General features: G+C 36.1%; 3 protein-coding genes across 3 annotated transcripts; 1 reads left to right on the top strand and 2 right to left on the bottom strand.

The window, feature by feature from the left end:
- Positions 1 to 37721: 37721 nt before the first annotated feature.
- On the bottom strand, positions 37722 to 42923 carry LOC134799135 (uncharacterized). Its single transcript, XM_063771538.1, has 4 exons — positions 42629 to 42923; positions 40787 to 41000; positions 39965 to 40066; positions 37722 to 37930 (listed from the first exon to the last, which is right to left on the bottom strand). The coding sequence occupies exons 1-4, from the start codon at positions 42734 to 42736 to the stop codon at positions 37722 to 37724; spliced, it is 633 nt and encodes a 210-aa protein (XP_063627608.1). The 5' UTR covers positions 42737 to 42923.
- A 1846-nt stretch (positions 42924 to 44769) lies between these two features.
- LOC134799136 (lopap-like) lies at positions 44770 to 48269 on the top strand. Its single transcript, XM_063771539.1, has 4 exons — positions 44770 to 45067; positions 46059 to 46266; positions 46868 to 46966; positions 47988 to 48269. The coding sequence occupies exons 1-4, from the start codon at positions 44942 to 44944 to the stop codon at positions 48173 to 48175; spliced, it is 621 nt and encodes a 206-aa protein (XP_063627609.1). The 5' UTR covers positions 44770 to 44941; the 3' UTR covers positions 48176 to 48269.
- Positions 48270 to 60150: 11881 nt separating this feature from the next.
- On the bottom strand, positions 60151 to 63350 carry LOC134799238 (insecticyanin-A-like). Its single transcript, XM_063771617.1, has 4 exons — positions 63187 to 63350; positions 61710 to 61941; positions 60858 to 60959; positions 60151 to 60397 (listed from the first exon to the last, which is right to left on the bottom strand). Exons 1-4 carry the CDS (start codon positions 63298 to 63300, stop codon positions 60207 to 60209), a joined length of 639 nt encoding a protein of 212 aa, XP_063627687.1. The 5' UTR covers positions 63301 to 63350; the 3' UTR covers positions 60151 to 60206.
- Positions 63351 to 64150: the final 800 nt, after the last annotated feature.

The raw sequence follows: 64150 nt of genomic DNA, 5'->3' as shown, positions 1-64150 counted from the left end.
TAAATCTCCCGTGTACACAATAAATTGTCGGCGTTCAAATTGAAAAGAGCTGCTACACGAAAATAATAAAAATATTGGCTGTCGAAGGCTCAGTTCAAAAATACAGTAATATGTTTTAAAGTTTTATGTAGGTATAGCCGGTCAAACAAGTTTGTCAGTAGAAAAAGGCGTGAAATTCAAATTTTATACGGGACCATAACCCTTCGCTTCGCGCCTATATTTTTAAATTTGTCGCTCTATTCTACTGACTTAAATGGCTTGACAGAGTATATCTATTAGTTAAGTAGCCGTTGCCCGCTACTACGATTGCGTGGATTTTAATCTTGATTATTATAGTTATTAACTAAATGAATACTTTTTTTCTGCTTATTTGAAAACGATTTTAAAATTAAATATTCTAGTCAGCCTCTAGAAAAGCCGGATAAAATAAAATATTGTCAACCAAAACTAAGTCCGTAGTACCATAGACCTAGAATGATGCTTACGCTTTAAGATAATAAAGTGTGCAAAAGGAAAGCCATCACATTTCATGAGTGCGAAAGAGGCAGACAAGAAATGAAAATAAGAAGGCCACTTTTGAGCCTCATGGCAGCCGCCAGCGGCTGCTGATTGTACCAAAACGTAAGGTTATCGGACTGAAAAAGATGAAAAGCTCTGGTGATGCGGTGGGCGATTATATCTTGGAATATAGCAAATAATTTTCGAAGGAACTTTTATATAATTCAATACCTACTTCAAATAACACTTCCGATTCCGATTTTGGTCGCAAGTTCGATATTTGACAGGCAATCTTGCACGTTGTAGATTTTTAGCCCGTGTTTGGCATATTTACGGAAACCAATGATCATCATCATCATCATCTCAGCCATAAGATGTCCACTGGTGAACATAGGCCTCCCCCTTAGACCTCCATACGTACCGGTTGGAAGCGAACCACATCCAGCGTCTTCCGGCGACCTTAACAAGGTCGTCTATCTGTCGGCGGCCGATCGTAAGATCAGGCATATCGTGAAATTCCTAGGCATATCGTGAAACGTGAAAATCTTTGACTCGTTCCCTGAGTTGACGGAGTCCCGCTACGCGGGGCTCCTATTTCTGGGCAGTTTGCCCTTCGGGCATCTGAAGCAACCTAACGAACCTATCCTACCTATGTATTGGTTTAATGTGACTATCGTCAAAACATTACACAGGATCATTACGATCGGCCTACGACATATCCATCTTGTGGGTGGACGTCCTACGCTGCGCTTGCTAGTCCGTGGTCTCCACTCGAGCACTTTTCGACCCCATCGGCCATCTTCTCTGCGTGCAATGTGGCCTGCCCATTTCCACTTTAGCTTGCTAATCCGGTGGGCTATGTCGGTGACTTTAGTTCGTCTACGGATCTCCTCATTTCTGATTCGATCACGTAGAGAAACTCCGAGCATAGCCCTATCCATAGCTGCATATTGAGCGACTTTGAATTTTGAGATGAGGGCGATAGTGAAAGACCACGTTTCGGAGCCATCACTGGTAAGTCATCACTGGTAACACACATTGATTGAAGAATTCCGTCTTACCTTCCAATGATAACCTTCGTTAAATAAACGGCTGGTGCATTTTAAGTAAAAAAAAATTAAGACAACAGCTAAACTTTTTAATCAGCCAGTCTTTGTCATAACTTGTTCTATACTTACTCTAAACTAGCCGCCAAGAAATCTTTCTTTGACGTTATACAGTAACTTTGCTCTGGCTAACATTCCATACCTACCTTTTTTCTGGAAAATTTATATTATTTCCTTTTCTCTTTGTAACGAGCTCCTTTTGAAGTGGATGCCTCGCGTTGCTCGCTTAGTACTTTTAGTAAAGGATTTCTTTTCACTGACCAAAGAATTATGGTTAAAAGTAGATTAAAATAAACCCCTTGTAAGACATTATTGGTCATGAAATTTTCTAGAAGATTGCGGTCGTTGTTAGAAGATATTTGTCAAAAAGACTCAACTTCTTGTTATATTCTGGTTTGCCCTTTAAGTCTCAAAGATTCAATTTGTTAGTGCCATTGATTTTCATTTTGCTCTGTCTTTTTTCCCTTTGTTAACTATATTGGTGGCAAATAAGCATGCAGCCAGTCTGAAAGTATGCAGTCTATATAAAATTATATGGTTATTTTAAATTAAAAACAAATTTAGGTATCCTTTACCTCTGGCTGGTGAGATCCTAAAATGTCTCGAACGGTAAGATAATAATATTCATTAGGTTGTATAGAATGTCATCACAACACACTAATAATATTAGTCTAATTTCGTCTCCTAAGAGCTATGTAACACACACTCACCATACAAAATTAGACACCTTCAATAAGTCGCTACTTACAAACAAGATATACGAGTATACAGTGGTATTACTAAACGAAATTAATAACTAGCTTAGATCTAAAATAGGCCCTTGAGCCATTGTACCAAGGATGCTGGCGGCATTTCCTCGCTGTGTCGCAATGCTGATAGTCGCTACTGAGATATATTTACCTAGTATATGAGTAGGTACCATCTTCATTAGTAGGTAACCCATGAAGTCATTTTAGAAGCAATATACGAATCCAGCAAGTTCGTTGTAATTTATTGATTGGTTTTGCAGTTGTAATTGTAGCACCGCTCACAATCTCTGCTTAGCCTTAAGGTTGACTGGTAGAGAACGCCTTATGGCATTAAGCCCGCCTTTTGTACTATAAGGTTTTTCTTTTGTGCAATAAAGATTAAATAAATAAATAATTTCCTCGCAGCTAAGAGCAGCATTTGTCTAGACAGTAAAAGCATAAAGTGCAAATATCAATACGCCACTAGATGCAATACTTTATCTAGACAACGGTTCATCCAAGTATGAGCTTCACATGAGTTACGCCTTTGTTTTATCCAGGGTACATCCTCAAGGGTGCTGGCACGTCCGCATAACTCGATTAGACTGCACCTATAGGAATCGATAACTGGAGATATGGTACATACGGTAGACAATAGGAATAGGGGCGTCAATGGAATATCTACTACACAGCTATAAGTAGTAGTCATAGTAGGTAGTCAGACAGATAGGTAGAACAATAGTCGCTATACACGAATATTTCGACACTTGTTCATTCCGATTTTGGAACAAAACTGATAGGGTTCCGTACCCAAAGGGTAAAAACGGGACCCTATTACTAAGACTCCACTGTCCGTCTGTCTGTCACCAGGCTGTATCTCATGAACCGTGATAGCTAGACAGTTGAAATTTTCACAGACGATGTATTTCTGTTGCCGCTATAACACCAAATACTAAAAAGTACGGAACCCTCGGTGGGCGAGTCTGACTCGCACTTGTCCGGTTTTTAATTTTAAGTTAATTTGTCTTTAATTTATATTCATCAGAATAGCCTTAGTCCAGCAATATGAACCCTGATTATACAATTATACATTGAGAGAGAGAGAAAAAAAATGTAATTTGAATCGCTATAAATTGCTGTCTCCGTAGTCTTCAGTTAAATCACATAATTATGTAAGATTTGTAAGAAGTAAGAATTGATTTACCTACAGAAAATAACAAAAGTAACCCACACAAAATGAAATTTTTGCTATAGATAAAAAGTTCCCTACGTCAGGTACAGACAGCATCAAATAGAATGTACCTAACAGCCAAAGTGGCTTAAGTATACATGTATATCTAAAAACTATGTCCTAATTGATGGGACAACGAAACCTTTGATTTTAATAAACGGGTCTCGTATATACCCAACTATGTTGAAGTATACCTCCATTCAAAGCGAGATTTTTAATATACGACCGAAAAGCAAAGACAGGAATACCAATGACATGAGGAATCTATGACAGGAATCAATAATTGCAGATGTGTCATAGAAAGGCGATACACGATATGACGGCAAAGCAATATCGACTGCCGCTACTGCGTGAAGAATTTGTAAAAGTAAGTACGTAAAGAATATAGATTGGATATATAACAGCGGGCTCAGCACGGTTCCATTTTTATCGACTATCACTATGCGCGTCCCTTTCGCACTTACATACTTGTTAGAACGTGACAGGCATGGTGACAAGGGATAAAAAATAGAGCTCCCGATACACGTGTTACACGCGGACACGGGTACACGAAATAACGGATCTTATTTACCCGCCGGTTCGACCCTTCACTCTCGTGTAGCGGAGATTCGTGCTATGAAGACATACGATTGAATATGTGGAAGGTTAGGAAGATTCGATTACCTACTTTGCAGTTTTACTGGATTGATTTGTAATGTCAATAATAGGTAGGTAAGTACAATTTGTTTCAATAATCATAAGATTAAAATTAACAATATCTCAGTAACCGTTGACTTCATTATTGGTATTTCAATTTCTTCATTGATGTAGTTTTTTGATAATTAAAGTAAACCTAAATACCACCACCACCATGTTACCATTTGTTGGGACGTCAGTCTTTCCGTGACCACAGCTGGTGCAACTCAGCTGAAACGTCGGAATTAAAGGTAAAAACAATGAAATTATATCGCGGTAGACCCGTTTGTGTAATTAAATATGTGTACAAAACGCGAGAGTTTAAAGTGTTATATAAACCTAAATGATTATTTAATACAAAAGTAGATAGTTATGCTTACTGAAACCAGAGTTGGGCATTATTCGAATCATTTTTAATCTAAATAATTATGGTGAGATTAATATTCGCGAATAAACCATTCGTTTAGAATTTCGAATAAGAAATGAATTATTCGAATAAATTACACGAAGGATTTTTGTAATACACACTCAGATGGCAAATCTGAATAGGTATGCAACTGCAGCGTATTTTAGAGCCAAGGAAAATTTTGGGAAAGGCCCCAACTGACCGTCGCCATCCATGGTGGGGACAAATGGGAATTGTTTATATGCAGCGCCTATTCCCATTTGTTCCCGGACGGGACAAGTGAGAATACATCCGATATTTGTGTAAAATATTATTATGTAGGGTCTACCCATATGTTCCCCGCGGAGATAAATGGGAATTCACTCATTATTGGTAATTATTAGTAATATGGGAATACACCAATAATGGGTGCATTATTGGTGTATTCCCATTTGTCTCCAATTCATGTGACCTACGCCATGCACGAGGCGGGGACAAATGGGAATGTTTATATGAATTTTGGTGTTCCCATTTGTCCCCGATATTGGCGTTGCCATTTGTCCGCACCTCAAAAGATTTCTATGCAGCGTCTTTCCCCATAAGTTTCTCGCGGGAACAAATGGGAATACACTCTTTATTGGTGTATTCCTATTTGTTCCTGCCCTACGTGACCGCCGCCATACGTGAGGCGCAGACAAATGGGTACGATTTATATGCAGCACCTATTCCATCAGTTCCCGACGTAGACAAATGGGAATACATCCGAAAATTGTGTTCCCAATTATACCCACCCCAATAAGGTGGGGAAAAATAGAAAATATTTTTATGCAGGGTCTTCACATATGTTCCCCGCGGAGACAAATGGGAATTCGACCATTATTGGTAATGACGGGTGCATTATTTGTGTATTCCCATATGTCCCCGATTCACGTGACCTACACCATACATGAGGCGGGCACAAATGTGCATGTTGTATATGAGTTTTGGTGTTCCCATTTGTCCCCGATATTGGTGTTCCCATTTGTCCCCGAGGCGGAGACAATTGGGTACGATTTATATGCAGCACCTATTCCATCAGTTTCCGACGTAGACTAATGGGAATACATCCGAAAATTGTGTTCCCAATTATCCCCACCCCAATAAGGTGGGGAAAAATGGAAAATATTTTTATGCAGGGTCTTCACATATGTTCCCCGCGGAGACAAATGGGAATTCACCCATTATTGGTAATGATGGGTGCATTATTGGTGTATTCCCATTTGTCCCCGATTCACGTGACTTACGCCATACATGAGGCGGGGACAAATGGGAATGTTTTATATGAGTTTTGGTGTTTCCATTTGTCCCCGATTTTGGTGTTCCCATTTGGTGCCGATACAAAAGATTTCTATGCAGCGTCTTTTCCCAAATGTCTCTCGCGGCGTGGACAAATAGGAATTCTTCCGAAAATGGTGTGTTCCCATTTGTCCCCACACCAATAAGGAGGGTACAGATGGGAAATATTTATATGCAAATCCTATCACTTCTGTACCCGGCGGGGACAAATGGGAATACATCCGAAAATGGTGTGTTCCCTTTTGTCCTTACAAAAATAAGGTGGGAACAAATGGGAAATATTTATATGCGGCTTCTTTTCCTATATGTTCCCCGCGGGGACAAATGGGCATACACCCATTATTGGTTATAATGGGTGCATTATTGATGTAATCCCATTTGTCCCCTATCCACGTGACCTACGCCATACATGAGGGACAAATGGAAATGTTTTATATGCAGCGCCTATTCCCATCGGGGAACAATAAGAATACACCCGTTAATGGTGTGTTCCTATTTGTTCCTGCTTCAATGAAGTGGGGACAAATGGGAAAGATTGTTTGTCTTTTCCCACATGTTCCCGAAGGGGACAAACGGGAATACCCCCATTATTGGTGTATTTCCAGTTGTTCTCGCCCCACGTGACCGCCAATACATGAGGCGTATTCCCAGTTTCCACACCTCAAATCAACCAACCAGATAAACCGATAGAAAACATTTTCTTTTTACTATTGGGATATAAAACAGCTAAATAGTTATTTTGTAAGCTAACTATTCGACAATATTATTCGCAAATAATTTATTCGTGGGCTATTTTATTCGCCGAATAAATTATTCGCGAATGAATTGAACACGAATGATCATTCGAAAAAATTATTCGTCATTCGCGAATGATTTGGTAATTCTCATTCGTAATTCGTCATTCAAATGAATTTTGCCCATCTCTGACTGAAACTACCACGAACGGAATATGTTATATTTTCCTTTAACAAAATCGCATTTTGCTCACTGTTAGCAAAGTACCCTTGTTCGAGCTGCTGAGGTGAAAAATAAATTAAATTGGTACAACACATATCAATCACATTGAACATCCATATATACATTACTACAATCTCCGCTACACACCAAGGACGGGTTAGGCCCGCGTGTATTTAAGGTCCGTTTCGCCGTGTACACGGGTACACGGGTACCCGGATACACGGATCTTAATTACACGTGTGCACGACTACACGTGTAGAACGGGTCAGAAAACCGTGTACGTGTAGTTCGGAAACGGGTACCGAACACGTGTACACGAAACCCGGACACGACCGCGAGCCCTAATAAAAACGCGACCGTGCTAAGCCGCCAGGAAAGCGTCTACGGGACCTTGCCGAGGGGTGATTTTTTATTGTAGTTTACGTGTGTTTAATTTTTATTAATTTAGAATAGTTAGGTACTTTTAGTTTATAAGTTTTTAACAGGAAATGTTACAAAACTGTACGAAACCGACTTTCACGGTGCTGTCCACAATTATTAATTGTTTCTGTAATGTGAATTTAACGTTTTTTAGAGTAACAAGTATAAGCAATGTTTGAGACTTGCGTATTGAAAGGTCAAGTAACAAATCAGATTTATGGCTATATATATGTAGGTACTTATATGCTTTATAAAATAATTTAAAAACAAATATAACAACAAAACACGCCTTAAAATAAAATACATATTATTACTACCTTGAAATATAGTTACATCATATTTATCGATAAAAAATAAAAATAATAATTTTGGTGATAAAAAGTAAGTTAAAAAAGTTGATAATGTTGCATTATATAAGTTATAATGACTTATACTACATAAAAAATGCGCGTAATCTATTAAACACATTTAAGAAAATACAACTTTCGTTCCAATAAAAAATCATAAAAGTTAAATTTCTATGATAGAACTCGTCCATTTGCAAGGCTGCAGACTGCAAGAATACTGCATCAGTTTTATGCCGCCGGAGTCGATATTGAGTTCGAAACTCAATAAGACAAAGCAGATGTTACTTGTTTATGACATAAAGTTGGAGGTGGAGGGCGATACTAGAGAAGCTTGTGTACCAGGAGTAGATACGAGTAGGAACTGCTGCAAGCACGTTAGAAATTTTACAGTTTAGATACGGTTACAAAAAATATTTGTCTGTAAGTTAATAAAAGGCAAAAATCAAGCTATGCACACACCGATTTATTTAAAAAAAATTCAATAGCTGCATGATTTTAACGGTCACCCTATACTAACGTCTCACGAGCGTCAGCGTCGAGTCAACTCTATAAGTTGCTGCTCGACGCAACGTCGGCGCAACTGCACAGCGACGCCATTTTTGGTAACATTCCATTTCTGACCGCAGCTACACTACTGGTAATAAACGCGTCGGTGTTATTGTCAATTTCCATAGTAAAATGAACGGTAGTGCAGCTGTCGTTGGAAATGGACTGTCACCTTTTCCATAGCGCTGACTAGACGCAGACGCTCAAAAGATTATTATTTGGGGTGGCCCTAAAGTTACCCACCCCTATCGTTTCAGTTGAACGAGTAACACTATTCCTACGACAACGTGCCAATCGCTAGCGCTGACGACAACCAACAAATATTGGTTAAAACATATGTCGTGCATTCCGTGGCCCACGGGGTTACTTGTTTTATAGAATAACAATTTACCGAATTCAATAACCAGTCCCTAAATTTTCACTCATACGTATCGCTAAACGTGTGGACGCTCCACAAATCCAAAGCTCATAAATATCACCCGTCAACACTGCACCACACACCTTACCACGCAATAAAACGTCAACACAGTTATACAACGCAAATGGACGCCGATACGTCGAAATGTGCATTCGCCGCATTGCGCTGCGCTATCTCACCGGCACTCCGTGATTTACTACCTGGATGTTACGTTTTAATCAAAGGATTCATAATTTTTAAAGCTGGTATTCAATTTCCGATGAGCTTGACAATGAGTATTATCAGGTTTTTTAAGATACACATATGAGTTAGTATACCTACGTATGATACCTATTCACATGCCAACCCAAAATAAAGATATATTTTTTCTTTTATTATTTTAGCTAAAAAAATTAAGCGACTAATAATTTCTCACCAACAACAGGACAAGCCAAACATAATTTGAGAGCTTTTTAAATATTACACAGCAAACAGGACACAACAAACCCTGTAAGTACATGAATTGACTTCCGTTTTATCACATAAGCAACTTGAGCAAGTGTCACATGTTTACGTAATAATATTATTCCTTACCATACAGTAACTATCCACATCCATCACGGTGGAATCGCCTTGTCAGGCCAAGACTGATGGCAGTGATGCGAATGTCACGCCCTCTTGCGTTAGGATCCGATGACGGCATTTGAAATGGAACATTTGGAGCTGCGTGATTTTATACTATGAATACCAGTAAAGTGATAGTTTTTAATTTTCCATCACTCTTGGGGCTTGAGATAAAACCTTACTATATATATGTACGTATATGATTAATTTTTGTACTGGCTGCCTACTGATGCTATTGGAACAAATATTGCAACAATTAATTGAAAAAACAATTACTTAATCGAAAAGTTTAACTTTTTTAATGTTCTGGAGGACCAGAAGACATGAAAGTCGTACGTTAAGTAATATTATCTTGTGAATTTTTGGTAAGGGACGCTAAACACCGATCAAATCAATCAAAAATCATTCATTTATATTTTTACCGCGATAGCAATAATGGTAAAAACAAAAGCTTCATGGCTGTCTTTTTTATTGGCAAGTACTTAATTTCTTGAAAACCTTATAGATACCTACCGGGAGGTCAGGAAATGATCGATGAGTGTACAAATATTGGGCGAATCTCTCTCTGATTGAAGTGCTGTTTACTCAAAACAAATCTAAATCTTAGTCAGCATTCACTAATACCTTTTTTATTGAAACATCGAAACATAAATTTAACTTCACATATCTATCTGAATACTACTTAAGTAATGCAGGCTACTACTACTAAAACTGGATCTAATAGAATTATAATAATGAAAAGGAAAATAAAGATAGCTTAATTTATTTAACTAAGTCTCATTCAGGTTTCACCAATAGAAGGTTTTTTTAGGGTTCCGTACCCAAAGGGTAAAACGGGACCCTATTACTAAGACTTCGCTGTCCGTCCGTCCGTCCGTCCGTCCGTCCGTCCGTCCGTCCGTCCGTCCGTCCGTCTGTCACCAGGCTGTATCTCACGAACCGTGATAGCTAGACAGTTGAAATTTTCACAGATGATGTATTTCTGTTGCCGCTATAACAACAAATACTAAAAACAGAATAAAATAAAGATTTAAATGGGGCTCCCATACAACAAACGTGATTTTTGACCAAAGTTAAGCAACGTCGGGAGCGGGAGTGGTCAGTACTTGGATGGGTGACCGTTTTTTTTTGCTTTTTTTTTTGTTTTTTTTTTTTTTTTATATGGTACGGAACCCTTCGTGCGCGAGTCCGACTCGCACTTGCCCGATTTTTTAGAATGTTGTTTTCATCTATTCCAATAATATGCATTACCTACTCAAGTCTAAAATTAAATGAAATTGAAATTGAAATAATAATAAAAGCGTCTTGAAAAAGGCATGCAATACATCTTAAATCACATTGTGTCTCAACGGAATACAACTCAACTAAAGTTCAAAATAAAACTCGGGAACAAAATATTGTTCACAATTACAACAAGCGGCCACTTAACACGGTAAAATTGTTTATTTTTTCAAAGTCCGAAAATAAATCAACTGAACTCAGGCTGTTGAGATCCAGCCGAGACGTTCTCAAAGGATTTGCATACAAAATGAGACGGATAAAGTCTACTATAAAATGTGCTAATTTAGCCCCCACCGACGGCTTAGCTTTCCGTTAAAAGTGAACGAAACTTCGCAACAATAATTCATTAGGTAATGCCGTTACGTAGAGAAAGTTAAATGAGTTTTAATGAGTTATTTTACGGTTTAAGGGTTGTATTGGTAATGGGTTTGAATTTTAATTTCGTTAAAACACTCAACTTTTATTCCTAAATTTTATAAATCTTAACCTTTGTCTTTTTACAATCTTGCCTCCTGAGATCCCACAAAGTCAATAAAGAATATCGTGCAGTAACTCTCTATCTATAGTCGTAGGTAACGTTATCTGTATAGGTTTTTTCATCAAAGTTTATTACAAAATATCGGTGCGCTTCAAACCTATCCTGAGGGACCTCTTTTGTTTCACCCTGTAGATTTTCCACGGGAGAGGTTGTAACGGTAGTCTAGTATTGGAACAGAACCTCAACATTGTTTATTATAAATTGCAGGTATGCATAACATTTTTAGTGTTCCGTACCCAAAGGGTAAAAACGGGACCCTATTACTAAGACTCCTCTGTCCGTCTGTCTGTCTGTCACCAAGCTGTATCTCATGAACCGTGGTAGCTAGACAGTTGAAATTTTCACAGACGATGTATTTCTGTTGGCGCTATAACAACAAATACTAAAAAGTACGGAACCCTCGGTGGGTGAGTCCGACTCTCACTAGCTATCATGGTTCATGAGATACAGCCTGGTGACAGATAGACGGACGGACGGACAGACGGACAGTGGAGTCTTAGTAAATAGGGTCCCGTTTTACCCTTTGGGTACGGAACCCTAAAAACTATTTAGTTTAGGCTTTGAGGTGAGCAAGGTATGTTAGATTCATCTCAAATGTAGTAGTAACGTACCCTACACTAATCTCCCTACTCACTCAGGTTATCTAAAATTCTTGGTCATACTGTTCTCAATCTGTCTACTTGCTTTGATGGCTACCAAGGGATGGGTCTAAATTACAACAACCGTTTATCTGTTATGAGCCATGCAATCTGCCCGTAAGACTTTTATGCACGTGAGCTATGGCCCCCTTAAATTGGGGGGCTTACGGGTCATTTTTATTTATGGTGCATGTAAGTGCAGTATTCTGAAGTAAAAAAGAGGAAGCTTCGTTTATAATGACTTCAATTTTCGACGATGAAGCATATCGGTAGCATATACCTACTTGTGTTAGACGGATTTGAGGTAAAGCTTAGCTAACTTATGCACTGCGCAATCAGACTTAAAAGTTTGTTTATCTTACTTCATGTACTTGGAAAACATCTTGATTGATTAATTTTCATCTCAAAAAATATCGAAAAGTGGCATTGTTTTATACAGGGTGGAAAGGCACGACGATCCTTTCCGGAAATGGGAGATAGTTTAGCCTAAGCTCTATATTTTCTCCATAGAAACTATGTTAATATGGGCAACCGTTTCTAAATTATGACCTTTTAAACATCCACGCAAAAAACTACTTTGTTCTAACCCTAACAGGTGACAGGGTCAATGAACTTACTTGTAAACAATCAGTATTCGACAGGAAATTATGCTAATTTGTTGCCATCTAACCATTTTTAGGTCTGCTTACAGCACGGTAAGAATCATTGCAGGATTTTCGCTTTCTTAGTGGTTCCACTTGTTCAATACTTGAATGAAATAGTTATGTTATTCCTTAATATTAATAATACTAACCACAACATTGTTTACAACGACAGTTCAAATGGTGACATTGACAACCACTCAAAAGTACGCAATCGTCTTATAAATATCTCTGGTTTCCTTGACTGATAAAAAGGTTTTAGTTTCTTAACACGTTTCACAAAATTATTTTCGAATAATTGGAAACTATCTAAAATAATTAAAAATAACAAGTAGGTTGTGTTAGTTGCACCAAATGAACTTGCAAAAATGAAATACTAAGAATAAATCAAGAATAAATACTTCTTCAATACCAAACTAACAAACCTTCTTGCGTGGTAGGAAATAGACAAGACGTCTGATGTTTGAAATTAAATTTTCATTGAACTATACTTATTGAATGTCATATTCTTCAAATAAAAATGTTAGATGCTCGTGGCTATTTAAATTTGTGGGGCTGTGTAAAAGATATGGTGTACCAAACCAAACGGAATGTGAAACTGCGGACGAAATGAGACAAAGGCTAATTGGTGCTTTCTGCGGAGGATAAATGACGAAGAGCATACACTATATCGCATGTGCATCGACATACTCGGGTACGGGCTGCGGCGGCGTTGTAATACACGGAGGTACATTTGAACACCGTATGTGAAAAGAAGATAGTATTAAATATTGGAAAAAAGTAATTATCTAAGAAAGTAATAAAATTGTTTGTAATATTTTTGCATGCATTTGATTTATTTGACATTTATGCGTCATTCATACATCATTGCGATACTGTCAACGATCGGAAAAAAGTGTAAAGTCCCGAGCTTTCCCGACGGAGATCCTTAATCTAGCCGTCATGTGCACATGCTATAGGGTTATCACCACAGTTAAAAAGTAGTATTTTTGCAATTTTTATTTTTTACTCAATTAACGATTCTTACCATTACCAATAGTCTCTGTATCACTTAAACGACCTAATACTTCCGGGAAGGATCGTCGTGCCTTTCCACCCCGTATAACAAAAAAAGTAAATGTCTAAATGTCGCCAAACAAGAATGCTAAACTTCACCAGCTCAAAAACTTACATACCTATACATATAACTAAAGAATATATGCTTGTAACACTAATAAAATTATAATATCTGCGATAAAATCACTACTTACATACTGTACACAAGCTTATATGATCCACAACAGAGATACCTTTTATTTAAGTATCTCTATATAACCCATTAACGTTATTTACCACAAAAACATCTCAGAAAACAGACAACCTCATTAATTATGGAACAACTTGGCAGCCATTTAGAGGTACGGGTAAGTAACGACAAAACTTCGCTTTCGCATACGGCGTCGGTGTTACAATAACACTCAAAGTAATGCTCCGTTAAGAATAAGCCCCTTCGGAGGATGTGCACAGGTTGCCATACAAAGACAATTATAACATTTGCTTTTGACAGGGAAAAAGTTACCAGTTTTGTCGGCTACCTTAAATCCTGATAGCCCAACTCATTTGTCTGTGATTTTGCTTAGTTTACAAATCTGAGCCTAAATCAACCCAGAAATTAAAAAAATGATGGGCCCAAAGGTCAGACCAATTGATCAATTACATGAACAATCATGTCAAACGTTACTTGCGATAGGTAGTTATTTATTTCTCATTTCAAAAGAAAGCGTCATGGGACAGATTCGTCAATAATAATGTTATTTATGTCACATTTATTGAAGTCAGACTCACGTCGGCCACTTAACTAAAAATATTTTCAATTTATTGAAGACTTAAATGCTGCGTAGAGATTCGAGACTTCTCAGGTATGAGCCCTAAATATTAGACAGGATCATTATAACTACATAGGTATATAGCTTAATATCTTTAGAATCGCCGTTCTAACACTTATGAAAAAGCGGTGGAGTGGTATTAAAATCTTAAAATATGGTTATGGGTTTGATATTAGGTGACACGATAGGATCGCTCGCGCTTATTGGTGCGGGCGAGATACAATGCAAGTCATGTCAAGGTGGTATTATTATGCTCGTAAATATAATAACAAGGCAAGTTAGGCTTTTAAACTTAAAAACAATTCAGCCTTCAGTTTTCTGCTTAAGAACTGTATCAATAATACCTATAGATAATAACAATATGTAGATCCCGTGTATAAGCTGTAGAACTGACTTCAAATTACCGGCGAAAACATTTCCAAGAGTTCCCAAAGACAAACTCGCTCGCCGCTATATTATTCTCCGATTCTCGCGGTCGGACAGGTACCTTAGAGAGAACTTATTAATTATCTTTAATAATAGATATTTTATATAGCTCCTTACCTACATAAAATATGTACGAGTAAATAAGATTTATATCTTTACTAACTCCGGATAAGACCAAGGTCCTCTTTTGTATGAAGTACTGGCCTAAACAGCCACAACCTTAAGGGTCCGTCCACATAGAGGTAAATTACTACGTAAAAGGAGGGTTGCTAATTGAACTGACACTTTGTTCGTTCAACTTATTGCTACTAAAAATTAAACAGAATTGTCGTGACTACAGGTAGCAGACCCATTAAGCACTACATGTGACGTGGAATTTTTTAAAGCCGCCAGTTTTCTGCCTCTATTTTTAATCAATTTTTTTTTTTTACCTATAGATAAAGATAGGCATATTACAATGCGCTTATGAACGTTGAAGCTGTATCTTTAACTGAGGTGTACAATAAAATATGATTTATTCTCTTTATCTATCTCTAATTGATATACTTATAACCACAGGATACACTTAAAATTGTATTTTTATTTCATGTTTTTAAATGCGCGACAATTACACAACTATGACGAAGTCTCGGCAGCCTAATTGGTAGCGATCCTGCCTACAGTCTGATTCAGTTTTAAATCCCGGTAAGGTTAAATTAACGGAATATTGCTTGTACATAAAATAACTTCTCTGCCATTGGTAGGTACCGCTCTATGGCGGATCAACTTTTGTGTGTTGTTACTCTGGGTCGTTGTCCAAGAGACACTAGTGACAAAGTTTATTAAAAATAATAAATCACGTTCTACTAACATACTTATCCGAACTCAAAATCAAATCCGGACTTTAAGAGTTGTTTTTCCCCTGGGCAACTTACCGTAACCATGGCAACGAGTGCCACTAAAATGTTGATTTACCCACCTACATGTTCCTACACTAATTGCTATCAATAAAACTATCATCATGGAACCCCTGAGTATTCCAATCGGCATCGTTTGTTCGACTCCGAACATTATCCACACGTTTCCGATAATGACCAGAGGGATCCGTCTAATGCTGCCCGAGAATGGCAATTTATTGCAAAAATGTTAGCGCGCAAATGTAATAAGACTAATTTCCTATCCTTTTCCTTTAAAATAACTGTGAGCTCAAGCCTAATCTGCATCTACGAGTAATATTTAGAGCTGAATAAAAAGATCTTCAAAATAAATAAGATAAAAGGTCGCCGAAAAAACTGTTGTAACTATGCCATTATATATTTTGTGGATAGACATCACTAATTAGTCCTACAAACTGCTCTATTTTTTTTAAATTACTTTCTGTTAAAGAGTATCTTAAAACAAATTAGAACTAAGTGAACCAATCATGCATATAGTTCCTGTCGTCATAGTATATTATGTAATATGTCCCGATAGTCGTTTCAGTGAACGGTCTAATAGCGAAGAGTCTCGACCAACATCTTGAGAGACTCTCGCTAGGTGGTTGGATCAAGGGTCAGATGCAGAAGGCGGTGATCTTGGACACGGCGCGGATAGTCCGCCGGTTCCTCTCTCTGCAGCCCTGACCACCGGTAGCTTGGGCCTTGCCCCGCTGCTGGCGGCACCCTAGGTTAGGTTTTTTATAATGTGTTTATATTCATTTTTATTGTTTTGTAAGTGTTTTTATATTTTACTTTTATATTCATATTATAAATAACCTAACTTAAGATGAGAAATGAATAAAGAGAATAATAATAATAATTCATTTTAGATTCCATCAACTCTCAATAGCCCTTACACCCTGGCGGGTGCTGCCTCTGCTTTGCGTCCCATGACACGGGCAAGGGCAGCATCCGCTCGGTGTACCCCTTACATTTCATTAAAGTGTCAAAAGGGCCTCTACGTGTTGGCTTCGGCTCCGCGCATGCCTCCCAAAGGTCCGGAACACCATTGTTCCGTGATGGGAAAGACATACAAATAATAATAATATTCTTTATTGTGCACAATGAAAACATGATTAAATACAGCAAATTAACATAAATAAAAAACTAAGCAACAACAGGCGGTCTTATCGCTAAAGAGCGATCTCTTCCAGACAACCTTCAGGTAGTAGAAATTATCGAAGGGAAGAAATAAGTATAAGGGTAGCAAAAATAAATGAAGTGCAAGATCAGGAAAAAAAACAGCACAACTAAATATATAACAATATGAATACATACATTAAAGAGATATATAAATAAATAAATAAATAAATAAATAAATACATATATACATACATATATCACACAACACAGAATCAGACAGACAGACAGAATCTAATTATTAGCGAGTTTGAGGAAGTGACAGATAGTGAATTTTGAGTTGAGCCTTAAAAATGGGAAGCGATTTAGCATGTCTTAGCTCAGACGGCAGAGCATTCCACAACCGAATCGCTTGGAAGGTAAAAGAACCGTTATAGAATTTAGAAGAAGAAGAAATTTGGGCAAGCAGATAGTTCTGGGAGCATCTTAAAGAAGAGAGGTATTTGAAACGCTCCTTCAGGTAGATAGGGGTAGAGGGGTTGAAGAGAATACCGTACAGGTGAGCAAGAATGTGAGAATTGCGTCGCAAACGTATGGGGAGCCACTTGAGCTCCGAACGGTAATACGAGACGTGGTCATATTTTCGCAAGCCATAAATGAACCGGATGCATAGATTTTGAAGACGTTCGAGTTTATTTAGTTGCTCTACAGAAAGATCGGGATGGCTGATATCCGCATAATCTAAAATGGGGAGAAGCAGAGCATGAGCAAGCGCAATTTTGGTAGCGAGCGGTAGAAAGTTACGAAGCCGCCGTAGGGATCCTACAGCAGCAAACATTTTCCTACTAACCTCATTGATCTGGGGAATCCAAGATAGAGTACGGTCCATAATTATGCCTAAATTTTTTACTTGAAACGAATAAGGAATCTGTGTGCCGTTAAATAAAATCGTAGGTAAATTAGAAAAATCTATTCGGGAGATTAATTTTGAACTACCTATAATTATTGCTTGCGTTTTAGATGGATTGACAATGAGACCATAGCGATGACTCCAGTCTAAAATGTTTTCTAAATCAATATTTGTAGTATTAATAACGGATGGAAGATCGTCAAGCACACCCTGAGAATAAATTTGTAAATCATCAGCATACAAGTGATAAGAAGAGATAATGTTACTGGTGATGGAATTAATAAATATCGAGAAGAGTAGTGGAGTATGTAGTTAATATATTGGCGGAAATTTTAAAAAATATGGTCATAATGCAATACTAGGTACTCTGAAAACGAAACGTCAGGAAAAATAAACAAATGTAAGGGCGCAAATAAGATCCGAAAAAAGTCCAAGCAATATGCAAAAATCGTGACAGTTTAAATCCACATCTAATAAAAAAGAAGTCAAAAGGGTCAATTAGGCGGCAAGCCCTAAAACAATAAACAAGCGGCCTCGAAAATCTTTCGTATTTTCCCAAGGACACGCTAAGCCCCGCAAATAGTGGGGTATCAAGCGAGAGCGAGCGTTGTTTCGCAACAAAATGGCGGCAGTGGGAGTGCACTTAGCGACATTACGCATGCAAATCCCGATCGTTTGCCGTCATCTGCGCTTGTAATCTGATTCTGGTGGAAGCTTGCCGGTTTTCCAGTCATTTTAGGGATCTTAAATATTTAAATGAGGTAAATGTATTAAGATGGTATTTTCTACTCGCTATTCGAAAGTTTTGAATTTTTTATTTTTTAAATAATAAAAAATAAAATAGTAACAAATCGTATTTTAAATATAGTTCCGCCTGTTGTCTGCCTCTACATTTAATCAATTGTTCTTTTCTTCTGTATATTTTTACTGAGGTGTGCCAATAAAAAATATTCTATCTATCTATAGCTCTAATGCCAACTTAAAAACAAGCAGCAAAAAGGTTGTTTGATAATCTTCCGTGTCCGCGAGGTTGTAAGTAAATCTTTATTCAGTTTTATTTAAATTACTAACAGCAATGAATTTTGTAAATGAGTCCATGTATACTAAAAATATAATACAATAAAATATTACATGAACATCATTCCTCTCATTCCTTTAAGTCACTGTCACATCCTTCAAGCTCACATCGGCATCCAAAAACGTGCAAACGTGCCACCATAAAGAACACCCAACACTAAAACTTTAAAGCAATTTACACTAACCTTTCCGAAATCTCGTAAATTCTCCCAAAGACTCCACCGACAGGAGAGTCATATTATTGAAGATTCGCGTCACGAGTGGGTACTCTCGCAAACCGGACCCGTATTCCCTGACGCCTCACTAGTTTCGCTCGCAAAACGTACACTTGACTGGAAACGAAGCCTAGTATAGGATGGTCTTTAAGTTTGTTATATCTGTGTAACATCGGAGGTCAGTCGTACGCTGGTTATGGGGAAGTGATTGGATTACTTTGTGGATAGCAACCCTGACGCCTCACTTGCCTCTTGACGCCTGACTCGTTCAGTGCCGACGCACTCCGGCTAGCATTTGGTGTAGATAAGAAATAACAGATGTCTCAATTCTTGGATTTGATGTGTAATATTTTACAGTTAGTATTTTCCTCGCGTTGGTGTGGTGAAAAATTTTAGTTTCATTCGGTAGCAATGTTTTTTTAACCCTCGCGACGCTCTAGATTCCACTTTTCCGCTACGCTCGTGGTTCCAGTTTGTAATCTTTTGCTTGTTCTGGTATTAATATTAGCACGAGAAGTGAAACAACAACTTTGCCCCCTTGTAAAACAAATAACTATTATGTGTGGTTGCGTCTACCACTCTTTACATACATTTAATGTGGAGTCACGGCGATTGGACAGAGCCGACAGGGGGCATATTTTTTAGAATAACCGAACCACATGGGTACGTACTGTTAGGCCTTTATAAATTGACATCAACAGTCCCCCATCAAATCAATGTCAAACGATATTTCGCGATTCTGCAAGAAAATGGAAGAAAAAATATGATTTTAATTCTTAAAATATACCTATTGAAGAGTGACCATAATACGTAGGGTACACAACATTTACGGACTTAAGAATTGGAACAAACATTTCCTTAAATTAAATTTTCATTTTAATAATTTATATTTACAGACAAAAGAAAACTAGACTGTCAATAGTTAGCTGTGTTCGGTGGAACTCGAGGTTGTCTTATTGCCTCTCTCGTCACTTGAATCACCCTCGTCCAGCGGCTCGCAAACTGTGCTCTACGTACGTTAGTCCAAATATAAGCCAAAATCAACTTCAGATTTTACTAGGAATTACATACCTATTTGTATGGATGTACTTTAATTGATTTTTATAAGCCACGGTATTTTTTTATGGATGGTTGGCAATTTCCAATGTATCTGAGATTTACAAAACATTAAAATCTAGTTTTTACGACTAATTCAGCTTTTATCACAATTGTAGGTTATTCATGAGTTTCTAATTATTTGCTGCCTAATAGCTACCTATTTAGTAAATAACATAACCATTTTGTACATAATTTTAAACCATCCCATATAGCACAGTTTATTACGAATGTACCTAAAGTAAGAACGCTAAGCACGAAAAAATTCGTACATTGACACGCCATTTTCTATCTCTACAGTACGCGCATAATTATACTAGTGGCTCTGTGAGCTGTAGACCTCGCGAGCAGAGCTTGAAATAACATGGTGCTAAGAGCTTTAAATACACCGTGTTTTTTTTGATTTCCGTTAATTTCAAGGGTGCATTCCTGAGCTTAAATCAAGTAACTTTCTCAAAGACACCGATGTTCTAATTAAGTCCATTTCGGAGATAATCCATAATTTATTTTTTTACTATAAGGCCTCTACAAGCGTGTACACTTGCCTTAGGGCCGGCTTACATATTGATTAGTGTTTAGAATGAGTTCATACATTTGCTACTAAACTTAAGTACAATCTCGGTCGATTGATGTACGAAATGACATTGATATGTCACAGATTTCAATTGTTTGGTTGAGTTAAATGTAATGCCCGTGTTACAACAACGCTATATGCTACATTTAATTACTTTTTAAACAAAAAAAAAAAACAAAAAAGAAAACAAAAAAAAAAATTTATTTTGAAAATTAACTATGCCATTTAGTTCTTATAAACGTACTTAACTATACCCCGAAGTTAACGGAATTCAATAAAAACACGGTGTATAGTAAATTAAAGAAAAACAATACGAAATTTATGTGTAAAAAAATACAAAAAGTTATAATATCCCACCATACAATTACTGGGGATCGAACCCAGACCCTCTGTGCAAACAGAAAAAGCGAACGTTTACAAACTGAGCCAAATAGTTCTTAGATGGGTTGACGAAATTTAGCTACTCCTTCTCAAATTAAAATTAGTTAAAATTAAATATCTAAATACCGCCTAAACCAGCGATAATTTTTTTCTGCATTTTTTGCTATTAACTCTGTAAACATGTTTCAAAAAGAAAAAAGTCTTATGATATCGATACGACTATTTGTTTAGGCGCCAGGTATCACGACTCCGCCATTTTTAAAAATTTCCAAAAACCGGATTGACAAAAAAATTTTATTTAGTCATAAAATTCGGTCACAAAATTTCACGAGAATCGGTTAAGAATTGCGACCTGTAGAGGAGAACATCCGGACATACGAAAGCAAAATGCCCGAGTCAAAACGTAGACCTTCGCTTCGCTTCGGTCAATTATTGTCCCACTCGTACAGTGGCATTTACCGCCAGCATCATCGGCGGTACGTCACATGCCACCATACAATTTCACATGTGTTACAATGAGGGAGTTCCCTCCGCCAACAAACTGTCCTGCAGTTTGGCAGTAGAAAAAACTGTACAAATAGGGTTTATTTCACCTGAATAAATGTTTTCTTTTAATAAAAATAGGGAAATCATACAATGTCACAAACATGTGTTTCATCGGCGGTACAATATGACATGTCATCATACAATGTATTACAATTTACAATGCCAATAAATAGGGAAAGTTTTGCAATCTCAGGTCCACTCGTGCCAATCAAAGACCAACACCCCGACGTTTTTATTCATCCAAAGTGCATTTTAACACGGAGGGTGAATTAAGGAGTTCATTTAACATCTGAATTAGAAGCTACGGGGTGCTCTTTTGGAGCCGTCAGAGCCTTTTGCAGAGAATGTTCGATGGAAAAGTGAATTTTGGGGATGTTTTTCAGTGTAGCCTTTTGATGTTTTGTTAAGATTTATTTGTTAGGAATATCTTGGAAAAACATGAATGTTTTCAACAACAGTTTCACACAGACCTCCATGCCAAGTTAGCCACCTGCTGTGTTCTCCATAGATTGTAATTTATAGAAAATTTTAACCATATACAGGCTTATGCCATGTTGGGTACTGATGATTATATTTGTATAAGTAATATATTGAATTAAGTTATTCTTGTAATAATGTAAGAAAAGCAATATTAAAGTCTAAGTCAGGATTCATACCTATACCTACATATTTTGATATATCGCTAATTACTTAGTTGACCGAAGCGAAGCGAAGGTCTACGTTTTGACTCGGGCATTTTGCTTTCGTATGTCCGGATGTTCTCCTCTACAGGTCGCAATTCTTAACCGATTCTCGTGAAATTTTGTGACCGAATTTTATGACTAAATAAAATTTTTTTGTCAATCCGGTTTTTGGAAATTTTTAAAAATGGCGGAGTCGTGATACCTGGCGCCTAAACAAATAGTCGTATCGATATCATAAGACTTTTTTCTTTTTGAAACATGTTTACAGAGTTAATAGCAAAAAAATGCAGAAAAAAATTATCGCTGGTTTAGGCGGTATTTAGATATTTAATTTTAACTAATTTTAATTTGAGAAGGAGTAGCTAAATTTCGTCAACCCATCTAAGAACTATTTGGCTCAGTTTGTAAACGTTCGCTTTTTCTGTTTGCACAGAGGGTCTGGGTTCGATCCCCAGTAATTGTATGGTGGGATATTATAACTTTTTGTATTTTTTTTACACATAAATTTCGTATTGTTTTTCTTTAATTTACTATACACCGTGTTTTTATTGAATTCCGTTAACTTCGGGGTATAGTTAAGTACGTTTATAAGAACTAAATGGCATAGTTAATTTTCAAAATAAATTTTTTTTTTTGTTTTCTTTTTTGTTTTTTTTTTTTGTTTAAAAAGTAATTAAATGTAGCATATAGCGTTGTTGTAACACGGGCATTACATTTAACTCAACCAAACAATTGAAATCTGTGACATATCAATGTCATTTCGTACATCAATCGACCGAGATTGTACTTAAGTTTAGTAGCAAATGTATGAACTCATTCTAAACACTAATCAATATGTAAGCCGGCCCTAAGGCAAGTGTACACGCTTGTAGAGGCCTTATAGTAAAAAAATAAATTATGGATTATCTCCGAAATGGACTTAATTAGAACATCGGTGTCTTTGAGAAAGTTACTTGATTTAAGCTCAGGAATGCACCCTTGAAATTAACGGAAATCAAAAAAAACACGGTGTATTTAAAGCTCTTAGCACCATGTTATTTCAAGCTCTGCTCGCGAGGTCTACAGCTCACAGAGCCACTAGTTTATTTTAGTAGGTACTTATACAAATTGAATTTTTTTCCATCAAAATATCGCAAAGGAAAATCCTAGTTTTTGTAAATCTAGTTATTATGTTATTATAACAATTTTAAAAGGCTTGTGCACACGCGTATTCCTTTGCACCTCCCAGAAAACCTGCAAAAAATGCACGTTAACGGCTTAACGCTCGTTCAAGTACTAAGCCATTTTCTAAAGAGGTCCTTTCTTATTCTCAACGAGTATCGCAAATATAAAGCCATCTGAAAAGCGGTACATAGACGCTGAATAGGTAAAGACGTCGATTACCAACGTAACTATGTACCTGTCGACTGCAGTTCAGTTTATTTTTCTTTTATACCGTTTCTGAAACACGGTTGCGTGCTGCAACAATGTGTGTTAGCATTTTGGGATTGGAGTGCTTTTGTGTTTTATTGTTAGCTTCTCTTTTAAACTAGGTACTTTTTATCTATACGCTTTCATTACAATGTTCTGTTTCATACACTTGTAGTATATTTTCTGCGACATCTTATTTAGGCCCAGTTGCACCAACCACATTTGACAGACCAATCAACATCACTCAGCAGAGAACTATGAAAAATATTACATAATGAAATTTAGCGAACATTTTAACGGTGACAGGCGGTTTGGTGCAACCGGCCCTAAGCAGATAAATAGTGAATGCAGAAGTTTGACATCACTAGATTCGATTGGTTTGAAGAAAATCTCCTACCACTGTGTAGTCTGTGTACAGATCTAGTGCATAATGGTTTTCCATCGTATTTTCTCGGAAACGTTCGTATTTGTCATGCTACTTCAGTCAACGTCAGGTTTTTTTGTACCGAGACTGACTGAAATAGCAAGACACGTTAGTTCTTTTCCGAGAAAATACGAAGGAAATAAATTATGCACTACATCTGTAGTGTGTATCATTTTCGACTATAAGGGTAAGTTGAACTAAAAATCTATTTAGACTTCTTTTGAATCCTATACATTTTATAATTACTACCACAAAACACAAATTATAATCTAAAAAGGTAATGCACAACACTCGTAACAAAAACCTAAGGCAAATGTCGTAGCTCAAGTGAATGCGATTAGCTATAACGACAATATGAATCGTCATGTCTCAAATCTCCAAATATAGAGATTCTAACTGAGTTTGATTGTACCTCTCTAACCTCTTAATTGAAAATAAACAGATTTTTTTTTTGTGTCACCTATAATAGTCATGTTAGGTAGCTATTTGGTCGCGCCGCGTTTTATTTCGATTACGACAGGCAAGGTAGCAGTATCTGCATTTCAATTTGTAAATACAATATATATACAGTGGTACTACTAAACGAAATTAATAACTAGCTTAAATCTAAAATAGGCCCTTGAGGCATTGTACCAAGGATGCTGGCGGCATTTCCTCGCTGTATCGCAATGCTGATGCTGATTTGTAAATGCTATCCATCCTTCCCATCTCTGTGTCACCTTGTTGTCCTCACTAAAGGCGACCCGAGTTAAAAACTTGCCAGCTTTCTTTGCGAAGCCAATTCGCTCGCCGAAGCGGACTCGAGCCAAACAATCAGCGCCACTTCCACTTTTATACTTTGTTGGAGACTGTTTTTAATTTGCCGTGTGTGAGTTAGGGCTTGTGAAGTGTTTTGTTTTGAAGATAGGATATGATTTTAGTGCAAAAGTTGGTGAATAACATTTTAAAAGTTTATATTTTAAGGAAATAAAGCATGTTTGCGACGTTGCATAGTGCAGTTATTTTAAAATGCTATTCTGCAGGACCCTTGAAGCTGATTCTGACTAAATAATTTTATAAGGTTTCGAGCTTATTTTAATAAAACCTTTACCTGTATCTCGGCACCTGAGGCCTTATGAGGCGACTCCTGATTGTATTTCGTGATGATCAGTCAATGTTAACCCTAGGCCTAACCCTTTATGTATGGGCAAATAAAATAAACGCAAACATTTACAATCCCAATTCCACCTGCTAAAATCTATAGGACATTCAAAGCTGTACCTGTGTGGAAAATCACGCAGCCCTACGAAAAAAAATAGAAAAGTCATAGCCACCGCGCTTCGCATATTTACATTGGTCGAATTTTCCCCAAATCCTTTTTTTCGGTTTTCATCCTTTGTTTTCTAAATGCCGCCACTGTATTCACAAGTTCATATTTGGAAACCAGTCACACGAAGCGGGCTTTGACATACTGCGTTGCAAGATTGGAGTAGTATTTTAAGGTTCCTTATGCAAAGTTATTTTATTCTAACCTGGAAAGCTTAGCAATCAGTTTATTCAAACAATAATCCAATTTTTGTGATTCTACCGGTTTATATTTTAAGACACTATCGATTGATATCTCTGTCGGAGAAGGCTTTGGGCAAATTTAAGAGTTTTCGGAAAGGTTTGTGTAAATTGTTTAAAGTTATACCCCCTTATTCAAAATACTTAGCAACCTCTTACACACCTTTGTTAAAGTTTGTCTCTTTCTAACCAACAGAAATATATAACGGGCAGAAAGGGACTAACGATTTTAAACGGTTTGTTAGATTTGACAGACAAACTGCATTATACATGCGAGGTCACGTAATTCTTATATACGTAAAGAACTACGGAATCCCATAACACAAATCGATCCTCTCATATCTTTCCCCATGTTTCACGTTCGTCAATGCACACGGTAAGAAATACAAAAAACATGTATTTCCCATCGACGTGAAGGATTTATGTGCATCAAGATACGTCGGGTCGGGATGAAAATGTTTTGTTTCGCTTTTTCGACGGCCATTGTAGTGCGTCTGACCACTGCACTTGTACATGTAGAGCATTTCAAATTTAAAGCATGCGGGTTGCTGTATACAGTAATACCTATGGAAGTTACTGTATTTTTTTGTGAATTTTGGTAGCTTATCTAAAAAAAATATTAATTAACAAATAAATATTATAATAAAAAATTTGAAAACTCGTTCTAGTTTAAATTTGTAATAGCTTTTAAAAGGCAAGTTATAATATTGGTGCAAATATAATATTTGTGTATCATTGGTTTTAATAATTGTTCTGTTTGTTTTTACGTATCTATATACAGGTATAAATAATACATGTTGCTACATCCTATTATAGGATGTAGCAACATGTATCCCATGATTGTACCTAAGTACTTATTTTTAAGGACATTTAGTAACCTCATGATTACAATTAATAAATGATTTATTTTGGTTTATGATTTAATCTATATTCGTCAGGTTTAAGTCCGAAAAACTTTACCGCACAAAATATAATTATGAGTTTGTAGTGTAGAATCAATTGGAATTAGCGTAATGTTTAACTGCCAAGCACCCTGCGTTCTTTTCAAGTACAGACAGCAACACTCCTAACTGTACATCGGTGGACCATATTACAAAAGGCATAGAGTCCATCGATGTACAGTTAACAATGTGGGTGATGGTACCAACATCTAATCTAATACTCGTTAGAACCAAAACCTCTCCTCTACGGCCAATAGTATTCTGAAGATAGTAAATTGTGACGTCCCACGGTCAAAGGTACCTTATGGCGGGTATGGAGTTATGCATACCCCAGTAATCTACAATAAATAAGCTATCGATAACACAAAAGATCAACCTTCTAGGTTGCGTAGTTACAGAGATATGTTTTTTTGAAAATAATGTTGTGAAATGAGCAACTTTACGATAGAGAAGTTTTAAGTTTAGCCGCCTAAAAAACTATGTTCCTGAAGTAAGTTACATAGTTGACTACAAATAATAATACCTTATATATCTGAGATTAAAAAAATATTGCGACTTGTTCTGTAATGCAAATAGAAACTTTTGATATCGACTGATTTATGTGTATACTAACCAATCTCTTGAAAATAAAGTTTTATTTCATTTTCACGATTGATTGCAATGAGCTCTCAAGATTTAAATTTTATCTATTAGAAAACGACACTGACAGACAGTTTAAGCAAAAAACAATACCGATTTAGAGGTGAAAATGTATTTTCTGACTTTTTCATATAAAATCACAAAATTGAATATTTTTACTTTTAATGTGACACACAATCAATTTTTCTGAGCACATATGAAAGAAATTCTGTCATTCAAATGAAATAAATCCTAAAACCCCAACTAAATACTATATTTAACCCCTTATGCCACTTTAAACTTACATAACAATAACAGTATTTGCTCCATACATTTACGAAAAGGTACCTTATGGAAATAAATCTAATAATACATCACTACAAAATATCAATCATATTACAGTTTATCTTTTATGAATAGAAAATATTAATTTACATTAAACTGCCCCAAATTTAATTAGTTCTTCGTCATAATAATCTCAAAAAAGACCAATAATTTGTATGTAATGAAAAGGTACCTTGTGATTAAGTTACATGATGAGGCATGATGATGATGGAACAGTTAGGATAAACTAATAATATTTTGGTAATGGTATAAATCGTCTATTTCTTATCAATAATATATTTCGGTTGCTATTGAAGATAAGCGGCATTGAGGTTCAATGACCTCAGATATTCCATAAGGTAATGCGTCGGGTATTGGCATTTTTCAGCAAACCAATGGCTGATTTACTGCATGCGACCAAACCAAATGAAGATTATTCTAGTTAAGAAAGACTTGACGAGAGTAACTTTGGTATAATAGCAGGCTACTTGGATTTGTGATGTCGGTCTATGTACGGTTATAATATTTGCGAGGCGCCCCAACCAGAACTAAAATTATCAAATTAGTTTTGCAGAATGCTAATACAGTTCTCTACCAAACTTCTTTTCCCGTATTGACTAGTTTTTTTGGGAATTTTCAATCTTTTTTCCATAAGGTACCTTTTCTACTAAACTCTGAGACGACATTACTAGGCTTATAACTAACTTATAACAAAAATAAAAACAGGTAAACAAACGTTACGCATTAAGGTTTCAGATCACACAATAAAAAAAAATTGAGCATTTTTTCACCTCTTTACAAAACATTTCATATCTCCGAAACTAGAAACCCTCATAAGGTACCTTTTCCCGTGGAACGTCACAATTACAGTAACGACGTACTTAAGATAAAAGTTAACCGCGATTCTTTTTTTAACTCTATTCTTCCGTGCTTTATTAGACATCTTGGTCTTTAGAGGCACCATGTTAACAGCTTGACTTTTGGTTACAGATAATGTTAATGTTCTTTGATGGTGGTAGGCAGCTTCCAGGTTTTTCTCTTTTAAAGTAAATTTACAGGTTTTAGCGGATTTAAAGTAATAATTATTTAAGTCTACCGCGATATAATTTCATTGTTTTTACCTTTAATTCCGGTGTAATTAAATATGTGTACAAAACGCGAGAGTTTAAAGTGTTATAATTATTTAAGTGTTAATTATCATAAAATTGTAAATAAACAAATTCTAAACTATAAACTTCCAAAACTTTGACACTGATAAAACTGACGACAATTATGAATCGCTGCAAAAACAACGATGATATTGTACTTACGCATACATTTAAGTATCTATATACAGGGTGATTTCGGGGTCGTGATCCAGAACCACTTTTTCTGACTCTGTAAATGATCCACATTATCATATGGTAGTATTTGATTAAAAGATAATTACTTGAATTATTCTTATTTTTCAAGTAAAATTAATGTTATACTAAGTAATTATGGTCACCCTATGACTTTTGACATACGCTGTATGGCAAGCGACAAGACGTCACATTGAGTAAGGGTCACCAAATTGTATGCAAACATGTTTTTTCCTACTTGTCATCTGGAAAATAATCATCATTATTGGTGATAAACAATAATTAACAACATCATTAGGCTCATCTTTGGATTCTGTATGATGTCTGGCTCTCTTGCTCCACGACCCCGAAATCACCCTGTATATGTAATACACATTTTCTTATTTGCACGCGAAAGAAAAACTTGATAAAGAAACTGATTGAATCCTACATTTGCACACCTGACGAAAGAAAATAAGCAGAATCACTAAAAATAACACATAAGAAGTATTGGCGACTGAAAAAACTGCACCAGGCAGGCTAACACCGGTCCAAGCAGGCCGCGTATTCCCACGGAGACTAATCGAAGGTTTCGGCAAACCACTCTGACTTCGAGATGTGTTAAACTATTAATGAATATGTATGTAATAGTTTGAGATCACACTAATGTGTACGGTTTAAAACTATTAGTAGCCAGACGGTAGGCCGTGCAAACAATACCGATGAGTTTTCCGAACTTTTGCTAACCTAAGTAATAATTATAATTTTGTTAATTTAATATACTCTTGTATAACAAAAATTTACAAACCGTGTCTGTGTTAGTGTGTTACGTAAGCGAATGCAATAATAGCCCTGGATCGATTTAATCCTTTTTCCTACAGCGTTTGTTTGTACACCGGCTACGTGGACAGTACAGCGGGGCAAAAAAATGGAGTGTAGAATTCTCCAGCCTTTACTATGTGCTCGCACATTATCTGAAAAGCAAAAAGTGTTATGAGAGAGATAGAGTGTAATAAGTCCCTCTGGTTTTCATGAGATCCAGTTATTAATAAATTATGTAGATAATCGTCTTTTTAATCGTGTTATGTATCGGTTGAGTGGCAACCCTAGCGGAAAGATCAAGCCTAAGTGCGGGTAGCTCAACTTGCATTTTCAAAGCTTATGAATGAACTTAAAAATAAGGCAGTATTTTCCAATCGTCGGTGAAATCCTATTTTGTTAAGATAAAATTCTCTCTGTTACTCAAAATTATCCAAGTTTTATTATCTCATATGCTTCACGGTCTCTGTATTTGCAAATGATAAACATTTTTCTCTAAAACCATAAGCCGATTTTGTTATTGGCTTCAATAATAAAATAAAAGCTGTTTGAGCCTTTTGGGCTATTTAAATAAAACTATGGATCAAAAAATATACCATTCTTTTAATGGTGAAAATGTACAAATACAAGGTTCGTTTTAAGTCTAGGACACGCGCGTTCGCTTCAATGGTTAGATTGCAAGAGAGAGATGAGAGTGATGGTCCGCTGCCTGGGGATGAGTCTTATAGGCGAAACATTGGCGCTAGCATCGCACTTTCTGATTGGCCGCTGATCTCGCCGTACATGTTGGCATCTTGGGCTGCATCTACACACATCATTGGTTGGTTCGAAGCTGGCAGGGTTGCCAGAGCGCTAACAAAAGCTTTTAACAATAAGGTATTTAGGTATATAAGTTAACTTTTACAAAATGTATTGTATATTTTTTTATCTTCGAATGAAAATAGAAGCTGACTACCTACATATGTATCAGGTATGTGTCGTGGCCGCTATACCTAAACACTCACGACAATCGGTCCAATATGGAATATTACGCAAAGCTCTGCGTAGGTGGCACATACAGTAAACAAACCACATTGACACATCACACGTCACGTCAATCACATGGCATACCGCGAAACAAGAAAATCGAAATTTCGTTATCTAATCTCTCTATCACTCTTGCATATTCGAGCGATAAAGAGGCAGATAACTAAATTTCGATTTTCGCGTTTACCGGTAGGACCTTATCAACAAACCGCCTTGATGCATCAATGTCATATTTTATTGTCTGTGAAAACTTGTCAATAAACTGTTTAAGGCCTAGTATGTATAAGTTACTCTATGTTTAGTGCTGCACTCTGGCGGCAGAACATTGCAGTAATATCCCCTATTCTAACGATGCTAATATGTCACGCTGCTTGAAGAAATGTCACTTTTGCCTCTGACAGATTGGTGTCGTATCACTGTCACATCTAATAAGCATTGTTCGAATTGGGCCGCATGTACAGTCGCCATCAGATATATCGGAGCGGCCGAGGATCTCAAAAATATCTGAACACGCACTCTAACTTCCTGATAATAGTGTGTTCAGATATTTGTGAGCACCTCGGCCTCTCCGATATATCTGATGGCGATTGTACACGTTTATACTTGATGGCACACGCATGTAATCTCATATCTTAGAGAGAAAACGTAAGTGAACCGAGAAACATTAGTATATTACAGAGTGTGAAGGTGCATCTTGTAATGAAAAATCTCTTATTGAGAACGTGCGCCTTTTTGTACAGTTTGCTAACGGAGGTCAAGCATATTTCCTCTTTCACATGTTTTTTATTAACAATTTCTATACGTAAACGACGATTTTTGTGTTCCATTTAAAGCAAAACTAGTGGCAAATATTAAATCCACCCGCGAACACGAGGCTTTGACACTGTTCATAATGAATTTCGTGCTAACGGACAAGTTTTTAATTTAAATGTATGACGTAGCGCGGTCATAGGGATACTGGAAGGCTCATATTATGGGATTAGTCATCAGTTTTTTTTTTAACATCACCAGCCTATATTCGTGACACTGATAGGCATAGTTCACCTCTCTCAAGTGTGGTTGGGTTATAGTGCCCGCGCTAGCCTAATTCAGATTGCGAACTTCACATACCTTTGCATTTCTTGCCAGATTTATGCAGATTTTCTTGTATTTAGGATGTTTTCTTGCCGAAGAGCAACTGGGAAATATTAAATGATTCTACAGTACCTACATATGGTGCTACTTTACCGCCCTAAGACGGGATTAAGGACAATACGTGCTTAGGTATGTCAAAAAATTAAAGAGCCATATACGTACTGTAATACTTTGTACAATACACGTGCGAATTTCCTATTTTTCGCACTTGTATCGTAATGTACTATGTTGTACTTCAATTTTGAGAAACGCAGATGTGTTTAAAAGATAGCTTCCAGTTACAGTTCTATGTATGGTGTCCCCTTGATTTGTTAATTTACGAAACTTAAGTTGCAGCTCACATAACCTCATAAGGCCCACGGTCTTACCTGTAAGTACACTAGTACTTAAACTTATTGAAGCAACTATACTTCAATGTATTTTAAAACATTTCCAAATCCATGTTTTACTTTTGTTTCGTTCGACTTTAAACCAAAAGAAATTCGACCATATTTCCTTCAATACTGATTTTAAATGAAAAATGCTATTTGCATTTTTTTGTACGATGGTCGCTAGGTAATTTCGTCATAATATATAACGAAATCGTCTAGATATCCCGAAAAGTCGGCCAAGTTACTGTTTATTAAACAAAACGCACCTATATTCTTGCTCAAATACCAAACGTTTCGTTATTTTTTAATTAAAATTACTAAAAATGTAATATTTGACGTTTTTTAAGTATCAAATCTTGACATCCGCATCAGCATCCGCATCCGCGGATGTGAGGCTTTAAATATCCGCATCCGCATCCGCGGATGTCAAAAAATTGCATCCGCAACATCCCTCGTATGTCGCTTCCACTGTTTATTATCTATGCTTCCGCTCGTACGTGAGATTCGGTTTGAATTTTAGATATATTGTATATCACAACGAGCGAGCAAAAACGAAGTAAACGCACTCGAATTTCCAGGCACAACGCTCTCCGCGCCAATGAAACGGAAGATCAAAGAAACTCACATCAAAACAGAATAAAATACATGCGTAGGTGGTCTTTATATTTTGTGGAATATTGGTAATAATTTTATTTTATTCTCGTGTAGGAACTGAGGTGAAACACCGTCAGAAATAATAAAAATATATTTTAAACACAAATCTGTTAATCTGTTTTCGGCATATTGAATTTATTTAGGTCAATCTGAATGTATGTTCAATTTATAACAATTACTCAAATCACTTACTTTGTAATTATTTTAAATAAATACTTGTCAGCTAGGTTAATTAAAATTTCATATTAAGTACAGAAAACTGAGAGCCGGACTATAGTCCGATAAGTTCGGATAAGGCAACCGGTTGTAAGTAAGCTTAACAATAAAGTAATTACTAATTACCCTATGTGCTTTCTCCGAATCCAAGCCAAACCTCAAATTTTCTCTGAACCTATTGAACTGTATCTCCTTGATCAATCATTACAGCAGTGGACCTACGTCTCAAGAAAACGCTGTAACACTTCACTATTTCACCTCCCAACATTACCGTAATCAACTCGTCTACACAACAACTAACTTAACCAACCCTTCCCGAACAGAAAACTAATGAAAAATCGACTTTAAACTCACATGTATACGGTTTAAAGAGTTTCAAAATCGGTGGTAAAGTAAGTTGGCACGATCGGCCAACGCGAAGGCTTGCCATTCGTGGGTGTGTAAAAACTCCCATAAAAGTCAACGAGCGCCTAAACTCACAGGAAAGTTGCCGGCAGGAGCAGTAAACCTAAATTGCGAAAACTGTTTGGGTGTACTCATAAGATGAAACGGTTTCCATCGATTGGACGTGGATTTAGATATGCAAAAGCGTGATAAATGGCGAGATTGTAATGAAATACGAAATATGGTAAATAGTAATTTTAACTATAAGTATATGGGTATCCAAAGTGGTTCTTATGAGAACTGAAATGAATACCAAAGTTTTGCGTTAAATGTTTATATTGTATTTAAACGGGTTTATCGCGAATTAATCGCCGTTTCGCGCGATGTCCACGGTCATGGCCACGGACAACTGAAGTCCCAATAAAATATCAGTACAAACAGTCACTAGTTTATCTACTACAAGGTATAGCGTGTGACAGGGACAGCACGCCCACGCGTGCGTTAGAAAGGGATATCACGCTTTGTGAGCGTCTTCCCAAGAGAACCAATCGCGGTCGACTCCCGGCTCGCTTCTTAACAGATTAAGCCGTGAGTCAACTTATGATAGGCGCGTGTGCCGCCATGTTGTATCGCGTGATCGCTGAGGGCGCTGCGCGCGAGTTAGTTCGGTAGCCGACAGCTTTGTGTATAAACGTATGCGCGTATCCGACCCTACGACCGATCATAGCTTTGTTCAATTGTAACAGTTTTAGTATTTTAATGTGTAGTGGACTGTTGTATCGTAATCCGTGTACTTTAAGTTTAATAAACTGCTTTTAACTTCAGTGCCGACTATTACTATACCCACGCCCGCTATAAAGGATATTACTAGTTTGATTTCGACCCAAAGTAATTATGGGTATTATTTTGTTCGACAATATCTTAATTAGTTTGGCCTAGGCAGAACACATTAATACATTCATAATTCCCACCTATCTTAAGTCCCCTAGATCTGTCCCCTGCGGAAGGGTGCCCATAAGGCTGGCTACATTCACACGCTGAATAGCTATGCCTATTCTTTGGCCTAGGAATGAGCCAGCCCTACACCTACAATGAATGATTGATTGATTATTAATTTAGAATGCGATTTTTCTTGTATGGTGGGCCGCTAGAGAGTTAAACTTCTTTAGGTTTAGGACTTTCATAGAGCAAAGTTCGGTTACATACTACCCTTCTTATTATTTTTTGACAATAAACATCAAAGCTACGAAAACAATTTTATTTTCACCACACCAGCTCAGAAAGGCTTAGTTTGCACTTCAAAACCTGATAGCAAAGTAGCACTTTGCTATCAGTAATTCACATGTGACGCAAAGTAATCAAGTGCAAATTTTGAGTTGTTTTCTTATGTTTGCTGGTAGAATTGACTTTTAAATGATGATTTTGGATGATAAATATTTAATAATATTCATTTGGATTTGATTTGTTTTGATTTTGTTTGATAATTTATTTTTAATGTTTGCTTCGGGTTGGTGTGGTAAAAAATTTTGTGTTTCACTCGGGGGCAAATTTTGTTTAACCCTCGTGCTTTGAAACCCTCGCAACGCTCAAGATTTCATTTTTCGAACCACTCGCTACGCTCGTGGTTCAATTTTGGAATATTTCGCTTGCTCGCGTCTCAATATTAGCACGAGCGGTTAAACAACAACTTTGCCCCCTTGTAAAACAATTAGCTATTTATTTTAACGCCATCTGTTAGAAAATCATTGTACTAACTGCCGCGAACGTAGGTACCACAATGCACAGTTGTACACACTACACCTGCTGGATTGTAGATTGTAGGGAAGAAACCAGCTTAGAGTTAAGCTTCCATTTGATAGATGGCGATGACTATAACATTATTTACAATTTAAAAAGTAGGTAGTCGAAATGGCCTTCAAATAGTACATTATTGTCGAGGCTCGGAAGTAGCTACTTGCAGGCTGAGGATTCGTTTTAAACGGACGACCTTGGGAGTCCGTTTAATTGAATCCGAAGCCAGCAAGTAGCCTTCCAGCCGAGTCATATATAGTGCTTTTCTCAAAAATGGTGCAAGAAATATAAATCTCATAGAAATATTTTACAAAAGCAACGTTCTTACGTATATATTTTCACAGAAAAAAGTAGAAACAATTGAAAAAATTAGCTTTGCCGCCTTTTTATTTTTTTAATAAAAAAATAGAAGTGTATTTTTCTGCCGAAAATACGCCAACCTATTTGAGACAGCTAAATAGTCGCGGTACTAATCATCTGTTTGGCTGTTTAATGGGCCTGTGCCTTCATTTGATATGGCCATTTCAACTTTTAAAAAGTTTGGAACTCGACAAATAATGGAATTTGTATGCAACATTGCAGTCCCAAAATCGAGACTGCAATGTTTTTAACTTTTTAATTTTTGACTGACCATAAACTACGCGCTTCGCGACCTATTTTTTAAACGGCAAAGTCGACTTTGCCGTCCATTTTTGAGAAAAAACCTTTGATGTACCTAACAGATAAGAGAACATTGCTAACGAAAATATGTAGCACCTCTGAATTAGTTAAAATTATATGAACAATAATAGTTGTTTGCATATTTGATGATAAACCATCATGATAATTATCACAGTTTTTATAGATTTTATATTTTGGTTTTGGTTTTTAAGTTTAGATATAAGTAGACTAATACAAATATGGATTGTTAAAAAAAACTGAAATAAACAATTTTAATTTTTATTTTATTTATTACTATAGGTACCTATTTAATTCGTCCTTTTACCGTCCGTCCATTACTAAATATTTTCTTGACTGCATTATATGCCCTATCTAGAAATATGATATTCTGATATGAAGGAAACAAGGATATTTATATTCAAAATACCTTATCGTTTGACTGAATTTATTATTTAACATCATATTTTGTACATTAGGCCTTATTGTTTAAAGAATAAATATTTATTAACTACAACATTCCATCCTTTGAATATACTCCGCCTCATATAGGTACCTACTCTTAAGGTAGATGTACCATTAAATAGAGTATAATTCTCTTACTTACCTTATTAAAACACACATACTGACAGAGAGACACAATTTTCCTGCCTGGAAATTTATCTTCTAATACTTTTAGGTACTTATTTCTAATAGTTTCTTAATCTTTCCTTCCCATGCTGTTTGTTGCTTTTCACCAATTTCTATGCAACAAGAGAGCAAACACAAACCTCAAAAATAAAAGAAGCCACCATCATCCAAGTAAACAAAGCTGGGGGCCTAGTTAAGATGGCACTCGTTTGCAGAAAACGAAACGCTATTGTATCTCTATCACTCTTCCATATTAGTGGGATAGAGATAGCGTTTCGTTTCATTTTTTGCGATCGATTGTCATATTGACTAGGCCTCCTGAACATTTGTAAACCTTATAGCAACGAAATAAGGTCTACGTACGTTCAGTCAATGGTGTTGCTGTTAATAACGTCAAATACTGATGTTCTTAGCGTTGTTGTGATACAAGTAAAGCCCCCTGTACATATTGGGCCAGCGTGGGCCAGTCTGGGGGACGCATTTATGCGTTAGAGGGAGCAAGTGATATTGCTATCTCATTCTACCACATGGCTGCGTCCCTTGGACTGGCCTGCGTTGGCCCAATATGTAGGGGCCTAGAAGCGACAACTTAAAAAGGTAAAATTAAACCAGAGGTATCCAAACTTTTTAGCCCGAGGGCCGCTCTAGATCTGAAATAAAGCAATAAATTCAATAAATTCGTTATATTACTATTTTGTGGCAATTACTAAGGGTTACCCAGGTTATCGATTCTCCCACTTTCTTTGTACGGGACAGTTTGGAGACCCTTGAATGAATGGTCACGCGAACCTGGCCTGCCGCCGTACAATCGACGTGACGTACTCATTTTAAAACGATAGGTATGCTTCAACACATGAAGCCTGACATGAACATTTACCTACGTAAAATATATAGGATGACTCACGCTAGACCGGGCCGGGGCGCTTCGTTTTCTATGGAAAGCACCACGTGATCACCGATCGGCCGTCATAGATAATGACATGTCGGACGCCTCGGTCCGGCCACGGCCCGGTCTAGCGTGAGTCATCCTTATTTCTATGTCTGGTACTAGTTTTAATTTAATTAGGTATTATATTTAATATTTAATTAAATTAGAGCGAGTAGTTTTACATACAAAACTCCTCGCTCCAATTTCTTTGTATGGAATTTTTTTGCAACGAAAACTAGTAGGTACCCTACCAGACATAGATACATGTTACGTTAATATGTGCATGTCAAGTTTCATATATCTAATTCAAGCATGTCTTAAAATGTGACCGTAACTATTGTATGGGAGCGGCTTTTTGGCAACGCGTTCGTATACTCAATAAAATCTTCTAAAAAGTGCAAGCGTCGCAGCCGAGGTAATAACTATTGAGGGATGTATGTCCCTGCCTCCGTTGCAAGTGTCTTCTGTGGCGTTGAAATTGACAAACTGAGTGTCTTGCAGGTTATAATTTGTTATTGCCTTGCTGATCTTATCCGCGTCCTGGTCTTTGAGGTGCGGGCTTCTGCTGAGCTTCCAGAGTTCATCTGCAATTGCAAATGCTAGATTAAGACAGGGCTATAACATTTATTCCACATATTCTCTGTTTGCATTAATACATCCTGAGGGTCTACTGCAAAAACCGAAATTCGCAAATTTCGGGCATCTTTCTCTGTCTAATTACACCTTCATTGGAGTAAAAGAGAAAGATCCACACAATTTGCGAATTTCGGTTTTCGCGGTAGGCCCTCAGGATTTAATGCAAACAGAAAATAGGTGGAACAAATGTGATATCAACAATCTTAAATAGTTTTACAGGTTGGCCCAATAGAACGTAAATAAAGAGATTACAGGATTTTTTCTTGCTTATTCGTCTTAAATTTAAAACTACAATAGTTTTAACTAAAAAAAAACGGTCTATCTTCAAAATTCTCCCTTAGTTTCATACTTGATACACAAATGCAAATTTAGTGTTTGTTAAAATTATCGACATTATGCCGCAGTCAAAAAATTATTAACTTATTTTTGGGACAATCTGTAATGCAAATTTCAAATGGAAAAAATACTCTAATTACAAGTTTTCCAAACATTTAAGCTACCGTAAAAGCAGGTAACTTTAGACCACAGCTTACAACTATGGTCCAAATTCAAGTTCCAGTAAACTATGTATACTTAAGTATTTTCCAAATTATGTTGAGTATATAATATAGATGAGCATTAGTGTAAGTATCTAAGCTCCAAAATAAATGTAACGAGTATGTAGCCGCCGTGCAGGTCAGGATCTCGACGACTCAAATAAAAAGCTTCGATTTGAAGTAAACTATTATAATTTCAATAGGTACTGGTTTTACAAGGGTTCCTTGACTAAACGGTTAAATGTAAAAGTGGTGTGGTAATCGTATGGAGGCTGATGAAAGAGTGATTTGCATAATTTGAATGTCCGAAAATAGTGGTTAAGATTTGGGTGCCTCTAATTGGCCGCGATACATAATATGTGGAGCGCTCCTATTGGTGCTTTAGAAAAAGCTTCCAAATACTAGCCGAGCCCGACGGCTGCGTTTAGTTACTGTATTATACAAATAAAGGTTGCGTTCGCAACAAGTACAAATCATAAACGCTCGTTAAGAATCAACGTTAAAAACTGAACCATAGTTATAATTAACGGACTAGGTACCTATAGTTACCTAATTTTACGGTACCGTTTAAAGGTTAAAACGTCAATAGCATTACATTAAAGATTCATGATCATGATCATGACCGTTCATTAACCTCTAAGCTGCAAAAAACTAATGAAATATACTAATTAAAAAATAAATGAGTAGCAGCATCACGCGGCTTTCCGTCCGAGAGCACGGCCCCCATCCATGCGGAAAATTGGTTTTTACTGCCGCGTTATACCGGTACAAACAAATAAACATTTCATTACGACGTTCTAGAATAAGTCTTATTGTAGATTTACTCAATGAGTAAATAGATGATGTCCATCTCGTTAGCAAAAATGAAAACCTGTGCTATGTACTAGGTGCTTATAGTCACGTTAGTAGGTACTTATAAATTATATCGAATTTTTTCCCGAATTTATTATTTCATTAATGTTTTCTTTAAATAATAATTATTTCGTTAAATGTTATCTTATCCCAGGAATATAAGGATATTTGATGCACTCCGAAATGTTTTAGTTTTCTCTTTTGATCTATTTAGGATAAAATAAGCTAATCCTTACGTCCTCTTATTTCATTTAGTCTATAAAATATAAAATATTATGTATTGCTGTGTCCGACCATCGATACTTTACATTTCAGTAAAACTTGAAAATAAGAGTCTGTAGCTTAAGTATGATCCTGTAATTGGGTTTCCATCTCTTATTAATTTGTGATACTTTGTATAGATAAATATATATATAGCTGTTGGCTATCCAAAATATAAAAAATATATAAATAAATAAAATACAATGGTGTACTGGGACCAAATCGATCCATGGAGCCCATGGCGGATCCATGGAGGCTTGACCTCCTTACTCCCATAAAAGTAAAGTATTAATAGTAAAAGCATCACATAATATGGACAAATTAAACACTCACATGTGCTGCTGTTGCTGCCATCATTACTATCAAAACACGAAAACACCACCACATAGTGATCATAGTTTACATCGAGGAAGTAATACAGCTGGCTTTGCTTATCTGCAACAAACATTAACAAGCTAAGTGATGGTACTCGAAACCATTACTACTAGAGTATATCATTAATAGGCTATTAACTGATCATGTTCATGTTCGTTTGTTGAAACACTGAGATTACAGAACCAATAAAGCTAAGCGTATGCTGAGACGCAGGCGACGCAATTCACGCAGCGCAGCGCACCGCAAATTTTGTAAAGTATGGAACGTCCTTTAGCTACGCACGCTGCATCTCAAAGATGTTCCATACTTTACAAAATGTGCTCTGCGATATGATGTGTGAACTGCGTCGCCTGTGTCTTAGCATACGCTAACCCTAATTGTTCTCGCAGAGAGAAATATTGTCACATCAATCAGAACAAGACATATGAAAATCACTCAAAATATTGTAATTAATAACTTAACATACCTATTGATAATTGCTATCCAGATTTTAAAGAACACTTTCTGGACTCATGAGTGTACCAATATATAGGTAAGCAGACTCAACTAGGTCTGTAGTCCCATAAAAGCTTGAGTGATTAGTCAAGGAATACCCAGGGTAAATTCGCGATTTTTGGGTTATTTAGTCTCATGGACATCTTCGGCCCTATCGTCGCTTTCGAAAACTTGGGTGAATTACTAATGCCAATTACTTATATAAAATGGCATGAGAAATCATTCGATACCTATTTGATATCAAAATCAACAATTGAGACTTTAGAAATCAACAATTGAGATTACCTGTATAAGTTATCTGCAGGACATCACCAGTGCTGCTATTCGGGTCCATCATCAAAGCTACCGAGCCGTTGTAGAAGCTAATAGTGTTATTGTTGATCCAACTGATGGAAACATCTGTGGTGTTATCTTTTTTATGGTTGAACACAACCATGGCGCAGTCTCCTTCCAGAGGTAAGTCGGTTGCCGCGCCCGCTAGGTACCATTTTCCGTCTAGCTAAAAAACACATTTGAGTTATTATACTTTTAAGGTGGAAACTGCAGCAATTCGCACGAAATAAGGCCAACACACCAAGTGCAGTAAAGTAGCACTAATAAGTGCATTATGCATCTCGCATGTAGTGCATGCCTTAACCCTTAATCTGATCCGAAGAGGTAAGATAGTAAGTAAACCATAATGATTTTGGTAAAAAAAAATACAAAACGTAAACTGTAAAATACAGAACTTTGTATAAAAACGCAAGTGGAGCATAAGTCATAACACTCATAACCATAGCCATGCGTCATATACGCTTAGGGAGCTACCATAGTTACAGTCTAGAAGAACGTAGTGCCGAAATATAATATAATATTCGCAGAAATCGCGAAGCGTCTGGTTGACGTAACTGGTGACCGAAGAGCTGGCGGCTACCTCGCACAACGTATCAGCATTGCGATACAGCGAGGAAATGCCGCCAGCATCCTTGGTACAATGCCTCAAGGGCCTATTTTAGATTTAAGCTAGTTATTAATTTCGTTTAGTAGTACCACTGTATATATATTGTATGTAAATAAATGTTTAAAAATATAATATTTATTTTAAGAGAAACAAAACAACATTATGAATAGCCCGTTATTAATCTTAGTTACTAAATAGCCATGTTAGGTCGTATTATATTAGGTAGATATTGTTTAAAAATGTCGCCGACGTACTTATACCTAATGAAAAAGTTTAAAGATAAAAAAATAATTTCAGTACTTATTAGGAAAAGATATAATCGCATGATGCTAACTCTATGTTAACATACTTAAAACTAGTACTATCTCTAGATTAGTATTTATATCGAACTTCTAGTAATAATAAACCTTAAGATAATTGTTAATTAAATTATTATCTGAAGATATCGGGAAAGTCCTATGTATAGTATTTATGATGGCGTTACAACCTATAATTCAGCCTATATACGTCCCACTGCTGGGCACAGGCCTCCTCTCATGCGCGAGAGGGCTTGGGCTATAGTCTCCACGCTAGCCCAATGCGGATTGGGGGCTTCACATACACCTTTGAATTTCTTCGCAGATGTATATGCAGGTTTCCTCATGATGTTTTTCCTTCACCGAAAAGCTAGTCGTAAATATCAAATGATATTTCGTACATAAGTTCCGAAAAACTCATTGGTACGAGCCAGGATTTGAACCTGCCACCTCCGGATTGAAAGTCGGATGTCATATCCACTCGGCCACCACCGCTTATCTACAACTTACAACCTAGCTAACTATAAACCATTTAAAACTTGTACAATAAATAAACTTGCAATTAGCTAAAGAATTGCTATTATTTTTATTTTTGAACTTTTTTTCACGGTCAGGCCTTTGTAACTAGAGATCGAAACCTCTCTTAGTCTATACCGAATTAATCCATCATAATTATTAATCTATCATAACTTTAATCCAACTTCATTTGATATTTATTTCGAAATTATTTCCATGAGTCTGGTTCGTGCTTATTGTTATGCCATATGTTAAGATTTTAAAATTCGATTGATAGGAGGAACTTCCATTTACGAAATCTGTATAAGTTACACCAATTTTTTGTATTATATAACCATAATATCGCTATAAAAGACTTTCTGAAATAATACTTACTTCTTTCAAATCGATCTCTCCAGATCTCACATGGGGGCAGGTCACATTCTGCACAGCAGCATTTACGTTAAACACACAAAGTACCAAAAGTAAACTGATTGCGAGCATTTTGGAACCCTGTCACAGTATGACGCCCACGAATGTTGGATGCTGGTCGGGTACTGAACGCGGGTATAAAAAGCAACGTCCTTTATAGTGATTGATTTTTTGTGAGTGATCGAAAGGTTAAGTGATGAACGGATAGTAAATTGTTTAATTGAGTACCTATATGTTGGCTTTGGAATGCTTGATGACGCAGAGTAACATAATTGTCGCTGAAAAGATTTTCTTCTTCTAAAGAAGGAGATGCAATCTAGGCATCTACATACGTTATTTACGCTAAGTAAATAAGTTTACCTACATATTTTATTTCCATGTCCTAGAATATGAATATTACGGGAACAGAATCTATTTATTTGCAATAAGTACAACTTTCGGCACTTAAGTTACAATAGTTGGGAAACAACAATTTTTTTAATCATGAATTCTTATAATTATTTGGTTTTTAAATTAATTAGAACATTTATCTAATCTATAACATCGACATAGTATTATTATTACATCATACCAAAAAGAATAGATAGTATAGAGGGGTCCTGTCATTGTAAATTTTGTAGTCACTGTAAATTTACTGCCATCTATCGACACACGACTAAAACTCAAAATGAAAACGTATAAAGTTATCAAAAAATGTATATATATGGATAAATTATTTTATTATTTTTATATCATTTTGATCCATGTTCCTTCACTAATATCTATGTGTTAAAATTGTTAAATATGAAACGGTGTCGTCACGCCATCAAGCCGAGGATAGGCTAAAGGTGTGTGCGCCATCTATTCGAGAATGACTTTTGCTTCAATTCCGAGGCACGTTTTTTCCTTAGACTTTATTCGTCTTATACGAAGTTAGATATGTCTTTGATCATACTTAACTAGCGTATACTTTTCCCTCTTATGCCCAAAAAATTAACTGAGAATTAAATTTTAAGAAAAGGGAATAAGGTTTAGGTAATCGAACCGGTATACCTAATATTGGCAGTGGCAATTACGAATTCTCTTTATTTTCACTTTGAATAGGTACCCATTTCAGGACATGTTAATCATTTCTCTAGGTTAAGTTATATTTTAAGACTTGTCTCGCCCTAGCAGGGTCCATGCTGTACTCTGTAATGTTATTATTATATGTAAAAAAAAAAAACAACCTTGTAATACCATGGTTGCCATTCAATAAATGATATATATGATATGATATATCATTATTGCGTATTCACTTTAGTCTTCCTTTAAATATACTTACTATAGATATTTCAGTTTGTCAAGTCATCTTCCTCGCGTTATCCCGACATTTTTGCCACGGCTCATGGGAGCCTGGGGTCCGCTTGACAACTAATCCCGAGAATTGGCGTAGGCACTAGTTTTTACGAAAGCGACCAGCGACTAGGCCACCAGCGCTTTTAAATAAATTTCAGTTTGTCAAGTATTCGAATCCAACACGAGCAAAGCGAAGCGCAAGGGCACTACCTACCTTTTCTCGAAGCGCTTCATCGTTTTTTTGAACCCTCATAATATATTTATCTTGTTAACGGAAGCACTTTATTAACGGAACAACTTTTTCTCTCATCACGCGCCGGCCATTCTATTGTCAATTTCAACAATGAACGAAGTTAAAGGCCATCCTTTCTTGTTTATTTACAGACCAGAAAAAAACATCTAACGTCCATTGAAAAAAATATTGGTAAAAAAATACGATTAGCCTAAAACTCTGTAATTTGCGTAATGCCACAATCACAAATTTAAAACATGCCCATAGTACTACCTAACAGGTACTGTGATTTTTTGTCGTAGAGGTGTACCTAAAACGTGTTGCTAGGTTCCTGCTTACCTACTTAACCTGACCGTCAATGATCTGATTGAAATAATAAGAAAGAAAATATATTTATTTAACGCTACAACATACATAGTACATAAAAAATCTGGTATGGATGCTCCACAAAACAGGATCCCCACTCAGCATAATGCCGCGGCAATCCGATTGTTGGGCAATACATACATATATGTATTTGAGTATTATTCATGCTTTTTGAAGCCGGATAATAAACATATCCGTATGAGTAAATGACCTGCGGTTTCTGTAATCGAACATCAACGTGTCAGTTTAATCTTAACCTTATCAAAAGTACAGATAAACGTAGATAATCTAACTCCCACTCACGATACCAGAGATGAAATACAGCACCCGTTCCTAGTTTTAGTAGGTAGTGTAATAACAAAATGGATAAAATTATTTGTTGTATATTAGCTTTCATTTGTTTCATCCAGTGTTTGTGTGTGGCGCAAATATTGAAGTTTGGAACATGTCCTGATGTCAAGACCATGAAGTATTTTGAATTGGAAAAGGTATGTTGTAGCTGGTTCCTATATTAAGGATATCGCTTCTTTCCTAGATGTCGCTTTTTGTGGGGGCCCATCTTGTGAGGGCGAGTCACCGTCGTTTTCTGTTCTGCAGTGCTGATAGGCAGCTAAGTATAATTTAGCCCATCTTTGGTGATCTAATAATGATGGTACAGAAAATGTCGAACTACGGCAATCTCATTAGTAAACTACATCACCTACTAAATATTTATATTATTAGGTACATAAATAAAAATCTAATAGTAATCATTGAATGAACTGAAAGACAGGAAAAATGTACTAGACAGATACTTACAGTTTTTTGAAGATTTATAATCGGTAGGTACTGTGACGAAAAACTTACAATCTATTACCTATGCTCAATTCGTTTAGTATGGAAACAAGTGGCCTATTTTTAACAACTTTTCTTCTTTTCTCTAAGTTGTCTGTTGGAAATTGTGTACTGTTTACATTATCTACATATATTATTACAAGCAACACTGATATTTCTCTATGCTTACGGTCTACAACCCCTTCCGGTTTGTCTTTCAATATAATTATCGCTGTATGAAGTCGTTTCCAAAATGTAATCTATTATTTTACTATTTAGATAACATATAAGGAAATGTACTAGTGCTCGACATGCTAATGCCCAATAGATGACACCTTGCTGTAACCTCTATTGACAATGACTTAAGTTTCAAGATGGCATGTAGGTACTGGGACCGCGTCGAGCACCAGTACGTTTACCTTATAATATGTGTTTAATCCGTATTCATCTGCATTGTGACGTGACCAATTTGTAACTAATTTATGGGAAATTACAATACCAGATTGGTTGAGCTGAAATCTGTTTTTATTTACGATAACAAGTTACATATATCGTCACAATCCTTTGCTGAAGTCCTACGCAAAGCCCTGTCCCTTTATACTGCTTAACATTATCAAATACATGTCAGAGTTTTTGATTATTAAAGAAAGTTTAAACTCTTTCTAGTTCCTCGGCGTTTGGTACGAAATAGAGCGGTTCCCGACCTGGTACGAGGACCAAGGCGACTGCGCGTATAAACGCATAAGCGCGTGCGGGCGACACATTGAAATCGAGCATGTGTACGTAAAAGACGGCATCGAGTACATACTTCATGTGAACACCACGTATTCTGCTGGAGACGAGGCTGTTTTCGTCATACAAGAGAGTAACATCGGTACGTATCAAACAAAATTTAGTAGTACAAGTCAAGATGTTACTTACAAAAGTAAAAACTTCAACGATTTACTAGAGCGTATACTGCAACCCGCTGATTGCGATGTGTCATGTCACACGTTTCAATACATTACAACCGGCAAGTGCAAGTGCGTGTTTACGCAGTGAGACTACGTTGAGCGGTTGATCGGTGACCAGTATTATAGGTATATGATTATACCTATAATACTGGTCACCGATCAACCGCTCAACTATGCAATATATGGTAGGGTAATTCGCCAGTAACTGGCCACTTTTAGTAACTGGCCACCCCAAACCAAAAATGAATTCTATTCACCTATAAATAGAATTCATTTTAGTTTAAGGTGGCCCAGTTATTGTAACCTTATATTAAATGAATTATGTTTATAGGTGAATAGAATTCATTTTTAGTTTAGGACGGCCAGTTACTAAATATGGCCAGTTACTAGTGAATTACCCTACTAAGTTACGTATGTGCTATCTCGATTATAAAAACTAGAAGATACGAAAGTAGCAATAACAAATATGCTTTCCAATCCCGTAACTGAAATGTATTAAAGCTGTCGTCAAATTGCTTTCAGATCCAATGGGTATACCAATATCAGTTCTAACGACGGACTACACCGACTACGCCGTTATCTACGGTTGTAGGAACAGTGAAGAAATGAACCTGATGTATAGTAAGTATAACGTGTAATATTGTCTTCGATTACCGCGATAGTTACCTACTCGTGAAATAAAACTATTTTATTTTAACTGATTAATTGATTATATAGCGTATAATTAACATATTTAAATTTTTTCGCGTATAATGAATTTCATTAGGTATGTATAAGTAGTGCCAGCCTTAAATTTATAATTGTAACGTTTTCAACCAAAAGGTACCACATTGTCGCTTGTCGATAAGGTTGATTTCAAATTGAAGCTATATTAGCGCCCTTAGCACTCTTTTGGATGAGAATGGCACAATTGTTGTGCATTCTTTTTGTATGTAGGCTTCGCACATTGTACCTAATTTGGATAAAGGTGGTTATTTTTTTTCCTCAGTCCCCCGCTGATTACGAACGCTGTAAAAGGTCCTAAACCTCGGGATGCATTTCAAATTCATTATACGCGACATTTATTTTTCATAACTAAGGGGTCATCCATTAATTAAGTCACACGAATTTCTAGGTTTTTTTACCCCTCCCCCCCTCCTTGTCACACTTGGTCACATTTGGCAAACCCCTCCCCCCTGGTGTGACGTCACATTTGTTCAACGAAATCGGCAAATATTTATTTAATATTTAAAAAAAATATTTTTGACAAAAGAAATATTAGTAAATTTATAACCCAAAACTGATTAAGAAATAAAATTAAACGAATAAAAACGATTATCGTTTCAAAAACTTGTTATTTAAATGTATATTAGCGTTTAAAATAATTTAAATAAATTTTCGGTTACTGATGAAGTTAAAGTGACGTCACAAAGTTTGTGACTCCTCCTCCCCCTTGTCACAACATGTCACATTTTCTTGACCCCCTCCCTCCCCCTAAACGTGTGATGTAATTAATGGATGACCCCTAATGTAATTACTATACATAGCTAAAGTCCGTCTAAGTAAGCCTAAGTGCTACATCAAGTATGACGCAGATGCTGATAAGTTTTACTATATACATCAGTATAGTCTGAATACTTAATTCAAATCATATTCCAATCAGTTTCAGCCTGGATCGCCTCCCGGTCGTCCACTCTCGACCCCGAGACGCTAGACAAAGCGCGTCGCGAGCTAAGCTCCATCCCCTTTGCCAGTGCAGCGTACTTGGAGAGAGTAGAGCAGGAGAAATGCAGCTTCCACTGGACGGCGCATGTTGAAGCAGTTATAACACATGTCGATGAAGAATCTTAGACAGCAATTTATGAATGCACCACATTTTCCACATTTTCTAATTTTTTTTTATTTGGTCTACTAAACTCTATATGCCAATATACAAGTGTCGTAATGGATACTACCGTAAAATACCCTAATGTCGCCTGTCAAGCCAAACATCGCCTAAATTAAAAATATTCAATTTTCTACTAAAATTGGTATCAAACGTGACATATTTAACTACCATATCTATTGGGAAATTTATTTGTGGCAACACTGCTGTTACTTTTTTGTGTCTACCTTCAGTTTGTTCACTTTTAGAGTGTCTTGAAGAGTGTAAGGTGTGACAAAGATTTTTTTGCTCGTGAATACTTCTATCTCCAGCGGCACATGTTTAACAGGTGAGTCAACAAAATACTTCAATCTATAATCTAAATTTAATGATCTTTCACATGAAATAATTAGTTTTCACGTATCCCTCGTAATTAAAAAGTTATCTTGTAATATGTCACCTGGGAGGTCAAAACGCCTTCTTCCTTCCAAATTTCGCCTACCCCTAGGGTTGTCACTTTAATGAAAAAATAGATACCTAGTCGTTGCATTTTTTTTTGTATTTCAAAATGTGTTACGTACTTAAGTTTTGTTGTTTCTCTCCACTATCCCTATCCGTTATATTGGGTAGTAATTATGAAAAATTTAAATTACAAAAGTGTTGGTTTGTGGTTGTGAGGTTGTGGGGGTAGTGGTTTGGGGTTGATCGGTTACTAGGTTGGTGGAGCGGAGTTTAGGGATTGCTGGTGAGGGGTTACAGATGGGAGTAAGTTTTTCATTTTAGTCATAGATATTATGAAAAACATAAGTACCTATCACACGGTAGCAATTTTATATGCATCTCGGACATTAACTCATGAATCCCTTACGATTAGAACTCTATTTTAAAAGCCTTTGTTTCGCTTATAATTCAATGTACGCCCTTGCCGTAAATATGTCAGTTTCCTTCCTTGTGATACAATCTGCTATTGTTACTCTTTATATAATGTTTGTATTTTCAATATTTGCAGATCATGGGGAAACCTCAACCTAAATCTAAAACAAAAAGAAATTACACCCCAAAGCATGACCCGGAAATGATCAAAATTGCGGTTGATTAGATAAAATCAAAAAAAAATTCATCTTACGATGCCCAAAAAATGTTTGGTATACCGCGAAGAACATTATTGGACAAACTTCATTGTAAACATCCCAATGGTCCTGGTTGCCCAACACGCTTAACACTTGATGAAGAAGAAGATATTGTTCGAGTTTTAATAGCTGCAGCTAACTATGGATGTCCCCTCACCCTTTTAGATGTAAGGATTATGGTATTTAGCTATTTGGAAGCAAATAATAGACAAAGCCTATTCAATAACAAAATGGCGGGCGATAAATGGGTCAATAATTTTATGAAACGAAACAAAAATAAGCTGACACTCCGAACAACGCAAAATATTTCTAAAACAAAAGCAGAAAAAAGCCCCGATGACATGATTACTTATTTTCAAAATTTAGAAGAGTCTATCAATGGTGTTTATTTATTTATTGAGAAACAAACGGTCATATACAAAAATGTGTACAAAAATATGTTATTATATATACAAGACCTACAGTTTCCTTAAATTGTAACTGTGCTATATACTATATAACTACAAATACATTTACACTACGAGTATAAGTTAAAAAACAAAACTAAAAAGATTTGAGAAGTTACACATTATGTCATAAACTTTAGTATAAATTTTAATGTAATCTAAAGGTTTAGAACAGTGGCGAATTGTATTGCTAATCAATGGAACATTTTCTTCAAAGATATTATGCTACTATTAAAAATATCAAAGTCTGTTAGTTTATCACATTCATTAAAAAGTCGGCAAGCACGTCTAATAAACATATTACGAGCATAACATGTTCTGCTAATAGGAATAGAGAACAATTCCTTTCTGCGACACTGACGTATACGGGCACGAGGGACCTTGAGATAAACCATATCAAGTAAGGAAGGGATTTCTAATTTTGAATTTAGTATTTTGTATAGTAGAACAGTATCTGCACAATCACGCCGATTGCTGAGTGACTGCATTTTATGGCGTTGCAAAGAGTTGTCGTAATTAACATAATTATTACCAGTTCTAAAATCAAGCGACTTAATAAATTTCTTTTGGAGCTTTTCAATTCTATCGATATGTATAGAATGAAAAGGCTTCCAAACGACACAAGCAAATTCAAGACGGCTACGGACATAGCTGTTGTAAAGTATTTTATAAGTTAATGCATTTTTAAAAGGTTTTCCGACACGTAAAATAAACCCTAACTGTTTAAAAGACTTTTTTAATATATTTTCTATATGAGGGATGAATGACAATTTAGCATCCATTGTTACACCAAGATCTCTTATTTCAGTTACTCTGTTTAAAACTTCATCACAAAGTGTATAACAATAATCTATATTTTTCTTTTTTCTTGAGAAAGTTATTACACTACATTTATCATTATTCAGGAAAATATTATTATCGAAGCAGTATCTTTCAAGATTTAGTAAATCCAGTTGCAAAAGGTCACAGTCAGAAGGATTTTTGATTATTCTAAATATTTTAGTATCATCAGCATAAAGTAATACGTTCGAAAATTTTACATAGTCTGTGATATCGTGTTCCAAGAGAAAACATAATAAATTATGATGAAACCAATTTATCCGATGACCCCGGCGTACAAAAGTGTCTATTTCGAAGGGGGGTTAAGTATCCTGAACGAGTGTTAAATAGTTCTAAAGGAGCTATTTCAATTATGTTTGCGATATCAGCTGGTGGAGAGTGCCTGCCACCATATGTAGTGTATAGATCTAAGCATCTGCATCAGCAATGGACAATAAATGGTCCTACACACGCGAGGTTCAACCGCTCCAAGTCGGGCTGGTTTGACAACGTTATTTTCGAGGACTGGTTCGAAACTATCATATTGCCATGGGCTAAACGCAAGTCTGGTCCAAAAGTACTTATCGGTGACAATTTGGCGTCACATATAAATCACCGGATTGTGTCTCTCTGTGAAGCAAATGAAATCAGGTTCGTCTTACTGCCGCCCAATTCTTCACATTTGACGCAACCACTAGATGTCTGCTATTTTGGTCCCATGAAAAAGCTTTGGAGAAAGATTTTATTTAACTATAAGGTAAAAAATCCAAGAGAGGCCACAATAAACAAATCACATTTCCCCGAATTACTTAAACTTCTGATGTCGGAATTGAGTAACAAAACAGACAACATTTACAGTGCGTTCAAAAGTACCGGTATATATACATTAAACCCACAACAAGTAATTAAAAAACTGCCCAATGCTAACATATCACTTAATCAAAGTATAGACACAGCACTTCTGGAATTCTTAAAACAGCATAGAGCTGCAGATCCAATGAAAAAAATTCGCAATAAAAAATTAAATGTTGCTCCTGGAAAGTCCGTATCAAGTAGTGACTTTACTGCTGAATCAAGTGTTCCACCAAGGACAAAAAATAAATTAAACGATAAATGCTCTAAACAGAAAAATGTACCTAAAAAAACCACAAGTAATAAACACAAATCTTCTACAAAACCTCAAAATAGTAATAACTGTTTACCCGCCGCAGATAACTGCCGTAAACTTGTGGATACACTTTTTAAGTTGTGCATCGATAAAATTAACAATATTGACCTGCCCCTTCAAACAGTTACAAACACAAATAAAATTCCAATGAAATCTACAAAAGTAACCATTTTGAAAGATAAATATTTGCCAGATGACGAGAAATGGTCCAAAGATGATTTTCATAAAATAACAGATAAAGGAACTAAAGTTACTTTAACTTCCACCCTATGCACACAAAAAGTGACTGAAAATCATACTTATTTTTCAGATATTGAAGCAGGTGGCAGTAATAATAGTGTAATTAATGAAGCTTCCATGTCATATCACCGAACTATAAAAAAAGAAAAGAATTTACGCCACTTTGTTCGTGAAGACTCTGATTCAGACGGTTTAATTAAGGATTTAGAATATTCATCAGAATCAGAAACTGAACCAGAATCATGGGATCAATATAAGAGTAATCTATTGGATTCAGTGAATGACGAAGAGGATCTTGATGAATTAAATACTAGCGCAGAATCCGTAACCGACGTTTTTGACAATGGAACTAAACCAATAGAGGTGGGGAGTTATGTTCTAGTTAAGTTTACCATTAAAAAAACTTGCAAATATTATGCTGGATTAATAATAGATATGGAAGGAACACATTGTAACGTTAAATTCCTTAGAAACGCCAAAAACTTATTCGTTTGGCCTCGAGTAGATGACATAGCTTTTGTTCTTAAGGAAGATATTGTGGCTTTGTTGCCTGTGCCAAAGGAAGATCGAAGGGGCAAACTGCATTTTTCCTTTGACTTTACAAACTATAATGTGTTATAGGTTAAAAACGATTTGTGGCTTTCTTTCTCTGATCGAAATCCACATTTAGTTTAATAGGTAATAATGGACCGCCAATTTTTGTAGGCACAAAGAATAGTTTTTTCTTTTATTTTTTGTTTCTAATATATACAACTGGTACAATCTATTATAGTAGTAATAATAATAAACGTAAAGTTACATAAACTGCAAAATTGAAATTAGTGACGAAAAGATGATTATATAGACGATGATGTGTTGGTAGGTAATACAGTAAAATTGTATTATCTACTTATTGATTATATGTAGGTACAGTTACGAGTAAGTGGATACCTTTTAATTATCGCCAAAAGCAGCTTGAACGATGTGATACCATAAACTTCCGGAAATAGTTTAATTACTAAATAAATAATATATGATTTAATAACTACATCCTAATGATCTCGTACAATAATATTAATCGTTTTTTTTATTTTGAAGTATCTAATTATATAACTAGGTAATCTCGTCGTCTTCTTCTTTGATACATATATAGTCTATAATCCATTTACAAACACTTGTCCAAAAAAATTATATTCAACAAAAACACCACATGACTCAGTAATTTCAGAATGGCCGATTCACGTGTTTATTGTGTTCAGGTCATTTTGAAATTTTAACTAAGTCATGTGGTGTTTTTGTTGACATATTTTTTTTAGTACCTAGAGTCCTAGACCATGCGTTTGTAAATGGATTATTTAAAGTTATTTTCTTATGTCGTGGTATTTTACAAGATAACCCAACGTAAGCGGGATTTTTGTTAAGTACTTAATTAATATGTATTACTTTTTAAATACATTTTGTGGTTGATTTTGAAATGTTTTTTTTTCTCATACCTATATGATTTACGACATGAAAACCAAAAATCCTCTTTAATTGCGACAGTTGGTTATAAACATGATTTTTGACAACCCTGAACGATCGTAGTGATATGTATGAAAACACGCTGGATGTCTTCCTATTTTCGCCTATGATGAAAATATGTGCGTAATAGGACCTTAATAACACCGGCGTACGATTCAATATAAATTACGTGAATCATACAGAGGGTAGAACTTAATTTTTATGGAGTGTGCCTATATTCAGTCATGTTTGATAGGGTAGGCGAAATTAGGCAAAAAGAAGAAACTTCGCCTATTGTCTTTGAGCTCCTTTTTTAGGTATAAACGTACATAAAATTGGGTTATTTTTAAATTAAATTTAGGTGTTATCATTATATATACCATTTAGATACTAGTGATCACACAATAAACATGTACCCTAAGAGGAAACTTCAAAAATATGTCAAAAAGTAGGCGAAAATAGGGTATTTTACGGTATATAAACCGTTAAGTATAGGTACTGGCACCAAAGTTGCTCACGCACACTTACATTTTTACTTTTCAAATGACGTTTGTCGATTAATAAGGAGGGCTGAATAAGGAGGACGACAACAAACGTGAACATCTGTAACTGTACCCTTTTCACGCAAATAAATGATTTATGATTTATGATTATCGATTGTCATCTTGGTTCTCAATGTGAGTTTGAGTCTCACTGTCTTTTCTTTTTTAATAATTTGTATGAAATTCATAATAATCAGAATGATAGAATCGGGAAGCAAACATTTTGACTTTTGATAAAGCTTTATTAAAAGTCGAAATTTTTGCTTAGATAAAGCCAGCACAATTTTACATAGAGGAATTTACGTACAGCTTGTAGTGTTTCAGCGGGCATACACGTGTGATGCATGTGTTATCGCGCTGTAATGACAAGATAAAACATACGTGATGTACTGACACGTGGTATGATAGTAACAGGTGAACGCTTTCCCTTGTAGTACCTAATATGATTACATACTTTAGTAGAGTAGGGAAGTCGGGAACTAATATTTAACCGTAGAATAGTATTTTCACTTCTCATGCTCAAAAAGTGCACCTTTATGTCGTGCGTAGACGACATAAAATCGCATTTTATGCTCTAGAGCTGCGGTCGGCAACCTGCGGCCCGCGGGCCGCATGCGGCTCGCGAAACTGTCACTTGCGGCCCGAGAGGCGCCTTGGCTATTTTGTATGTAATAGTGACAAACGACAATGTCTCATAAAGTCATAAATATTAACAAAGTACGGCCCGCGTCACCTCCGTTAACTACTATTGGCCCTTGGCTGCTAAAAGGTTGCCGACCGCTGCTCTAGAGCATAAAAGTAAAATTTTCTTCTAAGACTACCCATACAACCATTTCCAGTCGCCGTTACGACGCGGTGTTGACACATCTTGTGTCGACACCGTCTGTTTCGGTCACAATTCCAGTCGCAGAGTCGTCGCCGTGTCGACACAGTTACCAGAAATGGGGAAGGGTCGACACATGACACAAAGTGACATAAAGTGTGGTCGCCGTGTGCACACATTGTTTCGGGTTTGCGACTACTTTATGCCAAAATCATTCGTTCATTCGTTCATTTTGTTCCTGTCAAATGGAAACTGTCAGATGGAAAAATGCTTAAATAAAAATAAGTGACATTAATACGCCATCTCTAAAACGGATTACAAGACGTAATTATATATTGTTTGCATTTATATTACAATAGGACTTAAATTATTATGGGGAATTAAACTGCTCGAGTGATTTGATAAACTAAGTGTAATATAATCAACGCGCCACCACATTGTTTTAGTTTAGCCGGAAATGAAATTGTTTACTTCTCAGTGCCTGTGTTCATAACTATATTATTTGAAGCATTTTTAGTACTTCGATGCGTATACTATACTTAAATAACAGAAATAACGCTTTACATACTACGAAACTTGTTAATTATGATGTATAAATATGGTTTAAGGCTGAGAAATATTGCAGTCACAAAGTAGTTGCAATGTTTCGACTTTGTGTCGACTCTGTGTTGACACATGACACGCGCTGTCAAAAGTAATAACAAAGTTACTGGTATGTTACTGGATTTGCAATATGGCTCCTTGTGTTGATTTGTTTTCAGATATTCTCAAAGTGTAAAAATGCCGTGGTCAGAGATGGGCATTAATCGATTAACTGTTTATTCGACTAATTAATGGAATAAAAAAAGTTAATTCTCAAATTTTAATCGCGATTAGTTTAGTCGACCTAACATAGATTGAAATTGAATTAATCTGAATATTAATCGAATAAATTATCGATTAAATCTCGATTGAAAGTTGACAGGGGGCCATTTTTGTACGTAAAAATAATAGAAATGTCTTGCATGCAGATGGTAGCAAAACACTTTGTCATAAAAGTCGAGATGGGTGTCGATATATAGGTTTTAGGGAGTGCCGATTTCGAAAATAATGACCATTTTGGAATCCGAAATGGCGGCCATGCACTGTGTCATAAAAGTCGTCATGGATGTCGTTTTATACGTTTTAGGGGGCCCCAATTTTGAAAATGATGACCATTTTGGAATCCAAAATGGCGGCCATGCACTATGCCATAAAAGTCGTCATGGGTGTCGTTTTATAGGTTTTAGGGGGCGCAGATTTCGAAAATGATAACCATTTTGGATTCCAAGATGGCGGCCATGCACTATGTCATAAAAGTCGTCATGGATGTCGTTTTATAGGTTTTAGGGGGCCCGATTTAGAAAATGATGACCATTTTGAAATCCAAAATGGCGGCCATGCACTATGTCATAAAAGTCGTCATGGGTGTCGTTTTATAGGTTTTGGGGGGCGCAGATTTAGAAAATGATAACCATTTTGGATTCCAAAATGGCGGCCATGCACTATGTCATAAAAGTCGTCATGGGTGTCGTTTTATAGGTTTTGGGGGGCGCAGATTTCGAAAATGATAACATTTTCAATTTAAAAATGGCGGCAATGCACTATGTCATAAAAGTCGTCATGGATATCGTTTTATAGGTTTTAGGGGGCGCAGATTTCGAAAATGATGACTATTTTGGATTCCAAGATGGCGGCCATGCACTATGTCATAAAAGTCGTCATGGATGTCGTTTTATAAGTTTTAGGGGGCGCAGATTTCGAAAATGATGACTATTTTGGATTCCACTTTTATGACAAAATACGTAGCCGCCATCTTATAAAATGATCATCGTTTTCGAATTCTGCACTCCCTAAAACCTATAAATCGACATCCGTGACGACGCAAGTTATCTTTATTTTCAGATCTAACAAATTGCTACAGAATACAAAGGACAAAAAAGAAGCGAGGAGGTAATGAAACAAGCAAAAATACAGATGATTCCTCGACGCAATTGGGTGATTCTTAAATTGTGTCCAGTTTTTTTTTGTCACAAAAGTTTATATTTTTCACATATTACTCTCACAAGTTCCGTGACATTTCGACCTTCTAATTTTTTAAGTAAATGTTTTTGTTTATCTATGAGGATCTCACTAGAATAGTATAATCAAGGTATGTTTATATTTGATGAATGAAATAGTAACGCAAAAAAAAAATATATTTGTGTCTTATATTCCTGCCGAAGACTTTTATTTTACCTTTTCCTTCTACACAAGTTTGGCCAAGTAATAAGAATTTAGGGCTCTCAATTTTATTTTGACTTCTACAACAGTAAAGCTACGAGGCCATGTTTGGTATCGTTTTCGTATAAATTCGCAGTACCAAATTTAGTTAAGGTATCACATTGACACCATTCCGAAGTAAAAACATATAAACTTATTAAAATACTTTCTTTTAAACTCCTCTTCACGCTTAAACTGCTGAACAGTTTTAATTTAAATTTGGTACACATATATTTTGAGTCCCGAGACAGGATATAATAAGTTATCTCAAAAATCATCCTTTAAAGGTGTGAAATGAGGTGTAGGGGGGAATTCAGAATTGACTTCTTGAAGTTAATACTGTTTAAGTTTAGGTTTGAAGTCATGTTTTTAGGGTTCCGTACCCAAAGGGTAAAACGGGACCCTATTACTAAGACTTCGCTGTCCGTCCGTCCGTCCGTCCGTCCGTCCGTCCGTCCGTCTGTCACCAGGCTGTATCTCACGAACCGTGATAGCTAGACAGTTGAAATTTTCACAGATGATGTATTTCTGTTGCCGCTATAACAACAAATACTAAAAACAGAATAAAATAAAGATTTAAATGGGGCTCCCATACAACAAACGTGATTTTTGACCAAAGTTAAGCAACGTCGGGAGTGGTCAGTATTTGGATGGGTGACCGTTTTTTTTTTTTTTTTTTTTTTTGTTTTTTTTTTGCATTATGGTACGGAACCCTTCGTGCGCGAGTCCGACTCGCACTTGCCCGGTTTTTTCATCATTTTTAACTAAATCAAAGATGTAGACCATCCCAAATTTCATATAAATCGGTTCAGCGGTTATTGATTTCCCGTACAAATTTCCACGCCACTTTTCACACCTTCAAAAGATGATTTTGGTTATAAGATCCTATGTCCTGTTCCGGGACGCAAACTATTTCTATACCAAATTTCAACGAAATCGGTTCAGCGGTTAAGCGTCAAGAAGAGTTTCAAAAAAACCGGCCAAGTGCGAGTCGGACTCGCGTATTAAGGGTTCCGTACATTAAGTCCGACTCGCGCTTGACTGTACATTTCTAATAGGTTTTCCTGTCATCTATAGGTAAAGAACTATTTTGTGTATTCAGACGGACATACATACAGACGCACGAGTGATCCTATAAGGGTTCCGTTTTTTCCTTTTGAGGTACGGAACCCTAAAAAGATTTTTTTTTTTTTTGTGGAATGGTGTCAATGTGATATCTTAAATGGATTCAGCACCCCAGATTTATACGAAAACGATACCAAACACGGCCTAGCACCTTCACTGATATAGATATATCAAGATAAAATTGAGAGCCCTAAATAAACTTTCAAGAGCGGATATCTCAAAAACTATTCAACATATCGAAAAAATTGACTGAATAAACTTGTAACAAATTAAATTAACTTTCATTTTGTATAAGTGGCCATGTCGCTGAGATGCATAGTTTCCGAGATATAATCGAAAAACGGGAAAATGGGACCTTCAAAGCCCCCTCTCTCCCCCCCCCGCTCAAGGGCTACGGCCGGGGACTTTTGATATGTTCACCTCCTAACTTGTCAAACCGAGTTACGGAGTCAAAAATTGTGTTCCGAGCATTTCCCTCTACAACTTTTGGAGCATTCGTTGCCTGAAGTAGCTTATTGAATTTCTTTAAAAACTTTTCTGTAAAAGGTTGACGGGTGTTGGGTGTTTATATGGTTTCGGTCGATTATTATCATTTGCATTGCCCATGATGACTTACTAGAATTACGAGCACACGAGACACTAATAGTAGTTTGACAAACCTTGGTTTTCAAGAGGTATTTTATATTGACATTTGCTGTCACAAATTTGCTGTCAGATTTAGTCGCAAACCGCACGCAAAGTGCACACAAATGTGTCGACACCTTGTTACGGAAAAGTGTAGACACGGCGACGACACTTTGTTTCGAAACAATTCTAGACACATTGTGTGGACTCTGTTACGACACATCTGACATTTAGTTACCACTTTGTGATTCTGCGACTGGAATGGTTATATGGGTAAGGTAATCGGTCTCAACAGCCAAACAGTTAAAACATATTGCACAATTATACAGAGCAATATAATTGTGTAGATGAAAAAAACTTGTTATAATATTTTATTTTTGCTACAATTTATTAGAAATCCGTATTTTCTGTCATTAAATTTAGTAAATCACATAAAACAGGAGTCGATTATCGTTCAAAAATGCTCCGAAATGTTTGACTTGGCAGAAAACCAAGCGTCTGAAACTCTGATCACATGTTGAAAATTAAAAAAAAAATAATAAAAAGTTAGTTGGCGGGAAATGGTTATGTATTATGTTCTTTCGCTTTACGACAATTTCGTGGTGTAAATTGCCGTGAAAAATATAATTTTATTTTCCTCGCAATCGAAGTGAAAAGCAGAGTGTACAACAAGGGCATAAATGTCCATTTTTACCCTCGTCTACTGTAAGAATGGGTCACTTTATGCCCTTGTTGTACAATCTACTATTATTCGGTAAGTTCGTTGTTTACAAATAACGCGAACTTATTATATGTATAATGTATATTGATGTTTTACTACAAAGTGATATTACAAACCTAATTAAATACGTTTTTTTACAGGTATTACGTTGTTTAGGTTTTGTTGTTATATTTTAATTATAGAATATATTTTTATATGTCACATAGTTGAGACATTATAAGCTATGATAATATCATGTATTTTATAATAATAATTTTGTGTAACTGTACATACAATACATGATATATATACTCAAAACTTTATCATTTAACCAAACCTACATAATATAACATAAATATATAATTTAAGATCACATTTAGATAAAAAAAATACTTTCGAGTACATAATCGCTTTAATTTTTTTCCTCACGTATACGCACAATTATTATGATTCATATTTATCAAGATTAAAATGTACAATTTAGTTTTATTTCCTACTTGATTGACTTACGTGCACATGGTTTATTCGTCAGATAAGTGGCAAGTAGCGTATTCAGGAATTTACTTGGACATTATCAAACAGGCCCTTAGCATTGTAGTTTATTCATTAATTTAGATTCATTACATTTGAGTAAGGTTTTATTTAAATCGGCACGGGATATCTAAAGGTCATAGGCTCAGTAGCCTGATCCTCATAATATTTGGGTTGGCATTTAGACCAATCTTCCTTCACCAGCTTGGCAGGGTCTACTCCGATCTGCTGCAGTGGCTTCGTAGCGAGGGCTAGTGACACTTCGTTGAGTAGATGGGATCTAGATAGAACCCAGACGTAAACTGGAACACATAAATAGTAGATTGTGTCACAAGGGAGCAAAATGTCATATTTAGGGCGACGGCGTACATTGAATCCTAAACGAAGCGAAGGATTCTATAATAGAATCCCGAGAGTATCGAGAGATTCTAAAGTAGAATCCTAAGCGTACTGAAAGATTCAAGTATGTTACACCCAAGATGGAAATAATTTTGCTGCCACGTGACACATACTTTTCACATCACCTATGAGGTAATTATGTAATTATGAAAAATATTATTCTTACCTAAAAAAAGAATGTGCAAAAAAAAATAGTGGTCTAGAACAGAAAAGTGTTAGTTTGATCCCTCCTAGCAGGGAAGAAAAAGCCTTTTTCGTATTGGTGATGTTAATTTAGCAATCGAATAGTTAGAATAAAGGAAGAAGAAAATTATGCGACTACGATTGATGCTGAGTGTACATTTAAAAACTAGTAATACTCACTGAAATGTTTGTCGATTAAAGGGCTATACTCGCAAGTATATACGGTAGCGTAGTAGTTGTAGTTGGTTGCCAACACTCGGAATGGATATCTCCTTGTTTTTACTGAAACGGAATAGAAATTATTGAAAGGTAGGCACAGAATAGTTAATAGTTAGTTCATACATAACATACATTCGGATGAAAGAAGCGCCTGGCGTTGGTTGGCTCGTTGGGTGGACATCCGAAAAATCGCGAGTCACTTTTGGATGAGACTAGCCCAGGACCTGGATAAGTAAGTGGCGTACACGAAGAGAGGCCTATGCCCTATGCTCAGCAGTGGGCGACTGATGGCTAAAATGATGATGATGAGGTTATACCATTCGGGTAATCTGATTATGATGATGAATGATGGAGAACTAATTCAGGGATTGACTCTCTTTTTACAAGCTTTTTATTAACTTGCAATATATACCTAACTATGTAATATGTATGTATATTTGTAAGGGTCAAATCTTGCAAGTAAAATTTGACCTACTTCCCAACTTCCAATGAAGCTGAAAATTTGTATACATATGTACCTAAGTCGGGTCAATGCAATATAATGGTACCATCCAGCTGATCTGATGATGGAGACACGAGGTAGCCATAGGAACTCTGCATGTGATAAAACAACGCAACTTTGTGTTTCGGGTTTTTAGAATTGTCTCGATGAGCATTAGTTGCCTGTAGAAAGAAAAGTACAGTGAGCGATAAAAGCTTGTACCAAAAATGAAATTTTTGTCAAAAATGTATTTACCTAACTGTAAAATACTATGAGGTTATTAACGTCAAATGCAACGAAAGTTGCACATTATCTTAATTATGAGCACTCACGTCTTCTTGGAGCATTTTCAAATTGAAACTCAATATCTAAGTATGCAGGCTTCTCAATGTCCGACTGTATGACCATCCTTCCGACGCTGTATCGATGGAACAAGCCCCGGTCTACCCTGGACTGATTCAGGTATATTCCAGTGGGTTTGGTGATGAGATTGAGTACTGAGCAGTTGTTGTGGCGGTGACCATCGCTCGAGTAAGAATAGGTTTGGTACCAGTCGTTGTAAAACTGGAAACATATTTTTCTTTTATTAATGCTTGAAAAGATACATAAAATAATTAAAAGATCGAGCCACTGACACGGCATGTCTGTTTCACTCTGGCATAGACAGATAGGTATTTTGTATAAAAAAATACATAGGTATATTGTTAGTACTGCCACCACGTAGAACTTTTCATTCACACGTCGGCTTAAAGGATAAAATAAAATAAAAGGAGTCCTGCACGGATATGATGGTCGAAGTTCACTCCGTGACAGCGTGGTATAGACAATGTCTGTCTCTTTCAATCACATGGTAATCAAAAGACACTTATTTTATCACGTGGATAAAGCCATCCATAATATGCATGCTGCGTTTACATAAAGGTACATTCGAAATAATAATACAAAAGATTAATATTAGCATGAACGACAAACAGCATACTTACATAAATACTCGAATTTAACTGTAACCTCCTAACGTAAATTATTTTATAGCATTATTCATAGATTTATGTAAAATAATGTGTGTTGTAAGTAACCCTAAAATATGGGCCTTATTTTTACGTACTACAGGTACCAATTTTTCTATGTTTTATAGAAAATTTTGATACGCATTATACATACAATACAAATACCGTAAAACGGGGTGAGTAGGTTTCGCGGGGAGAGTTGGGTTATGAATGGGAAGAGAAGGTTTGAGAGAGGGGTGAGAAGGGATTTTAAAGCTACTGCTACAAAAATAATGTATTCCAATTTAAAATGGGGCTATAGTAATACGCATAATAAAAAAAATCGATCCAACAATCTTCCAAAATCACCTTTGTATGAAAAACCCTCTCACCCCAAATACGAGGCACTACGGGTAGGGTTTGCACGACGGATCTGAAATGTATGGGAAGATCCGCGGATCCGGATGCAGATCCGGATAATTTCATACATTTCGGATCTGGATTGCAAACCCTAACTACGGGGTGAGGTGGGTTTTCCTCTTTATCGTCAAAGTTATGAAATGGAACTACCCAAAATAAAATACAAACTAAAATACAAACGTCCGAACCACTTATTATATACACCAAAAAAATTTTATAGAGGTTTGAAAGTCAAATTTCACCCAACTCACCCCATTTTACGGTACATACATAAATATAATATTATCACTTTTATTTATTTAAAGTGATATAATTTAAATAATGTATATAATGTACAATAAAATTTTGTTATAAAACTTAACCTAATTAACAACTAAAAATAGAAATAAGTATTATCACTTACTTCAGCCAGCCTGAAATCTTCTTTCAAATTCACCCTTTCGGGACATTTTCCAGGTAATGTGAAATACCCAAACACATGACAAAGCAATGAGACAAATATTAAAATTCTCAACATATTAAAGTGTTAATCGAACAGTTTCTTGTTTAAAAGTAAACAAAGACTAGATGAGCGTCTCTATAACACCGTACACAAAGTCATAGGTTATCTGAGGTGTGATATAATAATTAAGCGGAGTAAATATTTATACAGAGAGTTACTGGAAATGAGATTGCATTTGAATTTTATTATTTGTATAATTTTCCTTATGGAAATGTATAGCCCAAGGAGTAACCAACCAACAATGTATCTAGTCCCATTCAATGACAGTAAATAATTTAAGTAATTAGTGTGTGCAGAAAGTGTGGATGCGCAAACCAATACGTTTCCAATTCAATTGAAATACGTCCAATCTTCATAATACTAATTACAATTAGTCTTCTAGTATTACTTTCTCTCTTTTGTATGAGAAGTCCAATTGTTAATTGAGTATCGGTATCAATTTTCCTATTGTAATTCATAATACAAAGCCCCATTACAATGGCTCACATAATTTATTTCGAAATAAACTTGACGCTTATGTATAATTGCTTCTACAAAATACAACACCAATATATTTACAATATAAAAACTATCGTGTTTACTGTTGTTTTGTTTATGATAGCTCAGTTCTAGAAAACGATTGTATTATCTATTGAGAAATTCGACACATCCATTTGACCTTTATCTAAAGTCATGTTCACAATACAGTTTTAAGAGCCCAGTCGCAGTGATACATAGCCTATGAAGCCTTATATAGCCCCTAACAAGAAGAAGAAGAAGAAGGTCAGATGGGGCAAGACAAACACTGGGGCAAGAGTAACACTTGTAGGGAATCATCATACTGTTACTCTTGCCCCGAGTAAAATAAACTATGTTTCTCTTTCCC

This window comes from Cydia splendana, chromosome 18 (genome assembly GCF_910591565.1).
Source record: "Cydia splendana chromosome 18, ilCydSple1.2, whole genome shotgun sequence".
In the NCBI taxonomy this organism is placed as follows: Eukaryota; Metazoa; Arthropoda; class Insecta; order Lepidoptera; family Tortricidae; genus Cydia; species Cydia splendana.
The sequence above is the reverse complement of the archived record's forward strand: the minus strand, read 5'-3'. Positions and strand labels throughout refer to the sequence as shown.

Bases quoted from the DNA above. Each gene is read 5' to 3' on its own strand.
- LOC134799135 (XM_063771538.1), bottom strand. From the start codon at position 42,736: ATGCTCGCAATCAGTTTACTTTTGGTACTTTGTGTGTTTAACGTAAAT. The intron at 40,067-40,786 runs GTAATCTCAATT...TGTTTGTTGCAG, and splicing joins CCTGCAGATAACTTATACAG to ATAAGCAAAGCCAGCTGTAT. The intron at 37,931-39,964 runs GTGAGTGTTTAA...TTGCAATTGCAG, and splicing joins TGGCAGCAACAGCAGCACAT to ATGAACTCTGGAAGCTCAGC.
- LOC134799136 (XM_063771539.1), top strand. From the start codon at position 44,942: ATGGATAAAATTATTTGTTGTATATTAGCTTTCATTTGTTTCATCCAG. The intron at 45,068-46,058 runs GTATGTTGTAGC...AACTCTTTCTAG, and splicing joins AGTATTTTGAATTGGAAAAG to TTCCTCGGCGTTTGGTACGA. The intron at 46,967-47,987 runs GTAAGTATAACG...TATTCCAATCAG, and splicing joins AGAAATGAACCTGATGTATA to TTTCAGCCTGGATCGCCTCC.
- LOC134799238 (XM_063771617.1), bottom strand. From the start codon at position 63,300: ATGTTGAGAATTTTAATATTTGTCTCATTGCTTTGTCATGTGTTTGGG. The intron at 61,942-63,186 runs GTAAGTGATAAT...ATATGTTTCCAG, and splicing joins AAGATTTCAGGCTGGCTGAA to TTTTACAACGACTGGTACCA. The intron at 60,398-60,857 runs GTGAGTATTACT...TATGTGTTCCAG, and splicing joins TTTAATCGACAAACATTTCA to TTTACGTCTGGGTTCTATCT.